This window comes from Neoarius graeffei, chromosome 4 (assembly GCF_027579695.1).
Source record: "Neoarius graeffei isolate fNeoGra1 chromosome 4, fNeoGra1.pri, whole genome shotgun sequence".
NCBI lineage: Eukaryota > Metazoa > Chordata > Actinopteri > Siluriformes > Ariidae > Neoarius > Neoarius graeffei.
This window is the reverse complement of record NC_083572.1, coordinates 52,805,310-52,877,140: the sequence shown is the minus strand read 5'-3', so window position 1 is coordinate 52,877,140 and position 71,831 is coordinate 52,805,310. Positions and strand designations below refer to the sequence as shown.

At 43.7% G+C, this 71,831-nt stretch overlaps 2 protein-coding genes across 3 annotated transcripts; both read left to right on the top strand.

Annotated features, from left to right (window-relative positions):
• Positions 1–19,402: 19,402 nt before the first annotated feature.
• On the top strand, positions 19,403–39,714 carry eya2 (EYA transcriptional coactivator and phosphatase 2). 2 transcript variants are annotated; one of them, XM_060919362.1, is made up of 16 exons: positions 19,403–19,685; positions 28,995–29,057; positions 29,175–29,209; positions 29,323–29,443; positions 30,418–30,534; positions 32,011–32,087; positions 32,328–32,508; positions 32,627–32,766; positions 33,061–33,144; positions 34,725–34,814; positions 36,454–36,512; positions 37,229–37,389; positions 37,517–37,631; positions 37,871–37,992; positions 38,088–38,188; positions 38,395–39,714. In XM_060919362.1, the coding sequence occupies exons 4-16, from the start codon at positions 29,341–29,343 to the stop codon at positions 38,473–38,475; spliced, it is 1,431 nt and encodes a 476-aa protein (XP_060775345.1). In that variant the 5' UTR covers positions 19,403–19,685; positions 28,995–29,057; positions 29,175–29,209; positions 29,323–29,340; the 3' UTR covers positions 38,476–39,714. The 2 variants fall into 2 exon arrangements, with proteins under 2 accessions (XP_060775345.1, XP_060775344.1); XM_060919361.1 differs by having other exon boundaries at positions 19,404–19,685; positions 29,318–29,443.
• A 19,426-nt stretch (positions 39,715–59,140) lies between these two features.
• LOC132884589 (craniofacial development protein 2-like) lies at positions 59,141–60,568 on the top strand. The gene has a single exon (XM_060918440.1). The coding sequence runs from the start codon at positions 59,141–59,143 to the stop codon at positions 60,566–60,568; it is 1,428 nt and encodes a 475-aa protein (XP_060774423.1).
• The last annotated feature ends 11,263 nt before the right edge of the window (positions 60,569–71,831 follow it).

Below are 71,831 nucleotides of genomic sequence, written 5' to 3'. Positions count from 1 at the left end.
CCTTTGAGAATGCTGATATGAAGAGAATGTGTATAATAATAATAATAATAATAATAATAATAATAATAATATTGGCTGGCATGGTACATCAGATATATTCCATTTAGCTAGCATGATACTGAACTCATCTTCGACTCGTTCAATATCATGCTAGCTGAATGGAATATATCTGATAGACCACTCAACACCAGCCAATATTATTTAAATATTTATCCAAATAAATCGACTGATGCTTATTTTGATTGCGTGCATGCATATGATGTTATTGTAGATATGCTGTCAATTTAGTATGGCATTAATATGAATATGTGAACACTGAAAACCCGGCTAAAGGAAATAATCATCAAAAAAAAAAAAGAATTACTTCTCACTACAATAAAATAAGCAACTTTGTCTCATCTAATCTCATCTCATTATCTCTAGCCGCTTTATCCTGTTCTACAGGGTCGCAGGCAAGCTGGAGCCTATCCCAGCTGACTACGGGCGAAAGGCGGGGTACACCCTGGACAAGTCGCCAGGTCATCGCAAGGCTGACACATAGACGCAGACAACCATTCACACTCACATTCACACCTACGGTCAATTTAGAGTCACCAGTTAACCTAACCTGCATGTCTTTGGACTGTGGGGGAAACTGGAGCACCCAGAGGAAACCCATGCAGACACGGGGAGAACATGCAAGCTCCACACAGAAAGGCCCTAGCCGGCCACGGGGCTCGAACCCAGACCTTCTTGCTGTGAGGCGACAGCGCTAACCACTACACCACCGTGCCGCCCTAAGCAACTTTGTGTTTGATCATTTTCTCTATGCTAACTAGATAAAACATGGATAACACATAACACAAAAAGTGCAGTTTGTTCTCCTTGTGAGAGCCATGCGCCGTGTCCAATCGGCAATGAGCTGATGTGATGTTCTGTAAGGACCTACCCATTTCCCAGGTAAAATTGATGTGTTTTTAGATTTGTTTCTGTGCACGAGGTTTTCTTGTTGTGTTTTCGGTGTTGCTCTTGTATTTCTTCATTTTTATATTTTCAGCTTATTAATACAGTACTGTGCAAAAGTCTTGGGCACATGTAAATAAGTGCTGTCGACCAAAAATGGTTTAAAAATAATGACATTAAATGTTTCAACATAAAAAAAATACTATAAACAGCAGTAAGCAGTAATAAATGAAACAAAGTCAATATTTGGTGTGAGACGACCCTTTGCTTTAAAAATAATAGTAGTCCCAGGTACAATGAGTGCAGGAAACACTCAGAAGGAAATAAGGAACATAAGGAAATGAGCTGTAGGTTTTACTGAGCATCTTACAGAAGCAGGCACAGTTCTTCTGGACACTTTGACTGTTACACTTGCTTTTTAATTTTGCAGCAAAACCCAGCAGCCTTCATTACATTTTCTTTTTTTAATCTGAAAAGTGGTCTCTTATGTAATATGCTGCTCAGATACAAACTTTTTTTTTCTGTAACATTTAATTTTGTACTGGAAAATGAACCTTTGGAATCTAAAATATTTTTGTACTGAATTGATAATGTAGAAGTCATAAAATAGAAATCTATAACAAAGTTTGTATTAAAAAAAAAACAGCGTGCCTAAGACTTTTGCACAGTACTGTACGTTTTGCACTTTTGGTCCCTGTGCATATCTGTACTGAATCCAGAGGAACAAATCATGTTTCACATAAATAGATGAAACTTAGCAATGGTTCAATCAGTCTATTTGTAATTATACGGTTACAGATTTATAATTAACATAATAGTTTGCTTGCATAGGTGCTACAACTATCATACTCTGAATTCTGATCGTATTTTGGCTGATTGAGAGAGTTCATCTTCTGGAACGGAGGCACTTTTTGAATATTCATTTGTATGACACAAAACTTTTTGACGTGACAGTTAATTTAAAATGTCTCTCTGATATCTGTACATACACATTTCAAGGAGGAAGTAAATGACTGCTTTTATTTTCCATTCTGTCATAGTACTGGAACCTTTTCACACTTTTTGCAAGATTGCAAGACAAGCAGACAAATTCATGTCTGGGTCATGTTGCTTAACTGCAAGCGTACGTGCGCTTAATGCATTCTTCCTCATACCATCCATGAACTAGATTTGACATTCAGATTTTATGGAACGCAAAACACTAGAGTCCATTCACCATAATTCTTTGAAAGCAGTACAGGGAAATTAGACCTAAAAATACACACATGAAGCATTGTAGTACTCTAGAAAATGCTTTAGGAATCATATATATATATATATATATATATATATATATATATATATATATATATATATATATATATATATATATATATAAAACATAGAAATAGACTCCAATGAGTCAATATTTTCTGCTATTTGCTTTTTACTGTAGTATTTGTGAATATGTGCACATTACTATGTCTGCTGAATTTATAAGTTATGCTACTGTACTAACACAGGAGCTGTATCGAAGCAAATTGCAAATACAGTACCAGCATGATAATTGTAACTCTACAAGAATCATATACGCAAATGTATTGAAGCTAAGAGCAAGAGCTGAAATATATAGAGGATATTACATGGTTGCACAAAGATATGAAGTTTATCTTCGAGTGGTGAACATATTCACAAGTGACTGAAGAGAATGAGTGAAAATATTTTCAAAATGAGAAGATAAACTTCATATCTTTGCATGACCGTGTAATGTTCTTTATATTATATGGACACATCCACAAAAAAATAAAAAATAAAAAATACACAAGTTAATCAAAAGAATTTTAATTTTGAACCAATTTTCCATTTTGACAATGCGCATCAAGTCAGCGGGAAAACACTGGGAGTGACGTCATCAGAGTGAAATATCAGGAAATAAGTCACTCAGATCCACAATATATTTCGTATGAAAAAATGCAATTTTTCAACACGAGAACATAAAGTTCATATCTTCAAGCCAATGTGTGATTTTCTTTTGATTATATAGACACATTCACAAACAAAAAGTACGCAAATTTATCAAACCAATTCATTGATTTCCTCACGAGTGACATATAGAGATTTATTCTATCCACATTCACTGGATATGAGCAATTGCGTGCTCTGATTGGCTACTCTACTACTAGGCTATCAGCTCATATACTGTGAGAAGAGAAAAACAAAATGGCAGAGCATGTTGCTGAATCAACCGAGGATGAAATAAAAACTCTACTCAAAAACAAAACCCCAAAAAATACAAAAAAGCAACAAAATATGGAATAAAAGTATTTGATGGTAAGAACATATAATTTTTTTATTTTTCAAGAATTATTATTATTGCATTTTTCACAAATTGCTACTGTCATTTTGCCGGTTTGTTTACATTCTAAGCGGAAATTATTTTGTCGGACGTTTTGTTTATCGAATTTGCAAAAAATAAAAATACTCTGTTTCTCAAAATCCAGTGAATGTGGATATAAAACAATTATTCCACTCAATCTCATCGTATATGGCAGGGGTGGCCAACCAGTTGGAGACCAAGAGCCACATTTTTTACTGTATTACCGCAAAGAGCCACATCATACACATGGGCACACGAACATCACCCATCCCTTCCTCTCTCTCTCACACACACACACACACACACACACACACACACACACACACACACACACACACACACACACACACACTCCCCTCTGCTCAGCCAGATTAATAGTAAATGTCACACACCAACATATTTACTCCTACAGTACTAAGACCACAGGCTGAGGCCAGTCATTTTTAACAATGAACATTGTGTGCACTTACTATGCATGCTGCTTAGTGGGACTCATGGCATTACCAAAAAAAAGCCACACCATACACATGACCGCACATGAACATCGCCCCCCCTCGCTCTCTCTCTCTCTCTCTCTCTCTCTCTCTCACACACACACACATGCTCACGCACCTCTGCTCAGCCAGATTAATAGTAAATGTCACACACCAACATGAGAGAAATTTACTCCTTCAGTCAGTACTAATACCACAGGCCAGTCATTTACAGCAATCAATATTGTGTGCACTTACTATGCATGTTGCTTAGTGGGACTTCTAACATTCCTTGCCTTGAACAATCCTCTTCAAATCTGGCTTGTATTCCGTCGTTGCCACTCGAAGCAGTTCTTTCACATGGGTTTCAGTCAGAACAGAACGATGCTTTGACTTCACGTGTTTCATGGTAGAGAACACAGACTCGCAGACGTATGTTGACCCAAACATTGACAGTATCTTAAGCGCAGCCCGTTTCACATTCGGGTATTTTTCCAATGGCACACTTTTCCAAAACTCAATGGTGCCTTCCCTCAAAACAGGTTTCAGTTGGTCTTCCTCACGAAGATCGATCATCTCCAACTCAGCTGCAGCCTCATCTGTGACAAGCGGGGCTTTCAAACAGTCCGTCTCCGCATTGAATGGGTCGACGAGGAACGTAACCTGTGGCCTTTTCAGTTGTATATCACGGAACCGGGTTACAAAGCTTTTGTGCAGGTTTTCAATTAGTGTTGCATATCTGGCTCCTTGCTTATTCAGGGAGGCGGGAAGCTTTGAAATGAGCTAATGACGACTGACATATAAGGCAGAATGGCTTGCCATTACGTTCAACAAAAAAGTATAAACTCTCCCACTCTGTTAAAAATGTCCTATGTTCGTCTTCATATTTTCGTTTTGCTGTGCATTTTGTCATTGCCATTTTGAGAGGCTACTTGACACAAGATACACCTTGCCCGAAAACTTAGCGATTATCTCACGCACATGCGCATTTGACATGACCTGAAAATACCATAATATACCCAAGCAAAGCGAAGATGCATTTGACGAAAATACCATACTGAACTCAAGCAAAGCGCACACGCACATAAAAAAAAAACACAAACACAAACTTTGATATGAACGTAAGAGCCACATGACACCGGGCAAAGAGCCGCATGCGGCTCGCGAGCCGCGGGTTGGCCACCCAAGGTATATGGCTTATAGCCAACTCTGCGCTACACGCCTCATCGGCTCTCAGCTCATGTACGACTCGATTTTTTGGAATAACTGTTATGTCATGGTTTTGGTTCTCCATGTCCCAAGTGTAGCTCATATGAAAAATACAAATGACATATTTCCCAGTAAAACGCTCATTTCCATAAACACACAAAAAATACTTACTACTTTACTAACTTTGGTTCATTATATTTATTTCTAGAAAAGGCATTCTGAAAAGTTTAATTGGCAAACAGTATATGCTTGTCTTTACACTATTCATTAAAGTATACTGAAATGTCTAGAAATTTTCCCATCAGCTGTTTCTCTGTGCTCAGGCAGCATACTGATGACTATCTCACAGTAAGCCTCCGTGTGCTTTGGGGGAAGCTCAGGGTTAAGACGAATTCACAGCATCTACATGACATAATCCTCCCGTTCACCTTATCTGACTTTGCTAATCAGCCTCTGGCATTTGGGTGCAGAAGACAGATGCTCTCAGAAAATGAATAGTTTATAACGCATTTATAAAAATGTTACACTATTGACAATTTGGAAGTCAATTAGCAACCCACATACTGCCAGGTCATACAGGAGCGTAAAATATTAAAAAGTTGTTTGGTACACTGGTAGCATGAATTTGAAATAGAGTGCAGCCAATAAACACTTGTTTGTGAATGCAGAGGTTAGTATTTCGAACCAACTTGAATTGTGGCCACAAAAGGTAATTAAAACAAGAGTAATTAAATTAAAAGGGTAAGAAAAACACAAAAAGGATACAAATTAATTGGCTTGGCAGGTTTAAAGTCTGTGGAGCTCAACAACAATACTGTAGCCTTCACTTAATTTTGTGTTGTAAACTGATTAGATGCCTGTAACCATGTCTCCATGCATCCACACAGACGTACACACAATTATACCTCATTCACACTCGCACTCTGTTTATTTATCGCTATTATGCTGTCATGGGAGCAAAATGGTAAAGTCAAAACTTTAATCCCCTCGTGACCGAGAACCATTAATGATAATCTTTTGCCACAGTTCCAGTGTGAACTGGAAACACTGGATTAACGTTACTTGTGGTGACATAAATTGCCGTGTTTCCATTAACCTGGAAACACAAATTTTGGAAAAAAAAAAAAAAACCTCAATTATCACAAAAAAAGTTGTTTTGCTCACATGAGGTGGTTTTCAGGCGATTCCACAAAGCAATATTTTGCAAAATTGAAACAGAAACACATTTTTTGCATTAAAGTCACATGACATAAAGAGCAAATGCAAAGTAGAACTTTCTGCTCTGTAAGAGCTTTCGCGAGACGAGAAAACCCAGCTTTAATCTCATAACACGATTCAATGGAAACACAGACTATTTTCTCGATTTTTTAAAAATATATATCAATTTAAATAATTGTTAAACTAGCGGTTTATGTGCGTCAGCTTAAACCCCCGAAAGGAGTCAGCTCAAAACCCATAACGAGTCGGCTCCTGAACCCTTAAAGGAGTCGGCTCCCACACCCCTAAAGAAGTCAGCTTAAACCCCCGAAAGGAGTCAGCTCAAAACCCATAACGAGTCGGCTCCTGAACCCTTAAAGGAGTCGGCTCCCACACCCCTAAAGAAGTCAGCTCAAAACCACAAAAGGAGTCAGCTCAAAACCCATAATGAGTTGGCTCCCACACCCCTAAAGAAGTCAGCTCAAAACAACAAAAGGAGTCAGCTCAAAACCCCTAATAAGTCGGCTCCCAAACCCCTAAAGGAGTCGGCTCAAAACCCCTAAGGAGTCAGCTCCCAAACCATTAAATGAGTTGGGTCCCAAACCCCTGAGGAGTCGGCTCCCAAACCCCTAAAGAGTCGGTTCCAAAACCCACAAAGGAGTTGGCTCAAAACCCCTAAGGAGTCGGCTCAAAACCCCGAAAGGAGTCAGCTACGAAACCCCTAAAGGATTCGACTCAAAACCCCTAAAGGAGTCGGCTCACAAGCCCTAAAGGAATTGGCTCACAAGCCCCTGAGGAGTCAGCTCCCAAAGCCTAAAATGAGTCGGCTCCCAAACCCCTAAAAGAGTTGGCTCAAAACCCCAAAGGTAGTCAGCTCCCAAACCCCGAAAGTAGTTGGCTCAAAACCCCTGAGGAGTCGGCTCCCAAACCCCCAAAGAGTCGGCTCCCAAAGCCCTAAATGAGTTGGCTCCCAAACCCCAAAAAGAGTCGGCTCAAAACCCCAAGAGGAGTTGGCTCCCAAACCCCTAAATGATTTGGCTCAAAACCCCTAAGCAGTCGGCTCCCAAACCCCTAAAGGAAATGGCTCCCAAACCCCAAAGGAGTCGACTCCCAAACCCCTAAAGGAGTCGGCTCAAAACCCCTGAGGAGTCGGCTCCCAAACCCCTAAGGAGTCGGCTCACAAATCCCGAAAGGAGTTGGCTCAAAATGACTGTGGATTCGGCTTCCAAACCCATAAATGAGTCAGCTCAAAATCCCTAAAGGAGTCTGCTCATAACCCTGAAAGGAGTCAGCTCAAAACCCCTAAAGAAGTCGGCTCCCAAACCTGTAAGGAGTCGGCTACCAAACCCCTAAAGGAGTCGGCTCAAAACCCCTAAATGAGTCAGCTCAAATCCCCTAAAGGAGTCGGCTCAAAACCCCTAAAGAGTCAGCTCCCAAACTGCTAAAGGAGTCTGCTCCCAAACCCCTAAAGGAGTCGGCTCACAAACTCCTAAAGGAGTCAGCTCACAAGCCCCTAAAGGAGTCGGCTCAAAACCCCTAAATGAGTTGGCTCCCAAACCCCTAAAGGAGTCAGCTCAAAACCCCTAAAGAGTCAGCTCCCAAACCGCTAAAGGAGTCTGCTCCCAAACCCCTAAAAGAGTCGGCTCACAAACTCCTAAAGGAGTCGGCTCACAAGCCCCTAAAGGAGTCGGCTCAAAACCCCTAAATGAGTCGGCTCCCAAACCCCTAAAGGAGTCAGCTCAAAACCCCTAAAGAGTCGGCTCCCAAACTGCTAAAGGAGTCTGCTCCCAAACCCCTAAAGGAGTCGGCTCACAAGCCCCTAAAGGAGTCGGCTCAGAACCCCTAAGGAGTCGGCTCACAAGCCCCTAAATGAGTCGGCTTAAATCCCCTAAGGAGTTTGGCTCACAAACCCCTAAATGAGTCGGCTCAAAACCCTTAAAGGAGTCGGCTCCCAAACCCCTAAATGAGTTGGCTCAAAACCCCTAAATGAGTTGGCTCAAAACCCCTAAAGGAGTCAGCTCCCAAACCCCTAAAGGAGTCGGCTCACAAGCCCCTAAGGAGTCGGCTCACAAGCCCCTAAATGAGTCGGCTTAAATCCCCTAAGGAGTTTGGCTCACAAACCCCTAAATGAGTCGGCTCAAAACCCCTAAAGGAGTCGGCTCCCAAACCCCTAAATGAGTTGGCTCAAAACCCCTAAATGAGTCGGCTCAAAACCCCTAAAGGACTCGGCTCCCAAACCCCTAAGGAGTCGGCTCCCAAACCCTGAAATGAGTTGGCTCAAAACCCCTAAAGGAGTCGGCTCAAAACCCCTAAAGGAGTTGGCTGCCAAACCCATAAATGAGTTGGCTCAAAACCCCTAAAGGAGTCAGCTCCCAAAAACCTAAAAGAGTCGGCTCACAAGCCCCTAAAGGAGTAGCCTCCCAAACCCCTAAAGGAGTCGGCTCCCAAACCCCTAATTAGTTGGGTCCCAAACCCCTAAAGGAGTTGGCTCAAAACCCCTAAGGAGTCAGCTCCCAAACCCTTAAATGAGTTGGGTCCCAAACCCCTGAGGAGTTGGCTCAAAACCCCTAAAGAGTCGGCTCCAAAACCCACAAAGGAGTTGGCTCAAAACCCCTAAGGAGTCGGCTCAAAACCCCGAAAGGAGTCAGCTACGAAACCCATAAAGGAGTCGGCTCCCAAATCCCGAAATGAGTCGGCTCCCAAACCTCTAAATGAGTCGGCTCAAAATCCCTAAAGGAGTCGGCTCCCAAACCCCTAAAGGAGTCGGCTCCCATACCCCTAAAGGAGTCGGCTCACAAGCCCCTAAAGGAGTCGGCTCCCAAATCCCTAAATGAGTCAGCTCCCAAACCCCTAAAAGAGTCGGCTTAAATCCTCTAAGGAGTTTGGCTCCCAAACCCCTAAATGAGTCGGCTCAAAACCCCTAAAGGAGTCAGCTCCCAAAAACCTAAAAGAGTCGGCTCACAAGCCCCTAAAGGAGTTGCCTCCGAAACCCCTAAAGGAGTCGGCTCCCAAACTCCAAATGAGTTGGCTCCCAAACCCCTAAAGGAGTCGGCTCAAAACCCCTAAGGAGTCAGGTCCCAAACCCTTAAATGAGTTGGCTCCCAAACCCCTAAAGCATCGGCTCTAAAACCCACAAAGGAGTTGGCTCAAAACCCCTAAGGAGTCGGCTCAAAACCACGAAATGAGTCAGCTACGAAACCCCGAAAGGAGTCGGCTCCCCAACCCCTGAGGAGTCGGCTCCCAAACCCCTGAGGAGTCAGCTCCCAAAGCCTAGAATGAGTCAGCTCCCGAACCCCTAAAAGAGTCGGCTACCAAACCCCTAATGGAGTCGGCGCAAAACCCCTAAGGAGTCGGCTCCCAAACCTCTAAATGAGTCGACTCAAAACCCCAAAAGGAGTTGGCTCCCAAACCCCTAAACGAGTCAGCTCAAAACCCCTAAAGGAGTCAGCTCAAAACCCCTAAAGGAGTCAGCTCCCAAATCACTAAATGAGTTGGCTCCCAAACCCCTAAATGAGTCGGCTCCCAAACCCCTAAATGAGTCGGTTCAAAACCCCAAAAGGAGTCAGCTCCCAAACCCCTAAATGAGTCGGCTCAAAACCCCTAAAGGAGTCGGCTCACAAACTCCTAAAGGAGTTGGCTGACAAGCCCCTAAAGGAGTCGGCTCCCAAACCCCTAAAGGAGTCGGCTCAAAACCCCTAAGGAGTTTGGCTCCCAAACCCCTAAAGGAGTTGGCTCAAAACCTTTAAAGGAGTCGGCTCCCAAACCCTTAAAGGAGTCGGCTCACAAGCCCTAAAGGAGTCGGCTCACAAGCCCCTAAAGGAGTCGGCTCACAAACCCCTAAAGGAGTCGGCTCCTAAAACCTAATGGAGTCGGCTCACAAGCCCTAAAGGAGCGGGCTCACAAGCCCCTAAAGGAGTCGGCTCCCAAACCCCTAAATGAGTCAGCTCCCAAACCCCTAAATGAGTCAGCTTAAATCCTCTAAGGAGTTTGGCTCCCAAACCCCTAAATGAGTCAGCTCAAAACCCCTAAATGAGTCGGCTCAAAACCCCTAAAGGAGTCGGCTCCCAAACACCTAAAGGAGTCGGCTCCCAAACCCCTAAATGAGTCGGCTCAAAACCCCTAAAGGAGTCAGCTCCCAAACCCCTAAAGGAGTTGGCTCCCAAACCCCTGGAGTCGGCTCACAAGCCCCTAAGGAGTCAGCTCCCAAACCCCTAAAGGAGGCGACTCAAAACCCCTAAGGAGTCCGCTCCCAAACTCCTAATGGAGTCAGCTAAAATCCCCTAAGGAGTCGGCTCCCAAACCCCTAAATGAGTCAACTTAAAACCCCTAAAGGAGTTGGCTCAAAACCCCTAAATGAGTCGGCTCAAAACCCCTAAAGGAGTCGGCTCAAAACCCCTAAATGAGTCGGCTCAAAACCCCTAAATGAGTCGGCTCAAAACCCCTAAAGGAGTCGGCTCCCAAACCCATAAATGAGTCAGCTCAAAACCCCTAAAGGAGTCAGCTCCCAAACCCCTAAAGGAGTCGGCACCCAAACCCCTAAAGGAGTCGGCTCCCAACCCCCTAAATGAGTCAGCTCAAAACCCCTAAAGGAGTCAGCTCCCAAACCCCTAAAGGAGTCGGCACCCAAACCCCTAAAGGAGTCGGCTCCCAACCCCCTAAATGAGTCGGCTGAAAACCACTAAAGGAGTCGGCTCCCAAACCCGTAAAGGAGTCGGCTCCCAAATCCCTAAATGAGTCGGCTCCCAACCCCCTAAATGAGTTGGCTCAAAACACCTAAAGGAGTCGGCTCCCAAACCCCTAAAGGAGTCAGCTCAAAACCCCTAAAGGAGTCGGCTCCCAAACCCATAAATGAGTCAGCTCAAAACCCCTAAAGGAGTCAACTCCCAAACCCCTAAAGGAGTCGGCTCCCAAACCCCTAAAGGAGTCGGCTCCCAAATCCCTAAATGAGTCGGCTCCCAACCCCCTAAATGAGTCGGCTCCCAAACCCCTAAAGGAGTCGGCTCCCAAATCCCTAAATGAGTCGGCTCAAAACCCCTAAAGGAGTCGGCTCCCGAACCCCTAAAGGAGTCGGCTCAAAACCCCTAAAGGAGTCGGCTCCCAAACCCATAAATGAGTCGGCTCAAAACCCCTAAAGGAGTCAGCTCCCAAACCCCTAAAGGAGTCGGCTCCCAAACCCCTAAAGGAGTCGGCTCCCAACCCCCTAAATGAGTCGGCTCAAAACCCCTAAAGGAGTCGGCTCCCAAACCCCTAAAAGAGTTGGCTCCCAACCCCCTAAATGAGTCGGCTCAAAACCCCTAAAGGAGTCGGCTCACAAGCCCCTAAGGAGTCGGCTCCCAAACCCCTAAAGGAGGCGACTCAAACCACTAAGGAGTCAGCTCCCAAACCCCTAATGGAGTCGGCTCAAATCCCCTAAGGAGTCGGCTCCCAAGCCCCTAAAGGAGTCGGCTCACAAGCCCTTAAAGGAGTCGGCTCACAAGCCCCTAAAGGAGTCGGCTCCTAAACCCCTAATGGAGTTGGCTCACAAGCCCTAAAGGAGTGGGCTCACAAGCCCCTAAAGGAGTCGGCTCCCAAACCCCTAAATGAGTCGGCTCCCAAACCCCTAAATGAGTCGGCTCCCAAACCCCTAAATGAGTCAGCTTAAATCCTCTAAGGAGTTTGGCTCCCAAACCCCTAAATGAGTCGGCTCAAAACCCCTAAATGAGTCGGCTCAAAACCCCTAAAGGAGTCGGCTCCCAAACCCCTAAAGGAGTCGGCTCCCAAACCCCTAAATGAGTCGGCTCAAAACTCCTAAAAGAGTCGGCTCCCAAACCCCTAATGGAGTCGGCTCAAATCCCCTAAGGAGTCGGCTCCCAAACCCCTAAATGAGTCGGCTTAAATCCCCTAAAGGAGTCGGCTCCCAAACCCCTAAATGAGTTGGCTCAAAACCTCTAAAGGAGTCGGCTCCCAAACCCCTAAATGAGTCGGCTCAAAACCCCTAAATGACTCGGCTCAAACCCCCTAAATGAGTCGGCTCAAAACCCCTAAAGGAGTCGGCTCAAACCCCCTAAATGAGTCGGCTCAAAACCCCTAAAGGAGTCGGCTCGCAAGCCCCTAAAGGAGTCAGTTCCCAAACCCCTAAAGGACTCGGCTCCCAAACCCCTAAGGAGTCGGCTCCCAAACCCCGAAATGAGTCGGCTTGAATCCCCTAAGGAGTTTGGCTCCCAAACCACTAAAGGACTCGGCTCCCAAACCCCGAAATGAGTCGGCTTAAATCCCCTAAGGAGTTTGGCTCCCAAACCCCTAAATGTGTCGGCTCAAAACCCCTAAAGGAGTCGGCTCAAAACCCCTAAAGGAGTCAGCTCCCAAACCCCTAAAGGAGTCGGCTCCCAAACCCCTAAAGGAGTCGGCTCAAAACCCCTAAAGGAGTCGGCTCCCAAACCCCTAAAGGAATCGGCTCCCAAATCCCTAAATGAGTCGGCTCCCAAACCCCTAAATGAGTCGGCTCAAAATCCCTAAATGAATCGGCTCAAAACCCCTAAAGGAGTCGGCTCCCAAACCCCTAAAGGAGTCGGCTCACAAGCCCCAAAGAAGTCGGCTCAAAACCCCTAAAGGAGTCGGCTCCCAAACCCCTAAAGGAGTCGGCTCACAAGCCCCTAAAGGAGTCGGCTCCCAAATCCCTAAATGAGTCGGCTCCCAAACCCCTAAAGGAGTCGGCTCAAAACCCCTAAAGGAGTCGGCTCCCAAACCCCTAACGGAGTCGGCTCCCAAATCCCTAAATGAGTCGGCTCCCAAACCCCTAAATGAGTCGGCTCAAAATCCCTAAAGGAGTCGGCTCCCAAACCCCTAAAGGAGTCGGCTCACAAGCCCCAAAGGAGTCGGCTCAAAACCCCTAATGGAGTCGGCTCCCAAACCCCTAAAGGAGTCGGCTCCCATACCCCTAAAGGAGTCGGCTCACAAGCCCCTAAAGGAGTCGGCTCCCAAACCCCTAAAGGAGTCGGCTCACAAGCCCCAAAGGAGTCAGCTCAAAACCCCTAATGGAGTCGGCTCCCAAACCCCTAAAGGAGTCGGCTCCCATACCCCTAAAGGAGTCGGCTCACAAGCCCCTAAAGGAGTCGGCTCCCAAATCCCTAAATGAGTCGGCTCCCAAACCCCTAAATGAGTCGGCTCAAAACCTCTAAAGGAGTCGGCTCAAAACCCCTAAAGGAGTCGGCTTCCAAATCCTTAAATGATTCGGCTCCCAAACCCCTAAATGAGTCAGCTCAAAACCCCTAAAAGAGTCGGCTTAAATCCTCTAAGGAGTTTGGCTCCCAAACCCCTATATGAGTCGGCTCAAAACCCCTAAAGAATCGGCTCGCAAATCACTAAATGAGTCGGCTCCCAAACCCCTAAATGAGTCGGCTCCCAAACCCCTAAAGGAGTCAGCTCCCAAAAACCTAAAAGAGTCGGCTCACAAGCCCCTAAAGGAGTTGCCTCCCAAACCCCTAAAGGAGTCGGCTCCCAAACTCCAAATGAGTTGGCTCCCAAACCCCTAAAGGAGTCGGCTCAAAACCCCTAAGGAGTCAGCTCCCAAACCCTTAAATGAGTTGGCTCCCAAACCCCTAAAGCATCGGCTCTAAAACCCACAAAGGAGTTGGCTCAAAACCCCTAAGGAGTCGGCTCAAAACCACGAAATGAGTCAGCTACGAAACCCCTAAAGGAGTCGGCTCCCCAACCCCTGAGGAGTCGGCTCCCAAACCCCTGAGGAGTCAGCTCCCAAAGCCTAGAATGAGTCAGCTCCCGAACCCCTAAAAGAGTCGGCTCAAAACCCCTAAAGGAGTCGGCTCCCAAACCCCTAAGGAGTCGGCTCCCAAACCTCTAAATGAGTCGACTCAAAACCCCAAAAGGAGTTGGCTCCCAAACCCCTAAACGAGTCAGCTCAAAACCCCTAAAGGAGTCAGCTCAAAACCCCTAAAGGAGTCAGCTCCCAAATCACTAAATGAGTTGGCTCCCAAACCCCTAAATGAGTCGGCTCCCAAACCCCTAAATGAGTCGGTTCAAAACCCCAAAAGGAGTCAGCTCCCAAACCCCTAAATGAGTCGGCTCAAAACCCCTAAAGGAGTCGGCTCACAAACTCCTAAAGGAGTTGGCTGACAAGCCCCAAAAGGAGTTGGCTGACAAGCCCCTAAAGGAGTCGGCTCCCAAACCCCTAAAGGAGTCGGCTCAAAACCCCTAAGGAGTTTGGCTCCCAAACCCCTAAAGGAGTCGGCTCAAAACCTTTAAAGGAGTCGGCTCCCAAACCCTTAAAAGAGTCGGCTCACAAGCCCTAAAGGAGTCGGCTCACAAGCCCCTAAAGGAGTCGGCTCACAAACCCCTAAAGGAGTCGGCTCCTAAAACCTAATGGAGTCGGCTCACAAGCCCAAAAGGAGTGGGCTCACAAGCCCCTAAAGGAGTCGGCTCCCAAACCCCTAAATGAGTCGGCTCCCAAACCCCTAAATGAGTCAGCTTAAATCCTCTAAGGAGTTTGGCTCCCAAACCCCTAAATGAGTCAGCTCAAAACCCCTAAATGAGTCGGCTCAAAACCCCTAAAGGAGTCGGCTCCCAAACACCTAAAGGAGTCGGCTCCCAAACCCCTAAATGAGTCGGCTCAAAACCCCTAAAGGAGTCAGCTCCCAAACCCCTAAAGGAGTTGGCTCCCAAACCCCTGGAGTCGGCTCACAAGCCCCTAAGGAGTCAGCTCCCAAACCCCTAAAGGAGGCGACTCAAAACCCCTAAGGAGTCCGCTCCCAAACCCCTAATGGAGTCAGCTCAAATCCCCTAAGGAGTCGGCTCCCAAACCCCTAAATGAGTCAGCTTAAAACCCCTAAAGGAGTTGGCTCAAAACCCCTAAATGAGTCGGCTCAAAACCCCTAAAGGAGTCGGCTCAAAACCCCTAAATGAGTCGGCTCAAAACCCCTAAAGGAGTCGGCTCCCAAACCCATAAATGAGTCAGCTCAAAACCCCTAAAGGAGTCAGCTCCCAAACCCCTAAAGGAGTCGGCACCCAAACCCCTAAAGGAGTCGGCTCCCAACCCCCTAAATGAGTCAGCTCAAAACCCCTAAAGGAGTCAGCTCCCAAACCCCTAAAGGAGTCGGCTCCCAACCCCCTAAATGAGTCGGCTCAAAACCACTAAAGGAGTCGGCTCCCAAACCCGTAAAGGAGTCGGCTCCCAAATCCCTAAATGAGTCGGCTCCCAACCCCCTAAATGAGTTGGCTCAAAACACCTAAAGGAGTCGGCTCCCAAACCCCTAAAGGAGTCAGCTCAAAACCCCTAAAGGAGTCGGCTCCCAAACCCATAAATGAGTCAGCTCAAAACCCCTAAAGGAGTCAACTCCCAAACCCCTAAAGGAGTCGGCTCCCAAACCCCTAAAGGAGTCGGCTCCCAAACCCCTAAATGAGTCGGCTCCCAACCCCCTAAATGAGTCGGCTCCCAAATCCCTAAATGAGTCGGCTCAAAACCCCTAAAGGAGTCGGCTCCCGAACCCCTAAAGGAGTCGGCTCAAAACCCCTAAAGGAGTCGGCTCCCAAACCCATAAATGAGTCGGCTCAAAACCCCTAAAGGAGTCAGCTCCCAAACCCCTAAAGGAGTCGGCTCCCAAACCCCTAAAGGAGTCGGCTCCCAACCCCCTAAATGAGTCGGCTCAAAACCCCTAAAGGAGTCGGCTCCCAAACCCCTAAAAGAGTCGGCTCCCAACCCCCTAAATGAGTCGGCTCAAAACCCCTAATGGAGTCGGCTCCCAAACCCCTAAAGGAGTCAGCTCACAAGCCCCTAAGGAGTCGGCTCCCAAACCCCTAAAGGAGGCGACTCAAACCACTAAGGAGTCAGCTCCCAAACCCCTAATGGAGTCGGCTCAAATCCCCTAAGGAGTCGGCTCCCAAGCCCCTAAAGGAGTCGGCTCACAAGCCCTTAAAGGAGTCGGCTCACAAGCCCTAAAGGAGTGGGCTCACAAGCCCCTAAAGGAGTCGGCTCCCAAACCCCTAAATGAGTCGGCTCCCAAACCCCTAAATGAGTCAGCTTAAATCCTCTAAGGAGTTTGGCTCCCAAACCCCTAAATGAGTCGGCTCAAAACCCCTAAATGAGTCGGCTCAAAACCCCTAAAGGAGTCGGCTCCCAAACCCCTAAAGGAGTCAGCTCCCAAACCCCTAAATGAGTCGGCTCAAAACTCCTAAAAGAGTCGGCTCCCAAACCCCTGGAGTCGGCTCACAAGCCCCTAAGGAGTCGGCTCCCAAAACCCTAAAGGAGGCGTCTCAAAACCCCTAAGGAGTCCGCTCCCAAACCCCTAATGGAGTCGGCTCAAATCCCCTAAGGAGTCGGCTCCCAAACCCCTAAATGAGTCGGCTTAAATCCCCTAAAGGAGTCGGCTCCCAAACCCCTAAATGAGTCGGCTCAAAACCCCTAAAGGAGTCGGCTCCCAAACCCCTAAATGAGTTGGCTCAAACCCCCTAAATGAGTCGGCTCAAAACCCCTAAATGACTCGGCTCAAACCCCCTAAATGAGTCGGCTCAAAACCCCTAAAGGAGTCGGCTCAAACCCCCTAAATGAGTCGGCTTAAAACCCCTAAAGGAGTCGGCTCGCAAGCCCCTAAAGGAGTCAGTTCCCAAACCCCTAAAGGACTCGGCTCCCAAACCCCTAAGGAGTCGGCTCCCAAACCCCGAAATGAGTCGGCTTAAATCCCCTAAGGAGTTTGGCTCCCAAACCCCTAAAGGACTCGGCTCCCAAACCCCGAAATGAGTCGGCTTAAATCCCCTAAGGAGTTTGGCTCCCAAACCCCTAAATGAGTCGGCTCAAAACCCCTAAAGGAGTCGGCTCAAAACCCCTAAAGGAGTCAGCTCCCAAACCCCTAAAGGAGTCGGCTCCCAAACCCCTAAAGGAGTCGGCTCAAAACCCCTAAAGGAGTCGGCTCCCAAACCCCTAACGGAGTCGGCTCCCAAATCCCTAAATGAGTCGGCTCCCAAACCCCTAAATGAGTCGGCTCAAAATCCCTAAATGAATCGGCTCAAAACCCCTAAAGGAGTCGGCTCCCAAACCCCTAAAGGAGTCGGCTCACAAGCCCCAAAGAAGTCGGCTCAAAACCCCTAAAGGAGTCGGCTCCCAAACCCCTAAAGGAGTCGGCTCCCATACCCCTAAAGGAGTCGGCTCACAAGCCCCTAAAGGAGTCGGCTCCCAAATCCCTAAATGAGTCGGCTCCCAAACCCCTAAAGGAGTCGGCTCAAAACCCCTAAAGGAGTCGGCTCCTAAACCCCTAACGGAGTCGGCTCCCAAATCCCTAAATGAGTCGGCTCCCAAACCCCTAAATGAGTCGGCTCAAAATCCCTAAAGGAGTCGGCTCCCAAACCCCTAAAGGAGTCGGCTCACAAGCCCCAAAGGAGTCGGCTCAAAACCCCTAATGGAGTCGGCTCCCAAACCCCTAAAGGAGTCGGCTCCCATACCCCTAAAGGAGTCGGCGCACAAGCCCCTAAAGGTGTCGGCTCCCAAATCCCTAAATGAGTCGGCTCCCAAACCCCTAAATGAGTCGGCTCAAAACCCCTAAAGGAGTCGGCTCAAAACCCCTAAAGGAGTCGGCTTCCAAATCCTTAAATGATTCGGCTCCCAAACCCCTAAATGAGTCGGCTCAAAACCCCTAAAGGAGTCGGCTCCCAAATCCCAAAATGAGTCGGCTCCCAAACCCCTAAAAGAGTCGGCTTAAATCCTCTAAGGAGTTTGGCTCCCAAACCCCTATATGAGTCGGCTCAAAACCCCTAAAGAATCGGCTCCCAAATCACTAAATGAGTCGGCTCCCAAACCCCTAAATGAGTCGGCTCCCAAACCCCTAAAGGAGTCGGCTCACAAGCCCCTAAGGAGTCGGCTCACAAGCCCCTAAAAGAGTCGGCTTCCAAACCCCTCAAGGACTCGGCTCCCAAACCCCGAAATGAGTCGGCTTAAATCCCCTAAGGAGTTTGGCTCCCAAACCCCTAAATGAGTCGGCTCAAAACCCCTAAAGGAGTCGGCTCAAAACCCCTAAAGGAGTCAGCTCCCAAACCCCTAAAGGAGTCGGCTCCCAAACCCCTAAAGGAGTCGGCTCAAAACCCCTAAAGGAGTCGGCTCCCAAACCCCTAACGGAGTCGGCTCCCAAATCCCTAAATGAGTCGGCTCCCAAACCCCTAAATGAGTCGGCTCAAAATCCCTAAATGAATCGGCTCAAAACCCCTAAAGGAGTCGGCTCCCAAACCCCTAAAGGAGTCGGCTCACAAGCCCCAAAGAAGTCGGCTCAAAACCCCTAAAGGAGTCGGCTCCCAAACCCCTAAAGGAGTCGGCTCCCAAACCCCTAAAGGAGTCGGCTCCCATACCCCTAAAGGAGTCGGCTCACAAGCCCCTAAAGGAGTCGGCTCCCAAATCCCTAAATGAGTCGGCTCCCAAACCCCTAAAGGAGTCGGCTCAAAACCCCTAAAGGAGTCGGCTCCCAAACCCCTAACGGAGTCGGCTCCCAAATCCCTAAATGAGTCGGCTCCCAAACCCCTAAATGAGTCGGCTCAAAATCCCTAAAGGAGTCGGCTCCCAAACCCCTAAAGGAGTCGGCTCACAAGCCAAAGGAGTCGGCTCAAAACCCCTAATGGAGTCGGCTCCCAAACCCCTAAAGGAGTCGGCTCCCATACCCCTAAAGGAGTCGGCTCACAAGCCCCTAAATGAGTCGGCTCCCAAACCCCTAAATGAGTCGGCTCAAAACCCCTAAAGGAGTCGGCTCAAAACCCCTAAAGGAGTCGGCTTCCAAATCCTTAAATGATTCGGCTCCCAAACCCCTAAATGAGTCGGCTCAAAACCCCTAAAGGAGTCGGCTCCCAAATCCCAAAATGAGTCGGCTCCCAAACCCCTAAAAGAGTCGGCTTAAATCCTCTAAGGAGTTTGGCTCCCAAACCCCTAAATGAGTCGGCTCAAAACCCCTAAAGAATCGGCTCCCAAATCACTAAATGAGTCGGCTCCCAAACCCCTAAATGAGTCGGCTCCCAAACCCCTAAAGGAGTCGGCTCACAAGCCCCTAAGGAGTCGGCTCACAAGCCCCTAAAAGAGTCGGCTTCCAAACCCCTCAAGGACTCGGCTCCCAAACCCCTACGGAGTCGGCTCAAACAGCCGCGAGCGACACATCACATCACTCACCCATTCAACACACGCAGAGTCGCGTCCAGGGGACGCGGCTGAGTGGGAGGAGCTACGGACAGGTCTCTGGTTTATTTATTGTATTTCTTCTCAGTGTCAGTGGCGCACACTGCTGTTGTTTCAGTGCGGAGGAGGGACAAAGCTCTCTCTCTCTCTCCCTCCCTCCCCGACAGCACTCTTCAAGCCTCATCTGTTGTTGACAGAGCAGTCAGTGTGTGATCGCGCCGGTCAGTGCGGTCGGTGATGTTCGGCCCTGAGCGTTAGAGTCTCCGCGGACCCCGTGTCGCGCGCGCGGGCCCCTTTCTTTAATCACTCCCGGGTCCCGCTGGAATGGAGCCGCGACTCTGAAGCGAGTTTCTTCACCTGAGTTGCTGCAGATAGGGTGAGTTTTACCTGCTGCTGCATTTCCACACCGGGTCAGAAAAGGGCTTTAAACGCAATCCCGCTGTCGGTTTGAATGCGCTTTGGGTTCATCAGCTCGGCTGTTTCTCCCTCAGTGCGCAGAGTTCAGTTCCGCAGACAAACCTTCCGCATTAAAGCTCACACAGCTCAGCATTCACACAGCTTACATGAAGTGTTTGATAAATTCCTACATCATCTTTAGATTTCCTTTGGAGTAATTATGAATAAAATAAACTCTAATGCAGCTGTAACCCTAAAACTGATGTATTAATTATGTATTAATTTATTATTATTATTATTATTATTATTATTATTATTGAAAAATTGAGATGCTTGTTTATGCACCTAGTTTGCTTTGAAATATTAATTTAATGTAGAGAAATTAATAGAATAAAAGCATTTGGATCTGAAATTACACACTTCTGTAACCAGAAAACTCACACAGCTGTTTTGTTTGTTTGTTTGTTTGTTTGTTTGTTTGTTTGATATGCTACAGTAGTCAATGTTGAAGCAAAAGTGCACATTATACAACATAGCGGAAAATGAATTAGACTATAAATTTGAACCTTTTCATAATTAAATAATAATTAGACTGGTATTTCTTCTTTCCAGGAAAATAGCTTAATTTAATTTTTCCAAGTTTCGAGCATTCGTAGTTCTGATCCATCAGCATGTTTCGCCTGATGGAAAAACTAAAGAAAAATTGCATGCCATATGTATATCTTTCAGTTTTCTTTATTTACCAGTAAGTAGTTTGTGTGTGTTTATCTTTTAGCCTTCGTTTTTATTTCTCTCACAATGTTCAGCGTTTCTGCTGTTAGAAGTAGATTTGCTTCAGCATAATTTCAGCCTGAAGATTACACCAACATCAGTGAAGAAATATTTGAAGCCGGCAAGTTAATAACACAATTTTACGGTGCTTTGCTAAGCATTTTTTTTTTCAAAGAGGACCATTCATACTTTTCAAGGTCTTCTCACAACCACCATTTAAATACATTTCACCTTCCTGTGGCTGGCACCCAAATCACTTTTGCACAATTACACATTACATCCCCCTCTCAACACACACACACACACACACACACATACATACACACACCCGAGTCGTTCCGTTCCGCATCCAGAACACCAAGTTAAAATGGTTTGAACTGGTTGGAAAGCTTCAGAAACAATAAAACAAACGCCAACTCTCTCTCTCTGTCTCTCTCTCTGTCTCTCTCTCTCTGTCTTTTTTCATTCTGTGCGGATATAAAGCAGAGACGAAGGTCTCTTCTGGGTTTCCTTTCTTTCCTGATTAGACGGCTGCTTTCACCACACCAGCTTTATATGCTTGTCACGCACAGAAATTCCATGTTGGATGAACTTCATGTTTAATCAGTGTTCTGAAATTGTACATTTTAGGAACGATGAAGATGGAAGGATGATATCAGAAGAATTTTATACTGCCAGTGAACAAGGAACAAATAACTGCACTAAATAAATGCCAGGTGTAATTCTATTCCAGGATAATAATAATAATAATAATAATAATAATAATAATAATAATAATTTTGAGGGGAAAAAACAAAATAAATGATAATGTGCTGGCATAGGAAATGACATATTTAATTAACATTTATTTATTTATTTTAGTTGAACAGCATTATGTACATCAACGAAAATACTGCCTTCTATCCATGTTTTACTTTTGATCAACATTTCCCACAAACAACTGCTTTCTTAGCAGACAAGTGTGCCGCAGCATTTCTTTGTCCTGTAACAATACACTCCGTTTCGTTCTTCTTTCAACTCTTTTCAAGCTCCTTCGTTCGTCCATGGTTCTTATTACTGGCCCTAATAAATTGTGAATAAGCTGCACAAGTTCTGGATGTGGGATCAGCGAGTGTGGAGAAAGCTTCATCCTGCGTGGCCTCAGCACCCCCTCTTATGAAAACACAAATTAATTCTTAAAGTCCTCTGTAGCCAAAGGTTGCTGGAATGATAAATATTTTCATAGGAAGCGCGGCTCTTCCTGACTTTATCAGCATTCGTTTCATTATTGGACAGCTGGCGTTAACCCCTCGGTTTTGAGGTGAGACTGAAGGCCTTGAACTGCAGCTTTGCTTTGAATAGTCAACTGATCCTCTGCTTCTAGGCCCCAGATGGGAGATATCCTCAGTAGTAATGAGCAAAATATTTAGCTGCTGCCCAACGAGTTGTTCTGGAAGTCTAGCGAGGATTGACGGAGTGAATCCGATACGTGGTGAGAGCTGTTGTTTTGAGTTAGCGCTGTGCCACATCATCAGACACGTGACTATTACTTTCTGTGCGCTCTTCTAAATCCCCCCTTTTTATTTAATTTAGTCATCAAAGTATTAAATCTCTGGAGTTGATCCTTTCGATACATTGCCTGAATACATTTTTATTTACTTTGAATCTCAAACTATTTACAACATAAATAGATTATAACTTTTTTCAGATTGCTGAGTTCAAAAAAGGTTGAAACCTTGGCAATATAAAGTTTTATCTATATTCTATATTATATATAATAGTGTTTAATATGTTGGTTACTTGCCACTGATTTATGCAAATACAGAAAATTTTGCTTTACATTAAAAAAAAAAATCCAAGCATTTGCTTTGCTCGTACTGAGAATCTTAATATACTGTATTAAAATGACAGAATTCTCATTTCAAGGTCTTTTATATTATAAATTATTAAACCAAAATGGATACAGCTGCAGTGCATGGTTGTGGACTTTGTGCGTCTTTAGTTTCACCTCAAGAATAGCGTCTTGGTGTCAGTTGTTCCTGCGAAGGTATAGAAAGAAGCGCAACCACAGAGACGTGAACTTTGTTTAAACCTCTCTGTTTGATCAAAAACATTGCTTGATGTCGGTGTTTGGCCTTAAAGCTATCACTGGCTGAGTGAAATTATACTTCCTATTTTAAATCAGCACTACGAGCTTGTACAGTTGCTGTTCTTGGGATATTAATTCTTTTCGAATAGGTTTTGCCCACTGGGTTTTTTTTTTTTTAAATTTAAACTGCCATTTCATTGTTTTCACCTGACAATAGCAACAGGAAAAAAAGGGACAATTGTCTTATTGTCATTTGCCTGCAAAGAACAAACAGGAGATTTGTATTAAACAATTGTTAATGATGTGGAGTTAGACAATCTGCCGTTATCATTGTGCGCGTTTGTGTGTAAACAGGCTTACAGGCCACAGAAATGTTCCTTAGCTATTATATACCTTCAGGAGCTGCTTGAGGGGGGAGCGTTTAAACACACACACACACACACACACACACACACACACACACACACACACACACACACACACACACACACTCCATTCTCTAATCCTGATCTGACCTATCCTAGTCTTCCAGCATACTGCAGCTGTAAAAGTCTTTAAGATATGTATCGCAGTGTAACAGATTGTAGATCTATTCTGTTTTTCTGGTTTTCTTTCTTTCTTTCTTTCTTTCTTTCGACACCCACACGAGCATCATATACACATCGTAATCCGATCATTCTTTTGTTCTACCGTTCTTCCCAAACACCAACCGAAAGCGAGAGGAAAAAAAATTACATCAAAATGACAGTTCAGTCCGTATGTAGCTGATAACGATGAGAGCCGATAACGAATGTTTTTCATCTCTTGGTCTCTGTCTTTATTTTGTCCTGTTTTTAAAATGCTTGCAAATGCAATGACTGGGGAAAAAAAACAAAAACCTTGGCTTGTATTCAATCTAAACAAATTAGTTTGCCTGTGTAAGCTTCTTTTTTTTTTCCTCTTTCCCTGGCTCCTCAGCAAGTGTACACACGGGTATGTCCCTCAGGCCAAAATAAGCAAGCCATTTTTCAACAGTCCTTGTCTGATAGTCATATATCACTCAGTCACTGTTCCAGGCAGATTAGAAAACAAGGCCTGCCAGCCTAGAGCGAGCACAAGTGTATCAGAAAAGTCTGTTAATGGAGCAACCTACTGTTTTTTTTTGTTTTGTTTTGTTTGTTTTTTCTTGCTTTCAGCGTTTGTTCTACCTAAAGTGGCTGTATGTTTGCGAGTTTGTGTATTTGGACAAAGCTCTTGTATGGCTGCTGCTTTTTATCGAAACAGCAAGTGTGGATTGATGTCCGAGTTTGAAACTAAGAGCTGCTCTCTGCTTACAGCTTGACCCGATAGTGGTAGCCTTCCAGAAAAGGGTGATGTGCACAGCTATTTGTTTATCGGGAGGGGAGCCCAAAACGAACAGCTTGAAACGAGGATCTCAGTCGGACGCTTATCTACATCTAATTGACTGTATCTCTGTTGCTGTCCCACTCGGAATGCACCAGATGTGTTACCTGGGAATGAGACCACCGGCTGACTGAGCACGTCTCTTCCACACACACCCCCACTCACATAAGATGGCTTCTGGGAGGTCTGCCAGCTGTCCCCGTCTTCTGCCCCATGTCTCGGGGCACTGCTTAAGGGGAGAGTGCTCTGCTGGACCGAAGCGTTCTACTGACCTGGGGTGTGGGGCGGGGGGCACGGGTGGACGGCTACAGGCTGATGAGGCAGTGAGAGGACTGAATGCAAGGGGTCGATTACAGACAGAGGATGGGGAGGACGGGGTGGGAGTATCGCATCAAGATGATGGGAGTAGAGAGGACTCCTGTCCACCAAAGCTGGCATGAAAGCAGCCTTTCTACTTTCAGAAGCTGTCATGTGGAAAAGGGAGCCCACCATGACAGGCAGCTAGTGTTACGTAGTCACACACACACACACACACACACACACACACACACACACACACACGTATCCCAGTGGCCAAGGAGATGGCAGCTTTTGAGTTGTGCATTTTTAATAACTGCAGCCAATAAATTTAAAAGACTGCAGAGAGAGAAAGGTGATAGCTTGTTGTGAGTTTTTTGTTTTGGTTTGGTTTGGGGTTTTTTTTTTGGGGGGGGTTCCCTTCCATTTTTTGATGTTTCAGCTAATTCATGTTGCTTTTCTTTGGTTCGGTGACAGAGCATTAAAAGGTCAGCGTAAATAATTCATGAAAGTAAAACACTCTTGGGTGAGACAGCTGAAATATCCACAACCTCTGTTTCTCAGAATAAAGCTAGAATTAAAAACGGCATTGTTGATTTGGGTCAAAACGAGTCATCGAGTAGTAATAATGGATTTCTGTCTTCATTGTCGGAGAGAGAGAGAGAGAGAGAGAGAGAGAGTGTTGTCAGGGTTCCCATGCTCTGCTGTGCTCTAGTGTTAATGAAATCCCCCGGCAATGAGGTAAGCGTGGTGTATAAGTCATCTCAGGAGGCCATTACTGAGCCGTTATCACCCCCCACATCTGCTCCCATTAGCTGCCTAAAGAGCGGACGTGTGCGGCCTGGAGTCTTTATTTATGAGAGTCGGGGTTCAAAGGCTGCAGACGAGCAAAAGCCCAGAGGTGTTGTTCAGCCAAGCAGCCATAGACAAGCTCTGTGTGTGTGTGTGTGTGTGTGTGTGTGTGTGTACTGTATACACTAGGCTTTAATGTATGATAGTATGATCTAGTGACTGAAAAATATCAGTCATAATGATAGTAGTAATAAATCATACTTGGCTTAATATTTGTAATAATAAAGAAGCATCCAAACAGGCATTCAGAAAGACAATTAACAGCAAGAGCCATACCTAAGTGTATCAACTAATTATAGAAAAACTAATATACAAATAGCTTCACAGCGTTGCCAAAATGATCCTACTTTTCTTCTTACAAATGAAATAAAGAAGAGCATTTAGTGAGATTAAGTGTAATTATGTGGCGTAACAACGAAAGGAAACACTGTGCAGTACAAAAAAGGAAAATGTGCAGGAAGACAGACAGAAGTACATACACAGTGAAGTCATGGGTGTCAGTTTGAATTAAAGTATGATATTAAGTGTATTAATTTTGGTTGATTACTTGTGCACATGCTCAGATATCCAGTGAATCTGAATGCTGTAGGATTGTGGGAAAGAATAAAGAATAAGCTGACACCAGGAGCAGTACAGAGAGATATTTAGAGCTGTTGATTAGGAGACTGTGTTGTTTACAGTCTTAAATCTGGAAAAAAAAGGAAGATTTTAAAAATGTTTATGAATGCCATTTATTATCTTTTTTTTAAATGACAAACGTTGACCTTTTCAGCACATAAGGGTTTAATGAAAACATACATTATCATGTATGAACCTAATTCTTTGCATTAATACCTGATTTTGTGTGTGTGTGTGTGTGTGTGTGTGTGTGTGTGTGTGTGTGTGTGTGTGTGTGTGTGTGTGTGTGTGTGAAGGCCACAGCACTTTGGCATTGTGTGACACGGGTCACCGTGTCCCTCTCCATAACCCGTTAAGAAATGGGACAGACTTTTAATAGTCACAGTGCCATATGTGCCATTTAAAAAAAAAAAGAAGCTCGGATTGAAGTTTAAATACAGAGAGATGCTTCTAGATAAGCACATAAGGAGAGCTCTGTAGTGCGCCATATGGTAACGTCATGGCTTCTGATTCACCTTATAGTTACCCAGCATGCCCTTTTAACCTTGGCGCACCACTCTTGGAGAGAAACTGCCATAATTGACTTCTTAATTTACACAAAGTATCGACCAGGTATCTACAGACGTATTTTACTAATTAAAAAAAAAAGTTATGCTTGAACGTAATTCAGATACCATTCACAGATAACAATTTTGAAATTCATATATATATATATGTATGTACGGTATGTATATAAAATTTATTATTATTATTATTATTATTTTATTTTTTTTTTTTAGTTTGTGATAAACCAGAAAGATGAATTTGACAGGTCACAGCGATCTACCGAGTAAGACTGTGTATGGAAGGTGATACCCGTGAAAAAAGGCTGCTCCAGCAGAACAGGGCTAAAGCCAGGTGAAGCGCTTTGCGCTGGCCTTGCCCCATGCAGGGTTTGTTTTAGCTCAGCTTACCCCCGTGCAGAGCGGCTGGCCTGATCTTTCTCATGCCCTGTCTCTCCGGGACAGGCGTGTACCAGGAAACACGCTGCGCAGTGCGAGAGCTTTGCGAGGAAGTCAGGATTCCACTGGATGTCCCTGACACCATTTTTCCATATATGCTGACGCTTCTTCTCTTTTATTTACTGTTTTGGACTGCCTCTAGAGGCCCTTTCCACCTCTCTGACTTTCTCTGTGGTGAGTCAGCAGGTGTTGTGTTGTTCTAAAAGGGTCAGTGTTTGAACCCCCTGCATCCTTGCGCATGGAGAAGATGAGTCTGTTGATAACCAGGAATTTGAAGTGCTGTGTGTGTGTGTGTGTGTGTGTGTGTGTTTGGGACTGTTGTTGTTGTTAGTAACCCACAATGCCAAATACAGAACTTTTGTTCAAAATAATGCTTACATACTGTATTGAAGTATATTATTGAAATTAGATTTACAGATTAGCAGTATATTTTTGTGCTTTAGGTGAACACTAGGACACATTCTGTATTATTTTGTCAGCGCCTGTCATGAATTCTTTAGAGATCACATTACACAAACCCAGTTCCCTCTGTTACTGTGTTGAACATTAATGCGTGTATTATGTTTAGCTGCGCTTCGCTCATGCTCACTGAGGCAGTCGCTTGACTTGTTATTCATTACTGTTACAAGTTGTAATGCCGTGATTTAGTAAGAAAAAAGAAACAGATCAAATTAAGATGACTCGCACATGCGTGACATTAAACCGTGGTCGCGAGGCCTTCGTGTGCAGTCTTGCTAAAGTCGAGCTTATTATATTCCGAATTTGCATGATTTCTATCAAAACAAGCCGAATTCGTGAAATGGATCCGGTTCAACACAGCCCACTTAATGATGCAGATGATGTTACCTATACCTACGCTCAGACTGGTATATCCGACATGTCCAATCCCAGTAGCAAAAACAAAACACGTTTTGTATGAAAGAGACAGAAGGTTGTAGCTCAGATAAAGGGTGAAACAAAAGAAGAATGATTATCTACACCCCTGTTTGCTTTTGAAAATGCTGTTGGAAACATTGCTTATGTCTCTGAGTCTGAGGCTACGTCCACTTTAATCGTACGTTTTAATAAACAGAATTTTAAAACAAAAGCTATCTCCATCCAGATGAGCGTTCTAGCTCTGTATCAGGAATAATCTTTGTCCAGCTAACGTGGTTGGTGGATGTCCATGTCATCATTTTCAAGCATCTCGATTTTTGCCCATCTACAATAAAACGCTACCCCGGCATTTTCAAGCTAAAACGGCTCTTAAAGCATTTTCAAAATTTTGAGGCCCGAAAACTTGAGAGTAATGTGGACACCAGGTGTAAACATAGCAAAACTGATGCATTTTAAACCCAAAACATATTAATGTGGATGTAGCCTGAGTCTCAGTCTCGGTGAGTCTTCTGTCAGATCAAAGGCCACAGTGGCCTGACCAGTTCAGATCATTTCGACCTGAGGGAGCCTTGTGCTTGTTCCACTCAAGCTTTACACCATTCTGAACATTCTGTTCAGATTTGACTGACGTCTTTGACTTGTCAATAATTGCTTGGTTGCGTTTAAGAATAAAAGCCATGAGACAGGTGAAAGGCACAACTAGAATTTGATATTTCCATTTCAAGTGTTACCAGTGATTTTGTTTAAGTAAAGAGATGTTAGCACTTCGAAGGCAGTCGGACACGGCCATCGTATCCCCTAATCTCAGCTTCTCCCTGTAATATCCGTCCATCCATTATCTGTAGCTGCTTATCCTGTGCAGGGTCGCAGGCAAGCTGGAGCCTATCCCAGCTGACTATGGGCGAGAGGCGGGGTACACCCTGGACAAGTCGCCAGGTCATCTCATGCCCCCCATAATACTGTCTGTATATTCCACTGTTACAGACCAACCAAACCTCCCACTTGTAGTTGCACACAACAGAGGGGTACAAGAACAGCAATGCATTGACTTGTCCTTGTTCTTACTTATCAAGCTGCTGACATCTCGCGACGCCTGCGGTTTCGAGCTCGATTATGCGATGTTAGGAAAGCGAGTCAATGCATTGTTCTCTTCTCAGTAACACAATCTTACCAGGCAGGTTCATGCAAACAGTCATCTCAGTGTTGTCTGTGTGACATATTATTAATCACGTAAAACTCTGGTGCCTTGGACAACACCTTCTGTTAGCATATTGCCAACTGTAATTCTCTGTAACGTGCAGATAAGGGCACTGAACTTCCAGGTAGTATGCACAGGTATAGAGGACTGAGTTTGCCACAGCTTATTGTCAGTTTGCTTTGGGTGTTGCTTATTAGCGAGCTTGACAGCCTGCATTGTTTTAAGATGGCAAGGAGCTGAAAGAAGAAGGGAGAAAGAGGAAAACCGACTACCCGCACTTACTGGCAGGTTAGATTTACTGCCGTACATATATCTCCCACATTTTCCTATAAATCCGCTCTTTATTGTCTGCAAATGTTCTTGAAGTTTATTATTTATATTTTGTTTGATACATTTTGTTGGCAGGGGCTTGACATATCAGTTTTCACTTATTACGGCATGTAAGTACCGTATTTCATATTTCAGCTACACTTTTATGAGCTTGAGTCAAAAATAAATGGAATTAATCTGAATTTGCAAAGCATGTTAAAACTGTTACCTTTTTCTAGTGCAGCTGTCCCAAGGGTAAGTGATGGCTGCTTACGGACAGACACAGTACAGCCCTGCCATCCAACCTACAGGCCCATACACACCCTACACACATCACGCCCAGAGCTACAGTGTGCCACCGTACAGTGAGTGCTCTATTTGTCTATGGAACTAATGCGTTCACAAATAATGTGCATCATATGCAAAGTTTGAACTGATGGTGATGATACACGGGGCAACTTTTTGGGCAATGTTGCCGAGCAATGTTGCTGGGCAATTGCGTTTTGACACTTTTCTATTGAGATTGGGCAACATTGTTTCTTTCTGAATGGTTTTGATAATCTCTGGCAACTTTTTGAGATAAGCCAATCAGAACGCGAGTATCAAGTCATGTGACCTCCGGTGAGGTTCGGATCAGAAATTTCAAACAAATATGGCGGCCGCTCAGTGTCAGTGGAGTGAAGAGATGGAGAGACTCCTCATCTGTTTTTACGCCGGTAAGTTGTTATTTTAATATTCTATATGGAGGAATTTACCTCACCAAAGCCCTAAAAAACAACAGACAGCTTGATTAAATGGTCACAGCAAAAATTAAGACATCGATTTTTTTTTTTTTTTTTTTAAGCTAACTGTAAACTGCCGTTGCTAACTGTTGTTGCCCATTGTTAGTTGCCCTGAAAAGTTGCCCTGTGTCTCACCTAGTTGCCCGTTGCCAGCAACATTGCTCGGCAACATTGCCCAAAAAGTTGCCCCGTGTATCATCACCATGAGCCCTACTTCTGCTGTAACATTAGCAATGTACCAAAAGAAGCGCTTAAAACGACTGGAAAAACTTTAATATAAATGAATATTATGGCCTAGACTTGCTGCTGCTGCTACTACTAGAAATTCAAATGTACTGTATGACTGGGAAAGAAAACCCCTCGTGGGAATATTCTCAACATTTTTGAGCATTATGTAATAAAAGTTAAGAGAGAGTGCTGCTTCTGTTTTTATCAATGCTGTTTAGTAAATTATGTGAAAGACTGGAAATTTTACTGCCTTTGGCTTTGAGGTACATGACTCTGCTTTGTATTTTCAAAAGATAAGTGTTTTCCTCTCTTTCTCGGTCTTTGCCCAGATATTAAAACAGAAGATGGCTTGAGTCATTCGCCAGGACAGAGCAGTCTGCTTGGCTACACGTCCAACTTCAGCGGAACACCTCCTAGCCAAGCTCTTTACAGTTACTCCACACACGGTCAGTCGGCCAGTCAACTCTCATTTTCTCTACTATGTGTGTGTGAGTGCATCTGACCTCTGCATGTTCCTCCAGGATAATTAACAAGACCTCCAGCAACTCCGCCCACACACACACACACACACACACACACATGCATGTATTCACCCACACTGTATTTCTTGGCTGATAAAAGCTGTTTGATAGGTGGTTTGTGAATTCCGAGCCCACCCCCACACACACACTTTTCCAGGTGCTGGCTATGGCCCATCCTGGCCCCTGTCTCTGTCTGTCTGTCTGCTTCTCTCTCTCTCTCTCTCTCTCTCTCTCTCTCTCTCTGCCCCTCACCACACCTGTTCTCCATTAGCTGCGGTCTGGGGCCTTGGCGTCAGCCGTCTCTCTCCTCTCTTGGGGGTCAAGCCCTTCTGCTGCTCCCCATCACAACACACACCCCATTGGTGGAGTTTGCATGGATGTGAGTGGCACAGGCCACCAGCACCACCCCAACACCCCCATATCCTTTGTCCTTTCAGACCATGGGCACCCGTTGCCTGCTTCAACCCAGCAAATTTTATGGCTGCCATTACACCATGAAATTGACCTCTCTCTGCTAAGGTGAGAGTTGAAGTGGTATTAGGATGTTTTCATTCTTTGAGAGCTACTTAAAGTGAAGAAGAGGACAGTGAAGGCAAAAGAGAGGGCATGCTTATTTAGTAGTCCAGGTCTCAGTTTGAAATGTAATTAAAGAATAAGCACAGTTTAATTGATATTGTTCTGTTGGATGAGGTTTGTGGTTCTTCAAGGGTCCCTTTCACTACAGTACACTAGCGTCTCATGTAATAGATATGTTTCTAATAGATCTGGTCATGGTAGTTTTGGGTGACTTATAGGTACATTTTTAACAGGAGACCTGATATAGCTGAAAATAAATAACCCATCTGCGCATGTCAAAGGTCCCTGCGTTTGACTGAAAGAAAATCAGAAACATGGCTCACAATCCCCCACCTTTCCTCTTTTGAAGCCTTTTGTGTGCTTCCTATGAGATTTCTCCAAGCTTTGGCACAGTCATTCATCTAAAGAAAGTCTGAAAAAGGGGAATAAGAGGATTGAGTGAGGGGAAAGGGGGTGGGGGGCTATAGCAGCTTTCACTCTCTACTGATAGCAGCGGTTAATACTCTCTGTCAACTCTACTTTTTATCACCTGTTTTTTTTTTTTTGTGTGTGTGTGTGTGTGTGTGTGTGTGTGTGTGTGTGTGTGAGAATAACTCAGTCAAGGTATGTCTAGGTGCATGCTTTATAAACACCTTTGTTTTTGTGATCACTCTGCAGCCATTCTGATGTCACTTTCTGTTGCATTTCTGGTGCATCACTTTATTTGTGTTGGAGCCAGGGGGAAGTACAATGAATTCTTATGAATTTCATACCACAGACAGTTTTGAATGGTGTCTTAAAGGCTGGCTATGTGTTTTTGTTTTTTCTTGTTTTTTTTTTTTCCAGGTGGCAGTATTTCGTCTGGAATTTTCCAAGGAACAAATGCCATCACAGGCTCAACGCCATTTAGTCCCACACAGCAGGTGAGTGGCTTGAGTAAGGAAGCACACAACTTACAGCATCGTGCTGCATGGAACAGGATTTTTGATCAACCACATTTTTGGTTCAAAGATGGTAGACTGTAATTTGTATATTTATAAACAGAATTTCCATTAAATGCTAATTATACAAATAAAATAAATCAAAAGTCTGATGTTTTGATACTGTAACAATGGCATTTTACTGTAATATTTGTATTTTTGTGTTTCTTTTGTTTTAATTAGGATTTCACAGCATATTCCAGTTATGGTCAAAGCCAGTACTCGCCATACTATAATACACACTATAACAACCCCTACCTCACAAGCAGTAATATCAGCCCGTCAGCCATCGGCACAGCAATCCCCTATCAGCATCCAGAACATCCTGCTGTAACAACCAATCACAGCCCAGAGTCCCACCCAGGTAAAGATAAGCATCAGAGGAATTCATAGTTTGTTAATTACACTACATTTTCATTATAGTGCATTATATCGGAGTGAGATCTTCTTGGTAATAAAATGTGTTGGTGTTTGTGTAACAGGGGAGTATCACGCCCCTCCTAGCCCCCCAACCCCAGGAAAGGAGCAGGAAGGAGGTCCAGCCAGACGCGGCTCAGATGGAAAGCTGCGGGGAAGGAAGAGGGCCAATGACCCTGTACCCCCACTGGACTCAGAAATCGAGGTACACATGCTGCTCTGTGGCCTCTCTCACACTATCATGATGTATCTGACTAATAAACAAGGCACAAATGGTTTCCATCATATAAAACACAGTAGCATATTCACTATGTAGTGCTCAGAAGAGAGAATTTGCTTTGGGACCAATTATCGAGGAGTGAAATGAAGCGTTGATGAACATTTTTAGTGTCTATAAAACAAGATGAAAGCTGCTGTTTTGTCATTATCACATAGTCAGCCCACATATGGTATTTGCATTTTTTTAATAACGTCTGTGTGTCTGTGTGTGTGCCCGCAGAGAGTGTTTATTTGGGATCTGGATGAAACCATCATCATTTTCCACTCTCTTCTCACCGGCTCTTTTTCCACACGCTTCGGCAAGGTACAAACCTGTTCTATTACTTTAGCTCTGACTAATGGAATGTCCCTCCTTCAGCTGTCTGACAGTAATTAGTTGTTTTGTTGTACTGCACAAGAGAATGTATTGTACCCAAGTTCACACAGGAAGCAATAATAATAATGTGTGTAATACTTTCCAAATTATTGCCTTAATCTGATCCAAGTTGATTGAGTTCATCATCCTATATGAAAGTCAGCTGATATTTCCCATTTATTTTATATGTATGTATGTATGTATGTATGTATGTATGTATGTGTGTGTGTGTGTGTGTGTGTGTGAATATGTAACATTAAGGGAGTTAGAGAAATCTGCCATCTTCCGTTACTATGACTAAAGGAGCTAATATTTCCAAAATAGGAATCACATTCCACAATTAAACAGTCTTTCCAACATACAGTATATACTGTATCCAGAAAGCTGTAGTAGAGATATAAATTGTTTAAAAAAAAATAATTCTTGGGTCTGAACTGTAGAGGAATAGGTTTGGTATGAGAAAATGCTTACTGCCAGACCGAGCGCTATGATTGTTTAAGCACAAGTTATGCTCCCGAAAGGAACTAGATGGCCTGTTTAACATGTACGTTATTCATAGCCTGAAAAGTATAGAACTTCGTCTGAAAATTCAAAGTTATAAAAGCTGTCCTAGTAAACAAGTGTTTGGCCTGAGTTTGGCCTGTGGTGAGGCCAGAGCTACAGGGCAGAAAGCCAATCTTCGCGTTGAAAGAACTTCATTTTAATGCGTTTTTGAGGCTGAGGTGAACTGTAGAGCACGGCAGGATTTTAAACTTTCTCATTAGAGCCGTTTTGGCATCTCATTCATCATCAAGCACTATATATGGTCTTTTAATGTGCAAATGTTTGTAGATGCCAAGCTTTTTTTTTTCTTGCTAACCGACTCCCGCAAAAACTGAAAAAAGACTCTAAGGTTTTTTTTTTTTTTTGTCGTCATTACAATTTCCTCTGTAATTATGAAGGAAAGTATCTTTTAATTTATAAAAACAGTCGATAGCACCTTAGGATAAAGTAATTTGGTTTAAAAGTAGGTAATTATTGTAATTAAAGGAAGCACTGCCTTCTCTGTCCCCCCCCCCCAACCTGAGTCCCTGTTATCCACACACCCTTGCTTGAACTTTCTGTAGGTAGGTAGGGAGGAAGGGATGGATCTTGTCTTTCTTCCTTTGACTTAATCTGACACTCACCTCTGGCTGACACCTGCAGCTTGATTAACTGCCAAATGTAAAGCATCAGTTAACTACCTGGCCTGGCCTGGCACCAACCTCCATAATTACTCAGCTAGTGTCAGCATGCACCCTGATCTAAACTGTGAAGTTAACATTAGCAGCTGTGTGTGTGTGTGAGGCCATACTGACTAAAACATAGCATTTCTGAGTGATTGACATGAAAACAGCCAGATGGAGGCAAAGAAAGAAAGAAACTTGTTTTGCCATGCTGGTAGTTCTGTATAAATAGAGAACACAATTCAAACTGTCATTTCAGACTGCTAATGAACTACTTATGACAGTTTGAGGGGTATAATTATAAGGAGTTGCCTAATGTTTTAGGACTCCACCAAAGCTGTGTCTCTGGGGCTGTGGATGGAGGAGATGATCTTCAACTTGGCAGACTCACGACTCTTCTTCAATGACCTGGAGGTGAGGAAAAACCCCAAGCCTTTGTATGGCAGTTAGTATCGCATATATTATTACACCAAATGCAATTGAGTGCGTAAGTTTGCATCCCCCAATGTTGTTCGGGAAATGGGAACCTCACAAAGAGCAAATGGACTCTGCAAGAATGTAAAAATCATAATCCAAAGGCGAAATACTTTGAAAAGAAGTGAAGGAAAGACGTGAAATGTTTTCAGTCTGGCAGAATCAGATCAGTGGAAATGGCGCAAATTCAGAGGTTGCTCAGGGGATACACAGAGGTTGAAGGAATTTGTCACTGTTGATATCTATAATAAAAAAGGGAACATCTAAATCACACCCAAGAACTTGTTGGTTTAAACAAATTGTTTTAGTATTTTTTTTTTCCCCTGTATTTCTGTTTTGTCCTAAGGGTGTGCAAACTTTTGCAATCAGTTATACTATTATGTTTTATATGACAGAGTAGAAAGTGCAGTTAGAAAGCATCCTGTAATTATGAAACTCTGAAATTTGCTGGGTGTGAAAGTTGTGATGAATTATTTATCATAGTGAAGTTCCTGTTTTTAAAGTTAATATTCTACATAAAGACAAGGCATTGTAAGGACCCTTGAGAGAACGTCTTTAGTTTTTCTCTCTCTTTTTTTTTTTTTTTTAAATCTGTTTTGAAGCATTCCTCTACTTTGGCAGAAGACAAAGAGGGGATTAAATTCTGCTTTGGAGGAGGAGCACAAACTTTGAGGTGTTAATTATGGGTATGTGGCCAACTCTGAAAGGAAAATTTGTCCTGGGGAGGAGCAACAGATTAAAGTAGAGCAGGGGTGGGAGAGAGAGAGAGAGCACACAATTATTTCGTCGTCAGGTTTTAATGACACCCTTGTGCCCTTTTTGGGGGTTGGTCCCTTGAAGTGCACTCACCTCTAGTCACAGCCATTTTTCACTGTTCAGACACACCTAGTTGATTTATCTCCTCACCATTCAGCTCTGTCAGCCTGGGAAGAGAGAAAGCTTCTGATTGATATGTCAGCACTTTTGTTCTTCGTTTTGAAATATGTCTTTCTGTTAAAATGATTAACCCCTACTTCTACTTTTCAGCATTCTGGATGATAATGAACATTGCATTTATTCCATTAAGTCATTTTTGGGGTAAAACCTGTTCGGTAGATCAGGGCTTTGTGGTAGGAGTGTGTATGCAGTGTCTGAGGAGGTCTGTAGAGATATGAGTGCATTATGAGGTAGCGTCGACCCTCAGACCAACTGAAATATGAGAACAGCAACAGAGCAAGAAAGAGTGTTTGTGTGTGCGTGTGTGTCAGAGACGAGTCTTTCTGCTATCGGCAATGCAGTGCTACTCGTGAGTGTGGATAATCTGCATTGTTGATTAAGACTGTCAAGTTTAGGAGGTTTGTTCAGGAAGCCTCCCAATTTAATTCCCTCTTTTTCAGGTGTTTGAGGCGCCTGAATGTCTTGTGTCTTAGCAGCTTATTTCCGTCTTTCTGTTGTATTTTCTTCTTTTATATGTATTCCTGACTTACTCCATCATTCCCCAAGGCTCTGTAGAGGGCAAACCTGCCCATACACAGTATCTCCCTGCCCGCCTGAAATACATCTACCACTCTAACATATCCACTTTCCTTTAATTTCACAGGAATGTGACCAAGTTCATATCGATGATGTGGCCTCAGATGACAATGGACAGGACTTGAGGTATGGTGGTTCCCCTCATAATGCTGGTATAGTCTCATAGGGAGACTGCCGTGGAGTGTATTAAGATCTCCAATAAAATGAATGATATACCTCATAAAACAGCCAGCGCTTTTTCGTGCTGCATACCATTGCCATATTAGGAATTATACGTATTGTTTTTTAACATACTTTGGAAGCGATCCCTGTTTCCCATTGCTGATGTTTAAGATGTACATTTTTTATCATGTCAGCAGAAGTGGTTTATTCAACCTTTTAAACCCCTTCATTTCATTATTATTATTATTATTATTATTATTATTATCATTATCTCTAAGCACATTATTTAGTTACAGTTAAAAGAATGGAAAAGGTGCATAGTAAAGTAAAAAAATGTTTACATTGTGGGTTAATTCAGACATTGACTTTTTAATGTATTCGTTTGTTTAATTTTTTTAAAATTTCATTTGTTTTACAATAACCCAGGTCTCATCGCAACTTCCTGAACTTTGTCAAAGCCTGCACGAATCATTTATCCTTATTTTTCCTTGCCTGTGAAATGTGAACGGGTTTCCAACCATTTTGTTTAACCTCGACAGTAAATCAAATAGTAGGATAACCAGGAGAGCTGTTGGTCTAAAACCACAAAGTGGACTTTTAGTAGGAATCTTGAGTTGCACAGGTTCTAGCAAAACTTTCACATGTGTATTTATTTTTTTTCTGTGTGTGTACGTGTGCAGCACATATAACTTTGGAACAGACGGTTTCCAGAGTCCTGCAGGAGGTGGTGCTCTGTGTTTAGGCTCAGGGGTCCACGGTGGCGTCGACTGGATGAGGAAGCTGGCCTTCCGCTACCGGCGAGTAAAAGAGATCTACAACACTTTCAAGAACAATGTAGGAGGTGAGTAAAATTTTTAAAAAAAATGTAAGAATGTTATTAATTCTGTGTCAGCTGTCAGCAGCATTCCAACTTATTTGGGCATCACAGTTTTAGAATTTGATTTGGTTGTTGTGCGTTTGATTGGCAGGTTTGCTGGGGAGTCCAAAGCGAGAAGAATGGCTTCAGCTGAGGCGAGAAATGGAGGTTCTGACTGATCTATGGCTTACGCAGGCTCTAAAGGCTCTAGCGCTTATTAACTCCAGGTGAGAAGCACTCACAGAAAAAATAAATGTACCAAGGCAGCATTTCTTTTTATAAGCATTGCTAGAATAGTCCAAAGATTAAGTTAAGCTAGCATGTAAATCTAATTTTGGGTAACATCTTCCTTTAATACTCAGGGAAAAAAACAAAAACTTGACACTGGAGTGCTTTCTGCTCTCTTCAGAAACTACGTGTAATTGCTAAACTAATGAACATTTTGTCTCTGCTTCCTGTTTCTCAGACCAAACTGTGTGAATGTGATGGTTACCACCACTCAGCTGATCCCAGCTCTTTCCAAAGTGCTGCTGTATGGTCTGGGAGGAGCTTTTCCCATCGAGAACATTTACAGTGCCACCAAAACTGGTATGTGCCCTTCTGCTATCTGAACAGGAAACATGTTTGGATGAGCATGAACTCAGACGGAAATGTGAGCTTGTGTTGGGTATAATTTTGTTCAGGTAAAGAGAGCTGTTTTGAAAGGGTGACTCAGAGGTTTGGGAGGCGAGCGGTGTACGTGGTAATCGGAGATGGAGTGGAAGAGGAAACCGTGGCAAAGAAAGTAAGATTCAGCAAGCCTGATATCATTACCATTTCATCAGCGATTGTCACTGAAGGTTTCCTAATTCGAAGATATGTGAACATTCTGGGTATAAGTCTGCAGTTATTTACAGCTTATCAGTTTTCATTAATTTACTGAGTTGTTTGCATTAGTTGATGGATACACTGTGCTGTTGTGTCAGCACTAACATCTGTCATTTTTTGCAGAAAAACATGCCATTCTGGAGGGTAACATGCAGAGCAGACCTGGAGGCACTGAGTCATGCACTAGAGCTGGACTACCTCTAGAGGGCAGAATCTCAAATGCCATATCTCATTTGAATTGGTCAACCATAATCACATGGCCAAGCCAAGAACTGCAGGACCAATCTGCCGGGAGTTGCAAATGTATTTGTTCCAAATCAGTTTAGAAAACCTTTTTTTTTTTTTTTTTCCTTTTTCCTCTTTTCTTCCATCTGTGACAGCAGTTTTATACAATGGCACATTGCACTGGACATAATAATCCATTTTAAGTAAGACCAGAGTGCTTTAAAGGACCAAAATGTTTGTGCTTATTGACATAAGACAACAGGACTTCAGGACAGATTTGTATGAATCATTTGTGATGTGAAAGATCAGATTTTGGATAAAAAGCGTGCATATATTTGTGTTTTCTACAAATTCACAAGCAGCTGCTGATGTCTGCGGTAGATGAGACTTATCTATATGTCACTCAGATTTATTCCACATTAACCTTTTATGAGGGGGAAAAAAAGAAACGCTCTTTATTTTTCCTCTAAGTCCTAATTAAAATATCAGCTTTTTTTTTTTTTTACAACTGTGAAATTCAGTAAAATTCTTTAAGCAAAAATAAAGCACAATTAGGGGAATTATCTGTATAACTGAAAATCAGTTAGGAAAATGTAGATATAACAATTTTAGTTTAAGTTTTCCTAATAATTTCTGTCAATAATGCAATAATGTGTCGATGATATTACTGATTCAGATACTGATCCATTCATTTAGGTAAACAAAAAAAAAATTAATTAAATGTTTAAAGAAAATGTGATATTCCACTCAATGTATTTCTGTCTCTAAAGTACTATATACTATTTAATAACACATTTTTTAAAAAGACAGTGCAAGATAACATTATAACTAATCCCAAAAGTAGCCAAAGTATAAAGCTGAGTCTATTGATAAAGGTGACAATCATCTACGTAACTTATGAATATTTTTGTGAGGTGATTTCTTAAGCACTAGAAAATATCTCCTTCATTCCTCTTCACTATGTGCCTGGACCACGGTGATCTGTAATATTTGTTACTGGATGTACATTTGATTTTGTTTCTTTCTATTAACGTTTCTGAAGTTTATTTGTGTATTTCTTTCCTGTATGGAATCTGTACGGTTGTCTTTTAAATTGCATGTGCCTTTTACACTGCCTGTCCTCCTAGCTATTATTTGTATATATGGTTTTATTGTTGGTTTGTTTTTGGGCCAATACGATAGAACAATAAAAAAAATAAATTAATTGCATTAAATCAGTGCACTGGTGTGTCATCTAAAGTAACTGCAGATGCAGTACATGTAAGACAGTGAATAAAATATTATTTTTGCATATTAAAAATTATGAATATTCAATTGAAATTTTATAGGCAGGAATTTTATGGTGCAGTGGTTAGCACTGTTGCCTCACGGCAAGAAGGTTCTGTGTTCGAACCTCATAGCTGACTGAGGCCTTTCTGTGTGCAATTTGCATGTGGGTTTCCTCCAAGCGTGCCGGTTTCTGCCTAGAGTTCATAGGCATGCGGATTAGGTCAAATGGCTACTCGAAACTACAGTGGTGCTTGAAAGTTTGTGAACCCTTTAGAATTTTCTATATTTCTGCATAAATATGACCTAAAACATCATCAGATTTTCACACAAGTCCTAAAAGTAGATAAAGAGAACCCAGTTAAACAAATGAGACAAAAATATTATACTTGGTCATTTATTTATTGAGGAAAATGAACCAATATTACATATCTGTGAGTGGCAAAAGTATGTGAACCTCTAGGATTAGCAGTTAATTTGAAGGTGAAATTAGAGTCAGGTGTTTTCAGTCAATGGGACGACAATCAGGTGTGAATGGGCACCCTGTTTTATTTAAAGAACAGGGATCTATCAAAGTCTGATCTTCACAACACACGCTTGTGGAAGTGTATCATGGTACGAACAAAGGAGATTTCTGAGGACCTCAGGAAAAGCGTTGTTGATGCTCATCAGGCTGGAAAAGGTTACAAAACCATCTCTAAAAGAGTTTGGACTCCACCAATCCACAGTCAGACAGATTGTGTACAAATGGAGGAAATTCAAGACCATTGTTACCCTCCCCAGGAGTGGTCGACCAACAAAGATCACTCCAAGAGCAAGGCGTGTAATAGTTGGTGAGGTCACAAGGAACCCCAGGGTAACTTCTAAACAACTGAAGGCCTCTCTCGCATTGGCTAATGTTAATGTTCATGAGTCCACCATCAGCAGAACACTGAACAACAATGGTGTGCATGGCAGGGTTGCAAGGAGAAAGCCACTGCTCTCCAAAAAAAACATTGCTGCTTGTCTGAAGTCTGCTAAAGATCACATGGACAAGCCAGAAGGCTATTGGAAAAATGTTTTCTGGATGGATGAGACCAAAATAGAACTTTTGGGTTTAAATGAGAAGTGTTATGTTTGGAGAAAGAAAAACACTGCATTCCAGCATAAGAACCTTATCCCATCTGTGAAACATGGTGGTGGTAGTATCATGGTTTGGGCCTGTTTTGCTGCATCTGGGCCAGGACGACTTGCCATCATTGATTGAACAGTGAATTCTGAATTATACCAGCAAATTCTAAAGGAAAATGTCAGGACATCTGTCCATGAACTGAATCTCAAGAGAAGGTGGGTCATGCAGCAAGACAATGACCCTAAGCACACAAGTCGTTCTACCAAAGAATGGTTAAAGAAGAATAAAGTTAATGTTTTGGAATGGCCAAGTCAAAGTCCTGACCTTAATCCGATCGAAATGTTGTGGAAGGACCTGAAGCGAGCAGTTCATGTGAGGAAACCCACCAACATCCCAGAGTTGAAGCTGTTCTGTACGGAGGAATGGGCTAAAACTCCTCCAAGCCGGTGTGCAGGACTGATCAACAGTTACTGGAAATGTTTAGTTGCAGTTATTGCTGCACAAGGGGGTCACACCAGATACTGAAAGCAAAGGTTCACATACTTTTGCCACTCACAGATATGTAATATTGGATCATTTTCCTCAATAAATAAATGACCAAGTATAATATTTTTGTCTGATTTGTTTAACAGGGTTCTCTTTATCTACTTTTAGGACTTGTGCGAAAATCTGATGATGTTTTAGGTCATATTCTTGCAGAAATATAGAAAATTCTAAAGGGTTCACAAACTTTCAAGCACCACTGTATGGGCAGGTGTGAAGGTGAGTGTGAACAGTTTAGCTCTGTGATAGGTTGGTGACCTGCCCAGGGTGAACCCAGCCTCTCACCTGAAGTCAGCTGGGATTGGCTCCAGCTTCCTCCACAATCCTGATAAGTGGTATAGATCATGGATTGAATTTTATTCATATAGCACTTTTAACAATTGACATTAATGCAAAGCAGCTTTACAAACATTCAAGAGGTGCGAGTGGCAAGGAAAATCATTAAATCATGACTCTTCTACAACTGTATACCATAAAGATAAACAGTACTAAGTGTGCTGAAAGGATGTGCAGTATTGAATAAGAGTGGTGGGATGAACACAAGACAGTCTTCATTACAAGGACAGGTTTTAGATACAAATCTACAGTGTCCAGGTGAGATTATCCACTGAAGCAAGATGAGATTTGGCAGTAAAATGTAGGATATCTGTGTGGGACTGTTAAATTCAGTCCACTGCAATCACCGAAAAGGAAATATACCTGCTCCATTTCAATGTAAATCTAAAACATTTTCTTGTGGGTTGGGGGCAGGGCAGTTGTGGTTGCTGTAAATTTCATAAAGTGCCATCTTCTGGTGAAAATCAGAATAGGAAAGGAAGCTCAAGAAATGATAAATTGCTTAAGTGGGCTCACACATCTGAGGAGCTTGCTTTCTGGTATACTGTTCAGTCAGAACAGTAAGGGCATAACTAAGCATTTGGTAAAACAAAGTGTATATCTTAGTAAACAGCAAAAAGTATTAAGGAGAGATCTGTGGTTTTGTTCTTTTTAGGGCATACAGTTCTGTGCAAAAGTCTTAGGCACATGTAAAGAAATGCTGTATATAAAAAATGGCTTAAAATAATGAAATGAAATGTTTCAATGTTAAAAAGAAATATTATAAACAGCAGTAAGCCATAATAAATGAAACCAAGTCAATATTTGGTGTGAGACGACCCTTTGCTTAAAAAAAAAAGTCTCAGGTACAATGAGTGCAGTTTTATAAGGAAATGAGCTGTAGGTTTTACTGAGCATCTTACACAACCAGCCACAGTTCTTCTGGACACTTTGACTGTCACACTCGCTTCTTAATTTTGCACCAAAACCCAGCAGCCTTCAATATATTTTCTTTTTTAATCTGAAAAGTGGTCTCTTATGTAATAAGCTGCTCAAATACGAATTTTATTTTCTGTAACATTTAATTTTGTGCTGGAAAACGAACGTCAGGAATCTAAAATGTTTTTGTATTGACCCAATAATGCAGAAGTCAAAAAATAGAAATCTATAACAAAATTTGTATATAAAAAAAGGGTGCTGAAAACTTTTGCACAGTACTGTATGTAAGATCTCAAAACACCATGTGAGTTTAAAGATCATGAAAACACAAAAGAGAATAATTATCGAGCTGGTTCAGACCATTTATTTCATCTTGGTGTAAAGATGCGAATGCTTCAGGCCTGTGAAATCATGTCATGGCCAAATTTTTAATGAAATTGTAATAGGGAAGAATGGCTCAGTAACATTTGTCACTTTTTTGGTATTCTAAAGTTCCAGCTTTTAATAGCTGATATACTTGTCTTTGAGCTTCATCCTTGAGTCACTAAGTTTTCCGGTATATATAGGTTTGTTAAATAATGTTACCATTAAACACTATTAAAAGAACCCACACTGTCAACCATTTTGAAATTCCTGTATGCCAACTAACCAGTGCATCGTAGCACAAAGATCATCGTTAAATGGTAGAGTGAGCAGCACAATGAACACACTCTCTCCTAGTTAAGATGCTTTTGGGAAACCCACCACAGTTAAGCACTGTCAAATGTCACTCATGCTAACTGTCAATTAGTCACTGATCACTATCCAGTGGACCCAGAAACCTGGAAGTGGTCCATTATTTTAATGATCAATGGCACCCTCTAGTGATTGGCTCAATTTTTACCTTGTAAACACCCATAAAAGTCAAGGGTTAGTGGATTAACTGTGGAGTCACTGAGGATGCCTCTAAATCAGATCACATGATCTACTGTGCTACTGACAAGCAGTGAGCAAAACATACCCAAAGAGTGGACTACCATTGTTTACTGAAAAGAAACATAAAGTGTTCGACATTTCCAGGTGGCACGGTGGTGCAGTGATTAGCACTGTCACATCACAGCAAGAAGATTCTGAGTTTGAACCTTGTGGCTGACTGGAGCCTTCCTATGTGGAGTTTGCATGTTCTCCCTGTGCCTGCTTGGGTTTCCTCCACATGGTCCAGTTTCCTCCCAAAGAAAGTCCAAAAATCTAAATGGCTACTCTAAATTGTCCATAGGTGTGAATATGAGAGTAAATAGATTAGATTAGATTAGATTAGATTAGATTAGATTAGATTAGATTAGATTAGATCAGATTAGAACTTTATTGATCCCTTTGGGAGGGTTCCCTCAGGGAAATTAAGATTCCAGCAGCATCATTACAGGATAAATAGAGAATAGAAAATAGAGAAAAAACTTCTAGATAAACGAAATTAAAGTATTTACATATACAAATATAAAAAGAATAAGATATGGGGAAGGGGGGGAGGGGACCAGCAGGAGAGGTATTACACATTATATTGCACATTGTCTGGTATTGCTTATTGTTAGGCTAGGCTAGGCTACTGCTCCTTCCCATCCTCTGTCCTCCTGTTACCCCTCCTCCCCCCCAGAGAGGAGGAGATGGATGGTTGTTCATCTGTGTGTTATCCTTGCAATAGATTGGTGTCCTGCCCAGGGTGTACCCTGCCTCTCACCTGAAGCGTCCCCGGCGACCCTAACAGCTAAGTGATATAGATAATGGATGGATGGATTATACATTTATTTGTTTACCCTTTTAATTATAACATATATTTAATGGACACACTCAGTGCAGATTTACATGCTCTTTGGACCTGCCTAATCCATCTTGATGCCCTACTTCTGGCTGGAGTCTTATCACATTGCTCCTGTGAAGGATGGCTCTGGACACTTACAGTTTTGCTATGATGGTTTAGGACTAGTCAAGTCAAGTCAGGTTTATTTTTATAGCGCTTTTAACAATAGACATTGTCGCAAAGCAGCTTTACAGAAAATTAAAGACTTCAAACATGAGCTGATTTTATCTGTAATGACCCCAGTGAGCAAGCCTGTGGTGATGGTGGCAAGGAAAAACTCCCTCAGATGACATGAGGAAGAAACCTCGAGAGGAACCAGACTCAAAAGGGAACCCATCCTCATTTGGGTGATAACAGACAATGTGATTATAATTAACTTGCTACTATAACAGTGTCCTATATTGTCACAAAGTATAACTGTGTAACCAGGAAATTCATTATAGTTTTAATATGAAGTCTATTTTGTTGAAGTTATAAACTGTTCATTGATGGAGACTTGAGTGCAAAATTGATCATGACAACTGCAGTCCTAAAGTTAGTGTGATGGAGGCCTCTGTCTCCATCCACGAGTGGCATCTGTAGCGCTGCCTATTGTTTCATTAAGCACGCAACACACGCTTGTTGTTTTCCTGTTTACACGCTACTTTCATTAAACAATAATATTACGGCTACGACAGCAGGGGTGCACACCTAAAGTTAGTAGCAGAGAGTAACATACACGCACACATGCATGCACGCACGCACACATATTGCCTTCATCTTTAGTGGTTCATACTTTTAAACAATTTGCTATGCCATACCCGATAAAATGGTCATTGTTGAATGTTGTTTGTACTTATCTTTGAGCGCTCTTTGTCTTCTTGTATTTTGTGTTTGGCATGTCTGTTGGTGGCGTTTCTGTGTTTGGTGGGTTGTTTGAATGGTCCGCGTAATTCCAATGCAGGGAAATGAGAGCCAAACCGAGCGGTTCAAACTTGGGGCTACTTTAGTAGTGTCTGGCCTGTGCAATGCATCGTGGGATTGGACTATACTATGGGAAGGGGGGGGGGTGTCAGTGAATGTGTTATTTATACATGCTAGATGGGCAAAAGTGCAATAATGTTTATGGTAATGTGCAGTGTTTATATGAATGTGTGATTATTGCTGCACATGTAATCCATTATGCCTTTTGTGACAATAATTGATTAATGTGCAGGGTTGATATGACCCAGGGGAGGGGCTTAGGGCCTAAAAGGGGATCCTCATTCAGTGTATGAGTGAATGAGAGGGGACAGCAAGGGTAATGTAAATTGTGGCTTTAAAAGTTCCATATGTTGTGGAAGTGCTATTTCTCCTACGTCTTTAATTATTATTATTATTATTATTATTATTATTATTATTATTTGTAATTTATTAAGTTTTTTTTGTATTATATAATCTACCTTTTCACAGCTCTTGGCAACTTTTGCATGTTTGTATGTTGGGTGCACTGTAAATAAAACACCTTGCACTAAAGTGCTATTTGTGGCGGAGCCAGTTTTTTTTTTTGTGAACCTGGACCTGGCGATTTGGCCTGTTTTACCACAAGTGGTGTCAGAAGTGGGATTGGCCAGCCACAATGGACAGTGCATACAGAGAGCAAGACGCCCAGAGGGGGAAGTTGGGCCAGATGAAGTCTGAGGAGGACTACGTTGAGGAGGAAGAAGAGGAAGAGCAGCCTGTGGTATGCCGAAAGATCACTGCCAGCACTCCTGAGAACCATCATCCTATGGCACAGAGCCCTGCAGCAGCAGGAGCAGCAGCCTCACATGAAGTAGATCTGGCGGGGCTGTTAAAAGACTTTCTCACCACCCAGCAACGGAGAGAGGAACGGTTTTTGGCGGAGATCCGAGGCTTGGCCACACACCTCGTCCAAGAGCAACCTGAGCAACAACCACAACCTCAGATGACCCCGGGGGCTGTAACTTCAGTGTCAGAGAGTCCACAGATGGGCCTTCCTGCACCACTTCCTCGGTGTCCTACTGCCAGAGATTCTTTGCCGGACTCAATTGCTGAGTCCATGCCTGCACCTGTCCCACCGGAAAGAGTGAGGCGGAAGGAGCCGAAGATGCCTCTGTATCAGCATGGTAAGGACATAGAGAACTACCTGCTGAGGTTCGAGCGTATGGCCAAAACTTGGGCCTGGCCAGAGGAGGAGTGGGCATGTTGCTTGGTGCCATTGCTGACAGGGAAGGCGTTGGAGGCATATACAGCCATGGACAAGGAAAAGTCTAACACCTATGAAGACCTGAGGGAGGCGTTGCTGGTGAAGTTCGACATTACCCCAGAGACATATCGACAGCGCTTTAGGGAGCTCACTGCACCGCCGGGAGAGACCCCTACAGAGACCTACAATCGCTTGAAGCGTCTTTACCGCCGGTGGATTCGGCCAGAGCAGCACTCAAAGGAGGAGGTCGGTGAGCTGATTATCCTGGAGCAGCTGCTACAAGTATTGCCTTACGACGTCAGAACCTGGGTCAAGGAGCACGAGCCAGAGAATGGACTGGCAGCAGCAAAACTTGCCTTGCAGTATCTGAATGCTCATCGGAGGGGCCAACTACGATCTCAAGCACACCATCCACCCACTGGTCCTCAAGCATACAGAGTGGCTACTGCAGTCAGACACCCCAAAGACTTTCAGGACAATAAAGGTACTTCTGTTGGGGGTGGGCCTGTAAAAGGGGACAGTGTCTGTAATGTGGGTCAAGGGCTGGTTTGTTTTTACTGTCAGCAACCAGGTGATAAGGCTGTTGTTTGTCCGGTGCGTAAACCTAAGTTCAATTGATTCTGCTATGTACCAAGGAAGGGGGACAGTTTTTGTGGGGAGGAAGATGTTACTGACATGAAATGTGAAATTGTTGTGAATGGTCAAGTAGTCCAAGCATTAATTGACACTGGGAGTTCCATGACTCTCATAAGGAAATGTCTTGTCCCCTTTTGATGCTGTCAACTATGAGAGAAAAACTATTGTACAGTGTGTGCATGGTGACAAGAAAGAGTACCCCACAATGGAGGTAACAGTAATGGTGAGTGGACAAAGATACTTGATAAGTGCTGGGGTGGTAGAGGGTCTGCCTGCTGATATAATAATAATAATAATAATACATCTGTTTTGTATAGCGCTTTTCATGATACTCAAAGATGCTTTACAGGAGGTTCAAACACACACACACACACACACACACACACACACACACACACACACAGACAACAGATAAATAGGAAGGTGATCTGCAGGAAGGTGACGTGTCAAGTATCATATGCAGTCTTGAACAGGTGGGTTTTGAGATGGCGCTTGAAGGAAAGTAGTGTATCAGAGTTACGGATGGCCAGGGGGAGGGAGTTCCAGAGGGTAGGGGCAGCGATGGCGAAGGCTCTGTCTCCGAGGGTCCGGTACTTGGACGTGGTGATGGGAGTAAGGAAGTTGGCATCTGCAGAGCGTAGTCGGCGGGTAGGGGAGTGGCGATGGAGGAGATCAGTCAGGTACGAGGGTGCAAGGTTGTTGAGGGCCTTGTAGGTGATGAGGAGGATCTTGAAGTGTATGCATTGTTTTATGGGAAGCCAGTGAAGTTGACGGAGGACAGGGGTGATATGCTCTCTGGAGGGGGAACGGGTGAGCAGCCGGGCAGCAGAGTTTTGAACACATTGTAGTTTTTGAAGAACAGTGGAGGGGAGGCCATACAGGATGCTATTGCAGTAGTCGAGTCTGGAGGTGATAAAGGCATGAATTAATGTCTCTGCAGCAGGGGTGGAAAGAGTAGGTCGCAGGCGTGCAATGTTTCATAGGTGAAAGAAGGATGTTTTGGTTACATGGTTAATGTGTGATTTAAAAGAGAGTGCAGGGTCCATGTAGATTCCAAGGTTTCTGACGAGGGGGGAGGGAGTGACAGAGTGACCATCGATACAGAGTGAGAAGTTCTGACAGGTGGGAAGGATGGATTTTGGGCCAAAGATGATGATCTCAGTTTTATTGCTGTTTAGTTTGAGAAAGTTGTGGTTCATCCAGGTTTTAATGTCAGTAAGGCAGCGAGTGAGGGTGAAGAGGATGGCAGGGGAGATGGTTTTGGTGGTGATGTAAAGCTGGGTATCGTCGGCATAACAGTGGAATTGGAGTCCATGGCACCGGATGATGTGTCCAAGTGGAAGCATGTACAGAATGAAGAGAATGGGGCCCAGGACTGAACCTTGAGGGACTCCATGTACGACAGGGGTGGTGTGGGATTTATGATGATTGATCGTGATATAGTGGTCTTTCAGACAGGTAGGATTTGAACCAGGAGAGGGTGGTGTTGGTGATGCCAATGGATTCTAGACGGTTGAGAAGGATGGAGTGATTGAATGTGTCGAAGGCAGCACTGAGGTCAAGGAGGAGGAGGATGGTGAGGGAGCCAGAGTCAGAGGAAAGAAGGAGATCATTGGTGACTTTGAGGAGGGCTGTTTCGGTGCTATGGTGGGTGCGAAAACCAGATTGGAATGTTTCATACAGGTTGTTTGAGAGGAGGTGGGTCTTGAGTTGAGTTGCAACGGCTCTTTCCAGAAGTTTTGACAGAAATGTAAGGTTGGAGATGGGTCTGTAGTTGTTGGGATCATCGGAGTCGAGGCCAGGTTTTTTAAGAAGAGGAGTGATGGCTGCCAGTTTAAGAGGTGGAGGGACTATGCCAGAGGTGAGGGAGGAGTTGATGATGTCTGTGATGAGTGGGGCGAGGGGGGTGAAGCAGTCTTTGACAATATATGGTCTTAGGAAGGGATCTGCCAGTGTTGTCTGATCTTTTAAGGGTAACAAAAAATGAAGAATTGTCTGATGTCCAGATTTCCTGTCCAGTGATGACAAGGGCCCAAACACAAGCTGGTCTTCAGCCTCTGCCAGACTCGTGTAGTAGTCTGTGCCAGGGTGGGACTAAAGGCCCCAGGAAGACACGCCGACAACGGCGTTTGGAAAAATATGCTGGTTCTCCTATAGTCAAAACTGATGTGTCGGGGCTTGATGCTGGGGATTGGGTGGTTCCAGATAATTTGGGGGCCTTACAACATGCTGATGTGTCACTAAAAGCATTAATGGAGGAAGCAGAAGGAAAGTCTGAGGGGCCAGATGGGGAAAGGGTGTTGATAGAGAATGGCTTTTTATATGTTGAGGATGAGAAAATGAAACGTTTAGTGCTACCTACCACATGCCGACCTCTAGCTCTCCACCTTGCACACACCATGCCATGGGCTGGACACCTGGCTCTGCAAAAGACCTACCTCAGGTTAGCGTCAAGATTTTATTGGCCCTCTATGTATACAGATGTACGTGCCTATTGTGCTTCATGTCCTGTCTGTCAGAAAACAGGTGCCATTCATAGGCATGACAGAGTGCCTCTGAATCCATTGCCTGTGATCTCCATGCCCTTCAAGCATATTACCATGGACATGGTGGGCCCCTTGGAGAAGAGCAGCACTGGTTACCAGTACATTCTAGTCATCTGTGATTATGCAACTAGGTACCCTGAGGCCTTCCCACTTCATTCGATCACCACCCCAAAGGTCATCAGTGCGCTGTTTTCCAGGGTGGGGTTTCCAGAAGAGGTGTTGACGGACCAAGGCACAAACTTCACATTAGGGCTGATGCGGCAACTACAGCGACAACTAGGCATCCAGGCAATTTGGACTAGTCCCTACCATCCACAGATGGACGGGCTTGTGGAGAGATTTAATCAGACCCTCAAGAATATGCTGAGGAAGTTCGTCTCTGATGCAGGAAAAGACTGGGACAAATGGCTGCCTTTTCTCCTATTCACTTACAGGGAGGTGCCCCAGGCACCTACCGGGTTTTCCCCATTTGAGTTGGTCTACGGGTGGCAAGTCCAGGGCCCCTTAGACCTCTTAAAGAAGACCTGGGAGGGGCCAAAGTCAACCTCCCCTGAGGGGGGCATCATACAGTATGTCCTGCAGATGAGGGACCACCTGCAGAGGTACAGAGAGGAGGCCGCGGAGAATTTGGAGAAGGCCCAGAAGGCCCAGAAGCTGTGGTATGACCAGTATGCCAGGCATCATGAGTACAAGCCTGGTCAGAAGGTTCTCCTGCTGCTCCCCTCAAGCACCAGCAAGCTCCTAGCAAAGTGGCAGTGCCCATATATCATTACAAGGAAAATGGGCCTGGTCACATATGAAGTTCACCACCCAGAAAAAGGCAAGTCTACCCAGGTGTATCATGTGAACCTATTAAAAGAGTGGAAAGAGGATCGAGTTTCAGAGGCTAAAGTGATGATGGTGCGGAAAGTGGACATAGCTGAGGAGAATGGAGATGATTTGGAGACCTGGCAGCATGAGGGGCGGGTAAGCCTGGAACATCTGAATGTGGAGCAAAGGACTCAGGTCCTAGAGACCTTTGGCAACTTCCCATCCTTGTTTCAGCCCAGGCCTGGCCGTACAGGGGTACTGGAACACCAAATTCATCTCAAGGATGACATCCCAATTCGGCAGCACCCATATTGGGTGCCAGAGTGTCTGGTGTCAGGATTGAAGGCCGAGATCCAAACCATGCATGAACTGGGGGTCATCGAACCCTCCACCAGTGAGTGGAGCAGCCTGATTGTGGTGGTCCCGAAAAAAATGGCTCCCTCAGAGTATGCATGGACTTTCGGAAGCTGAATGCAGTGTCCAGGTTTGATGCCTATCCTATGCCCTGCATCGACGATCTGCTGGAGAGAATAGGTCAGGCATGTTACATCACAACCCTGGACCTATGTAAAGGCTACTGGCAAGTGCCACTGGAGAAGCGGTCCAGAGAGTATACAGCCTTCCGGACGCCAGCCAGACTCTTCCAGTTCACCGTTATGCTGTTTGGGCTCCATGGGGCCCCTGCAACGTTCCAGCGGCTGATGGACCGCATCCTGCAAGGCTGCGATGACTGCTGTGCAGCATACCTGGACGATGTTGTCATTTACAGCCGGACCTGGTTTGAACATCTTCAGCATCTCCAGAGGGTACTGTGCCAAATCCAAGAGGCAGGGCTGATGTTAAATGTCCAGAAATGTGAGTGGGCCAAGAAGGAAGTAAAGTATCTTGGATACCTGGTTGGCAACGGGGAGGTCTGGCCACAGGTGAATAAGGTGGAGGCTATATCCAGCAGCGCTCGTCCACGCACAAGGAAACAAATTCGTTCATTCCTGGGCCTTGTTGGGTGGTATCGACGGTTTATTCCCAACTTTTCCACCATCGCGGCCCCTCTGACTGACCTCACCAGTAAAGCAGCCAGAAACCCAGTTGTGTGGACAGAGGAATGTGAGTATGCATTTACCACTCTTAAGAAATGCCTGTGTTCATCCCCAGTTGTCCAAAGCCCAGACTTCACACAACGGTTCCTAGTGCAGGTGGATGTTTCCTCTGTAGGCATTGGAGCCGTGCTGTCCCAAGGGAAACAGGGAGAAGAACAACCAGTCCTGTATCTGAGTCGGAAACTGTTGCCCAGAGAGCAGAGGTACTCCACAATAGAAAAGGAGTGCCTAGCAATCAAATGGGCGCTGGACAGCTTGGGGTACTACCTGCTTGGGAGGGAGTTTGATCTTGATACGGACCATCGTGCCCTGACGTGGATCCAGACCATGAAGGACCATAATGCCCGGGTGACGAGATGGTACCTTGCATTACAGCCTTACAGGTTTACCATCCGCCATAAATCAGCTAAACATAATCTGTTGGCTGACTATCTATCCAGATTGCCAACACTCAGCAATCTAGGAGAGGGGGAAGGTAATGTGACAGAGGCCTCTGTCTCCGTCCACGAGCGGCATCTGTAGCGCTGCCTATTGTTTCATTAAGCACGCAACACACGCTTGTTGTTTTCCTGTTTACACACTACTTTCATTAAACAATAATATTATGGCTATGACAGCGGGGGTGCACACCTAAAGTTAGTAGCAGAGAGTAACATACACGCACACATGCATGCACACACATTGCCTTCATCTTTAGTGGTTCATACTTTTAAACAATTTGCTATGCCATACATGATAAAATGGTCATTGTTGAATGTTGTTTGTACTTATCTTTGAGCGCTCTTTGTCTTCTTGTATTTTGTGTTTGGCGTGTTTGTTGGTGGCGTTTCTGTGTTTGGTGGGTTGTTTGAATGGTCCGCATAATTCCAATGCAGGGAAATTAGAGCCAAACCGAGCGGTTCAAACTTGGGGCTACTTTAGTAGTGTCTGGCCTGCACAATGCATCGTGGGATTGGACTATACTATGGGAAGGGGGGGGGGGGGGTTCAGTGAATGTGTTATTTATACATGCTAGATGGGCAAAAGTTCAATAACGTTTATGGTAAAGTGTTTATATGAATGTGTGATTATTGCTGCACATGTAATCCATTATGCCTTTTGTGACAATAATTGATTAATGTGCAGGGTTGGTATGACCCAGGGGAGGGGCTTAGGGCCTAAAAGGGGATCCTCATTCAGTGTATGAGTGAGTGAGAGGGGACAGCAAGGCTAATGTAAATTGTGGCTCTAAAAGTTCCATATGTTGTGGAAGTGCTATTTCTCCTACGTCTTTAATTATTATTATTATTATTATTATTATTATTATTATTATTATTTGTAATTTATTAAGTTTTTTTGTATTATATAATCTACCTTTTCACTGCTCTTGGCAACTTTTGCATGTTTGTATGTTGGGGGCACTGTAATGGCCCTTTTCCACTACCCTTTTTCAGCTCACTTCAGCTCGCTTCAGCTCACTTCAGCCCGACACGGCTCGCGTTTCGACTACCAAAAACCAGCACGACTCAGCTCGCTTCAGCCCTGCTTAGCCCCTAAAACTCGCACAGTTTTGGAGTGGGGCTGAAGCGAGCCAAACCGTGCCGAGTGAGGCTGGGGGCGTGAGCAGACACTCCCCTGTGCACTGATTGGTGAGGAGGAGTGTCCTCACATGCCCACACACGCCCCGCGAGCACGCTGGGATCTGTAAACACCGCAAACCCGGAAGAAGAATAATTACGAATTACGAGAATTTCTGAAGCCTTATGCGCCTCGCCTCATCTATACGCTCTTGCCAGTATCTGTTGGCCACAGCACCAAGACCAGCAACACTAACGACTCCATGTCCTCCATGTTTATTGTTTACTATTCGGGTCGTGAGACTACCGCTTAAAAGATCACTGAATCAGTGACATACAGAGCATCGTGGACGAGTTTGCGGAGCGCAAGGCTCGTCGTATGCCCTTCAAATAATGCGCACAGTAGGCTATTGATGTTTTATTATGAGCCATGTACAGTATGTCGCCTAATGTTTTTTTGTTTCTGAGTTACATGTTCGTTTGAAGGACTTAATGTACAAAATAACATAGTTGCACCCCGTAGTGTTGAAATTGGTAAACACAGTGCATTCAGTGAGGTTTGCACCGCCCTCCTTTTATTTCTGACTCTTCCTGTCACCGTTGCAACCTCTGAGCGCTCATTCGTATGCCCTTCAAATAATGTGCGCAGTATAGGCTATTGATGTTTTATTATGAGCCATGTACAGTATCCTAATGTTTTTTGTTTCTGAGTTACATGTTCGTTTGAAGGACTTGATGTACTAAATAACATAGTTGCACCCAGTAGTGTTGAAATTGGTAAACACCGCAGTTGCAGACATTTTGTAGCCTAAAATGATGTTATGATAAGCTTTAATAAAGGGCCCGGTCATTTGCCCCGCCCCCGGCCCGGCTCTGACTTGTTCCGCCACTGTCACTGATGTTACTGTTTGCGCTGCTTAACGACATCACGTGACGTCCACCCACTTTCGCTAACTCCACCCAATGTGTCCACCCACTTCCAGCCAGCACGGTTCAGCGCGGTTGTAGTCGAAATGCAACTCCAACAGCCCTGCTCAGCTCGACTCAGCTCGACTCAGCACGGCACAACTCAGCCGCGTTTGTAGTGGAAAAGCGGCATAAGTAAAACACCTTGCACTAAAGTGCTATTTGTGGCAGAGACAGTTTTTTTTTGTGAACCTGGACCTGGCGATTTGGCCTGTTTTACCACAGTTAGCAAGTTAACTGTAGTCCTCAGCCATAGTTGGAAGCACAGGTGTTACTTGCAGGGCATTTCTACCTGTCGCACCTTTGCCGGTGCCAGTGGGCCAGCCACAGGGTTGTCAGCTGGGAGCCACCCTTCACAGATGTTTTGGCCCTTCAAACCCAGAACATCTCTAGGTCATGGGGCAGTAATAGGGATGGCTCCCTACCGCTCCCTGTGGCTAGCCCTAAGATCCTTGGTTCCCCCACTTTAGGTCTCTTCTTCTGAACCAGAGCCAGAAGCTTCCTTTCTCTGCCTCCTCAGCCAGTTCCCTGAGGGCCTTCTTCTGCTTGGGCCCGGTGACTCCAAGGGTCTTCAGTAGCTGCTGAGTGGATTTTCCAATGAAGCCTCTGCATCCAACTTTGACAGGGTAGGTACATACCTTCCACCCTGCTTCTGTACAAGTTGCTGCAAGCTTGCTGTACTTCTCCTCTTTTCTTTCAAAGGCTGCCTCCATCATTTCTTCCCATGGTACTGTGAGTTCTGCCAAGATTACCTTCTTAGCAGAGGTGGACCACAGAACGATATCTGGCTGTAGGGAAGTAATGACTATTTCGGGAGGGAACTTGAGCTGCTGGTCGAGGTCAACCTTCATCTGCCACTCACATCCAGATTTCAAGATGGACCCCGCCCTCTGGCTGATGTTTCCTGCTTCCACTCCTTGTTTAATGAAACCTATCCATGGTTTGGAGGATGATGGGCTGGCTCTGTTGGATTTGAGCCTGCATTCTTTGAACACCTCTGCCAGTTCCAGGAGCACTTGGTCATGGCGCCATCTGTATCAGCCCTGGGTCAGAGCTGTTTTGCAGCCAGTGAGGATGTGCTACAAGCTTGGATTTTGTGCGTCACAAAGGCTGCAGCAGGTTTCTGAAAGCTCACTCACAACCTGCCATACGTGTTACTATGGGCAGTCTGTGGTAAAAAAAAAATTGGCAAAACCATGCTTGCAACTTGCGTGACCCTTGCGTGTGTTCAGTGCCATAGAAGGTCGTAGACTGGCCGTGGAGACTTTTGGTCCTGCACATGCAAATTCTACGGGTCTTGCAAAAAATCAAGAATGCATACACTATGTATGGGACCCGTACTCCTTTTGTATGCCTGAACCAAGTCAGCAGCACGGCTAGTAGGGACTTTGCGATGACAGTAAGACGCACGAGTGACACATGGTCATTGTACAAGTGATGTGCCTCAGAAGTACTACACAAGTACTCCACACTTGCTATTTGTGTGGCCCCCAAGACAGAAGTACAACTCATTTTCTACCCCTATGTGTGGCGTGCATGCAGCGCACGCGACCCACACGTGACACAAAGGACAAGACTCTGGGTATATATATTGGGGAGGAACCAAGGAACTGATCATGTAACATGTAGCATTGTAGAAGGGAAGAAGATGGCTGTCGCCATACCGCTGCAACGACTGAGGGAGTTGGACCCTTATAGGCAGATGATAGATGCTGAGGAGCAGCATGAAGCTATATTGTTCTTCAGCCGAAAGACAAATGCAGAATGCTGCAGGCACACTTGTTTTATACCCATTCCTGGCTTGCATCACATGCAAGTCATGAGTGATTATCACGTGCTAATCACATGCGTCACACATGCTTCACAAGTGCGGCCCGTACTTGTAATGCAGGAAACTGGTAAAATGCAAGTCATATGCACTCCACACTCACTGAACATGCACTGATCAGGTGCATCATACATACACTTTCCACAGGCTAACGGTGCAATTTTCCCATGCCTCAAGGAAGTCAGGCATGCAACATGTACTTGACAAGTACTTTGCCCGTACTCCTCCCCCAAACTTTTCCCTGGGTTCACCATGATCCTGCGGCACAGCTGCGAGCTACCAAACCCTGCGACCCGTGTATGTCCAAAACACTTATGGCGGGTTGTGAGTGTGGCATGAGCTGTACCAGAGGTGCAAATTCCGGGGGCTTGGGAGGGTGTCATAGATGGACCTGATAAGGAAGCTCAGTCTTGCTTGAGGGATCTTCCACATATCGGCCCACTTTATGACTCTGTTGGTAACTGCCTCCCAGTTTGTCCACCTTCCTTGCTGATGCTGGCTCACAGCTCTGACCCTTAGCTCTTCATCCTCCATTCTGGTGACTTCTGAGACCACCAGCTCTTTCCTCTCCTTTTTCATGGCTTTGGACCACATCTTGGGGGTGGTCCCCACCCTAGCCCTGCCTTGCCCTGCTGTAACTGCCCAACTATTTCCCAGTATTGTAGTTGGCTGATAGCCTGGTCCACTGCTTGTTCAGCCCTCCATTTGCACACTGTTTGCACAGATGCCTTGGCTTGTTGCACAACTGGATTGGGTGAGTCTCTCAGCTCAAACACGAGCCTCACCTTTTCCAGCTTGTAGCCCATATTGAGTGACTTCAGTAGTAAGTGGAGTGTGTTCTTTCCAAACAGGGCAGCACTGGAGAGACAGCAAGGTAGACCTAGCCACTTGCGGATGTAGTTGTTTGCTCTCAGGTCCATCCTCTGTACTGTTGTTGCAGAGATTTCACTCAGCTTCAGCAGCCACATCAGGTGATGGTAAAGGGTGAATTGATAGTGAATTGATAAACGTATTACTGTAAGTGTCCAGAGCCATCTTCCAAGTGCAACTTTTGACTGTTCATTTGGGGCTATCCTCCACAGGAGCAAGGTGATGAGACTCCAGTCAGTTGTAGGGCATCAGGATGGATCAGGCAGATCCCAGGAGCAGAAGAGGTCAGCATCTCGGTCTCAGGATCGACATGTAACTCAGAGGGATAGACAGAGTGAAGGGGGAGGGGGGCACAAGTTGTTAGGTAAACAATTGCCATGATAACTTTAGGACTGCAGTTATCATGAACAATTTTGCACTTAAGTTTCCATCAGTGAACAGTTTATAACTTCAACAAAACAGACTTCATGTTAAAGCTATAATGAATTTCCTGGTTACACAGTTGTACTTTGTGACTATATAGGATACAGTTATAGAAGGAAGTTATTTATAATCACGCTATCTGTTATCACCCAGATGAGGATGAGTTCCCTTTTGAGTCTGGTTCCGCTCAAGGTTTCTTCCTCGTGTCCTCTGAGGGAGCTTTTCCTTGCCACTGTCGCCACAGGCTTGCTCATCAGGGATAAATACATTTATTAGGGATAAAATTAGTTTATATGTTTAAAGTCTTTATTTTTTCTGTAAAGCTGCTTTGTGACAATGTCTGTTGTTAAAAGCACTGTACAAATAAACTGACTTGATTTGACTTGACTTTATGTATGTAACATAAAATATCTAAATATTAGACTCGTTATAGTCAGGTTTATTACAAACTGTAGAGCTCTAACTCATCACTGTGTCTTATACAGCAAAGTAAAGTGGCCATCTTTATATGTGCGTAGGCTCGGTCATTGGTATGTGCTAATTTACAAGGCTATTCTTGAGATGACTCCATCTTACTTATCATTACTTTTAATCTTGAATAATAGGGCCTACAGTCTTCGCTCTCAGGACTTGTTTCATTTTACTGTTCCTAAGGTGAGAACAGAAATGGGAAAGAAAGCTTTTAGATTTTCTGCTCCAAGTACATGGAATAGTCTGCAGGCAGAGCTCAAACTTCAAAGTCTGGTATCTCTGAATGCATTCAAATCCATGATAAATTCCATTACATCCAGGTTTCAGGAGTGCAAATGTTTTATTGGAGAGCAAATATCTGACTAAACCTTGTAAATTTACTAGTTTTGATTTTGAACTTCAGGTTTTGTCTGTTTTGATGTGACGATGTAATTATGTTTTTGTTTGTGTTTGTTAGATTTAAAGCCATGATTTAAGTTAGTTTTATAGCTACACGTGATTTAGGATTGTTAGACTTTATGATTTAATATTTTAGAGCTTTTAAGATCCTTTATTATTTTAGACTAACCTGACCTTCCTCTTTGCTAGACATAAACATGGTGTCTTGTTTAAAATTGTTGTGAAAATATCTCGCACGCTTTGACGTGCATAAATGCTGAAATTGCTGAATCGCTGATATGAATATTATTTTGCTTATGATTGAAGGTTTCATTCACACACACATATTGTAAGGTTTTATTCCTTTGTAAGGATAAATAATTGTAAGTATTTATTCTTGACCAAGAAGGCAGTAATTTATTTTGTGACAAAATTGTAAAGATTTATTCTTAATATTGTTCTGTTCTGTTCTTCCCTAAGTGTTGCGCCTTAAAGTGGTGGGGAAGTTTGTGTGGCTTGATGATCCTAATAGCTATACCAGTTGGGACCTAGGTCCCTGGCAGGTTCTACCTTGCTGGGCAGGTACTAGGGGAAAGTCCAGACAAATTGCAATACCTGGTCCTCCAGGTTGGGGGTTTGGTAATAGGCCTGTAAAAATTGTAACTACCAGTGGACCCTGATATGAGCTCTTTTGAATAGTGTCCTATGGCTGAGTATCCAGAGCAATCTGCTTATCACCGAGTGGAGTTGCGCCCGCGGTGATTATTAGCATTGTCAAGTCAAATGTATCACACAACAGTAATGGAAAAGGATAATTACAATCAAAATGTAAATAGAGTGGACAGTTCTGATGGCCCAACAATAGTTGAGATGGATGAAGATATCTCCTTAAACCCAAATGGGAGGGGGATGCTGGATGGCAACAGAAGGTCCAATGCTCTTCTACGTTGCAGAAAGACTCTACAAGTGGCAAGTTTCAATGCAAACACCTTACGTGAAGAAGCAAGAGTACTAGAACTTGCACACTGCGTAGAGAAATGTCAAATCGATATAACGGGAGTACAAGAACATCGCAAAGTGCTCGAGGATGCAGAAATAATAGAGATGGAGAGAGTTGAAAGCAGATACCTTATAGTTTCCTCAGCATGGAGAAATGACATGCAGGCATCGGTAGGGGGAGTAGGTCTGATTATTAGCACTAAGGCACGTAAAGCTCTACGCAGAACAGAAAGACACTCCAAACGAATCCTCCTTGCTGAATTTGACAGTAATCCAATAACAACTGTGGTTGTAGTGTACTCACCCACCAACTCAGCCCTACTTGAAGAAACCGAAGAATTCTACGATGATTTGCACTCACTCCTGCGAAGTGTCCCAACTCACAACTTCCTCATAGTCCTTGGAGACTTTAACGCTAGGATTGGCAAGGAGGATGTTCCATTCCCATACCACTCCACCACAAATAGGAACGGGGAACTCCTGGTAGAGCTGATGTCCGAGCATGACCTGTTAGCAATGAACACACAGTTTTGCAAAAAGCGTAGAAAGCTCTGGATGTTTAAGGATCGAGGAACGGGGGCACTGAGACAGTTGGACTATGTACTAGTACGCAAAAAGTGGAGAAATTCCATTCATAACTCGGAAGCCTATAGCTCCTTCAAGAAGGTTGGATCAGACCACAAAGCTGTCATTGCTAAAATAAAGCTAAGTTTAAGAGTGTCAAAATCTAAACAGCAAGTTAAGTATGATTGGGGTGCCTTTGTGTTGGACGCGACTTTACAAGGGAAGTACACATTTAAGGTCTGTAACAGATATCAAGAGTTAAGCAAGATTGAAGACATCACTGAATGCTATGAAAGTTTCTGCAAAGTAAACCAAGAAGCTATGGAAGAACTTGTTCCAAGGAAAGCGAAGAGAAAAAGATCTGCAAGGTCAAAACACCCAGAGATTTTAGTGGCAAGGCAGGAACTAGTTGAAGCAAGTGAAAACCTCAACGAGGAAGTAATAGAGAGCGTAGAAAGGCTCAACCTTGCCAAAAGAGTACTCTTCGAAACATACGATCTTATTAAAGAACAAGAACTGGAGGAAATGAGCAGACGGATAGAACAGTGTCATGAAGAGGCTAGATATGGAGAGGTATGGAAAGTTGTAAATGAGATGACAGGACGAAGGAAGTGCAGAGAAGGCCAGCTACATGGTGCAAATGCTGAAGAAAGAGTAACATCATGGTACAACCACTTCAGAGATCTTCTTGGCAAAGTCCCTGAAATTAATGACGATCAAGATGAAAGTATATAGGCAATCTTTAGCGACCTAGGCATAGATGATGGTCCTTTTACACAATCTGAGCTGCTGAGAGTGACGCGAGCACTAAAGAATAACAAGAGCGCCGGGCCGGACGGCATTCCTCCCGAAGTGCTTAAATATGGTGATCTGGATGAATTCATACTCGATTTTAGCAACAGAGCATTAATGGAGGGGTCTAGACCTGAGCAGTGGTCACTCTCGCACATACGACCAGTCCCTAAACCAGGAAATCTCTCTACAACCGATAACTACCGTGGTATAAGTATGACGTGCATCATTTCAAAGATCATGAACAGGATGATCCTCAATCGCATAAGAGACAAGCTTGACTCATTCTTAAGACCAAATCAGAACGGATTTAGGCAGGGCCGATCTACACTTTATCAGATCCTAGTACTTCGTCGAATAATCGAAGAAACTAAGAAGAACAACCTGTCCGTAGTAATGATCTTCATAGACTTTAGAAAGGCATTTGATAGCATACACAGAGGGAAAATGATTAAAATCCTGCAAGCCTATGGCATTCCACCGCGACTGCTCAATGCAATCGAGCAAATGTACACCAACACACGAGCAAAAGTAATCTCGCCGGATGGAATAACTGAAGAATTCGAAATAAAAGCTGGCGTACTACAAGGGGATACACTTGCTCCCTACCTTTTTGTTATCGTCCTGGACTATGCGCTAAGAAAAGCCATCGACTGCCACGATAGGGATCTAGGGTTTATAATCACTCCAAGACGTTCCCGTAGAATCCCCGCAGTCACCCTGTCAGACCTAGATTTTGCCGATGATATCTGCCTACTTTCAAACACCATAGAAGAGGCCAAGCAATTACTTCACAACGTGGAAACAGAGTGTGGCAAGGTAGGGCTCCACCTAAATGTAAAAAAAACTGAAGTAATCACCATGAACATCCCTCAACCAAGCCTCCCTTTGAAGACCAGCAAAGGGCACGATCTGAAAGAAGTCAGCGATTTTAAATACTTGGGAGCGTGGGTAAAGTCCTCTGAGCAGGACATGAAAGTAAGAAAAGCACTTGCATGGAAGGCAATGAATAGGATGAACGCAGTGTGGCACTCTGGCTTATCTCGAAGTGTAAAGCTTACGTTCTTCACAGCAACAGTGGAAACAATTCTCCTACATGGCTCAGAATGCTGGATGTTGACAAAGCAAATGGAAAAGTCCCTGAATGGGACCTACACAAGAATGTTATGCACAGTGCTCAATGTGAAGTGGTACGACCGGGTACCAAACACCATTCTTTATGGGGACCTACCACTTCTAACTGACAAAATAGCATCGAGGAGAATGGGGATTGCTGGCCATTGTCATCGCCATCCGGAACTGGCTGCAAACAAGGTTGTGCTGTGGGAACCAGCTCATGGTAAGCGGAACCCAGGGAGGCCCATCAAGACATACGTGGATAACCTTAAGACCGACGCGGGTGTGATCTCTCTGGGCAAGCTGAGGTCCATGATGTCCGACAGGGGATGCTGGAGTGTGGTACAGGCGGCTCGCCTGAGGGCGGCCTAAGCTGTTCTGTTCTATTTTATTATTTCAGTTAGGAGGCATTGAATTCTGTGTAACTTGTAAGTTACTGTGTGACCTTCTGTCTAAGCTAGACACATTGCTCGAGACGTGTTTTGGAACATTCTATCAGAACATAAGGTTGTGCGTAAATGTTGATATCTGTTGGAGCATCTGAAATGTATACAGGATATATTTTCACTTACACACATACATATTAATGGAATTAAGGAATTCCATTGGAATTGAGATGTGATTTGCTGACTTAGCACAAGATATCCACACATTCACATACGCACACACATAACACACACACATCCTACACCCACCCCTCTCCGAGGTCACACCTGAACACACACACACACACACACACACACACACACACACACATTCATTTGGATATTATAAAAGATTGTGTGAAATATTTCATCTTTGGTGAAATGGGGCTGTGAATAAACAGTGGTGAAGCCAATCTCTGGTTTTCTGGTCTGTTTTTTCGCTGTGTTTTTTCGCCCCAGAATTCTGCAGGTGGCACAAGGGCATTGGTCTCGAGAAGTTGACCATTCCAGCTGGGGGAACCCTTTCAGTGTTGATGTGACGATGTGATGTTTTGTTGTGCTTGTTGTGACGATGTGATGGAACTTCATGTACTGCCATTCTTGGCCAGGCCTCCCTTGTAAAAGACATCGTGATCTCAATGGGACAAACCTGGTTAAAATAAAATAAAATAAAATAAAAATAAATTATTTAAGTGTGTAAAATAATATTTTAGCTATTTATTGGAGCTTTTTATTCCACTCACAGATCACATTAAGTCTATTAATTTTCTTGAGGTTTGACGTCACAGTTTATATGAAGTGTGATACAAGGTAAACGTCCCGACTTTATAATGTGTGGCACATAAATGAAAAAGGTGGCCTTTGAGTTCATTAAGTGCTCTGTATGCCAAGTCTATGCGTTAACACATCTGGTAATGACAGACGCTCATTGGTGAAGGTGTATCTATGGTAATTCTGTGTTGTTTGTGGTGATTGTTTTTACTGTTAAAGAAATTGAGCTATCAACATTAAGACAGAAAATCAATTTTTCACAGGCTCACTGGAACAATTGAGATTAGATTTTTGAATAACAAATTATACCAAATATTTGAAAGTTGACTGTAGCAAGGCACTTTTTTGCACCCAATACCCAAATTATGCTAAGCAACACCGATGGCTTCAGACTTTTGGACCCCACTGTATTTAGTGTTGAGACTGGCAATTAATTAATTTGTTAATTCCCAAAAGACCTCCATAAAAATGTGGCTTATTTAAAGGTTCTGACCGCAAATTTGAATTCTGGGCAAAAAGTTCTTTTTCTATTGCTGCACACACTGTGTACCCTATGTGTAAATGTTTTGCTGAGATAAAACGTGTCCCACATTTTATAATTCTGGAGGTTGCCGAAGCAAGTGAGCAACAATATCACGTGGTCACCATGGGGCTTTTGACCTACTTTTAACCAAAACAAGTCAGTGTGGGCAAACATGGCGGACTCAGCTCGTCCACCAGCAAAAAGTCAGCAGAAGAGAAAAGGAAAGCCTGCCTAGTGGGTGCAACTGCAAGATAGAGCAAGGAAAGATGATGTCATTTTTCTGGACAGATAACTAAATCATTCCAGCTAGTGCTTAGCTATTTTAGCCTTAGAATGCATGGGCTCGACTCCACGGTAGCGAGTATGGCGTTATATACCTAATGTTTTGATCTTCCAGAGATAGAAACAATAACACAAAAGCAGTAACAAAAAAAGATATAGTCATCTTTTGTTTCATGGATTTATTCGCAAATGTCAACCATAAATTACAGCCTTGCAACTAAAAACTCTCTGAGATCAATGCAGAGTCATGATGTTTTCCACACGTCACCATCTTGGTGTGACGCAGTGCCATAGTTATGCTAATTAGTTCAAGCTCCTCGCATTCGGCTGTTTCCATAGGCCCATACTGTTTACCCCAAGAAGCTGAAAATGGTCCCAAAACAGAGAAAAGTAACTCTCAGCACATCAGGATGATCACATATCATCCGTATGATATTGTTCTTGTGAGACATTGGAAAATGCCATGCACAATAAAATAATTTGAAAATTTCAGGTGACTTTACTGTCAGTACCTTTAAGTTTGCATAAATCAGGCTTTTCATTTAAAAGAGAAAGGATATAATGGAAAAATAAGGTATTGGGTTTAACTGAACTAACTTTGAGCTTTAGCAAGGCATCCAGAAACGGCGTCTATTATACAATGTCTTGCAAAAGTATTCATCCTCCTTGGTGTTTGTCCCGTTTTGTCACATTACAAGCTGGAATTAAAATGGATTTTTGGGGGGTTAGCACCATTTGATTTACCCAACATGCCTACCACTTTAAAGATGAAAATTGTTTTATTGTCACACAAACAATAATTAAAATGAAAAAACAGAAATCTGGAGTGTGCATAGGTATTCACGCCGCCAAAAGTCAATACTTTGTAGAGCCACCTTTTGCTGCAATTACAGCTGCAAGTCTCTTGGGGTATGTCTCTATTAGCTTAGCACATCTAGCCACTGGGATTTTTGCCCATTCCTCAAGGCAAAACTGCTCCAACTCCTTCAAGTTAGATGGGTTGCGTTGGTGGACAGCAATCTTCAAGTTATGCCACAGATTCTCAGTTGGATTGAGATCTAGGCTTTGATTAGGTCATTCCAAGAAATTTAAATATTTCCCTTTAAACCACTCCACTGTAGCTTTAGCAGTGTGTTTAGGGTCATTGTCCTGCTGGAACATGAACTTTCATCCCAGTCTCAAACTTCTGTCTGACTCAAACAGGTTTTCCTCCAGAATTGCCCTGTATTTAGTGCCATACATCTTTCCTTCAGTCCTGACCAGCTTTCCTGTCCCTTCAAATGAAAAATATCCCCACAGCATGATGCTGCCACCACCATGCTTCACTGTAGGAATGATGTTCTCAGGGTGATGGGTTTGTGCTGCAAATGCCATTTCCAATGATAGCCAAAAAGATCAATTTTAGTCTCATTTGACCAGAGAATCTTTTTCCATGTGTTTGGGGAGTCTGCCACATGCTGTTGGGCAAACTCCTAACATGATTTCTTAAACAATGACTTTTTTTTGTCACTCTTCCTTAAAGCCCCGCTCTGTGGAGTGTACGGCTTAAAGTGGTCCGATGGACAGATACTCCCATCTCCACTGTGGATCTTTGCAGCTCCTTCGGTGTTATCTTAGGTGTCTTTGTTGCATCTCTGATTAATGCCCTCCTTGCCCAGTCTGTGAGTTTTGGTGGACAGCTTTCTCTTGTCAGGTTTGTAGTGGTGCCATATTCTTTCCATTTTGCTATAATGGATTTAATGGTGCTCTGTGGGATATTCAAAGTTTGGGATATTTTTTATAACCCAACCATGAGCTATACTTCTCCACAACAGAGTCAGGGTCCTTCCAGAACAGGTTGATTTATACAGACATCATGTGACAGATCATGTGACACTTTGATTGCACACAGGTGAATCTTAATCAACTAATTATGTGACTTATGAAGTGAATTGGTTGGACCAGCTCTTATTTAGGGCTTTCATACGAAAGGGGGTAAATACCTATGTACACTCCAGATTTCTGTTTCTTCATCTTAATTATTGTTTGTGTCACAATAAAACAACAATTTGAACCTTTAAAGCGGTAGGCATGTTGTGTAAATCAAAATGGTGCTAACCCTCCAAAAATCCATTTTAATTCCAACTTGTAATGCAACAAAACAGGACAAACACCAAGGGGGATGAATACTTTTGCAAGACACTATAAACAGCATCTATTACAACTCAGGATGAATCTAAAACCATTGATTCATTCAGTCCTTCTTTCTTTAGTGACTACTTTATCCTGGTCAAAGGCACAGTGGATCTAGAGTCTATACTGGGAATACGCACTTATTCACACCTATTGGGACTTTAAAATAGTCCACTTTCTGGCATGATTGTGGGAGGTGGAAGTAAGATAACCTGGAGGAAACCCACAGAGACATAGAGAGAACATGTGAAACTTTACACAGAGTCACCCAAGCTCAAGATCAAACCAAAGACCTTGAAGTTGTGATGTAGCAACACTATTTGCTGTACTACTGTGCTGTCCAAACCAGAACCAGGGTTATTAAAATCACAAGTTCACACCTGGATATGTCTTGGACTGACATGTATTTAAGTATATTTTATATTTTTCTATGTCTATTTTTACAGGGAACAAATTCACGTTGATTGAAGCAAATGATGATATTACTGTACTAATTCAGCTCAACTCATAATATACGCATTTATTTATTTCTGGAAATTACAAATAAATGATAAGGAACATAAACACACAGTTTAATTGCTGACTCTACAGCTCTTTGCTATCCAGTTTTCAGCATAACAAGTTTATCACTACAAACTCCAGTAAGTACGTGACTTTAGCCAGGTCAAGGCCCTGAGAAGTCCCCTGAAACATGAGGAACACAGACACAGCCCACAAGAGAAGTCAAAGGGAGCATGGCCTTGGGCACCCAGCGCTGACGCTGCACATCAGCCATGAACACACCACCAACATGTAATACTGAGGAGTTCACTCACTCCAGTGACCTCGCTGCACTCCATGAACCTGAAGCATGCAGAATGGTCCCTAAGGCACTCTTCAATACACACACATTGACACACATGCATCCTTGAAAAAATTTCTCAATCTCCAGAAATTTTTCTGTTTAACTTTATTGATGTCCTGCTTCCCTGTGATATAAATACTGTATAAGGTTGCACACTTGTAAAATTCTTTTGTTATCTACAACCCCGATTCCAAAAAAGTTGGGACAAAGTACAAATTGTAAATAAAAACGGAATGCAATAATTGACAAATCTCAAAAACTGATATTGTATTCACAATAGAACATAGACAACATATCAAATGTCGAAAGTGAGACATTTTGAAATTTCATGACAGTAACACATCTCAAAAAAGTTGGGACGGGGCAATAAGAGGCTGGAAAAGTTAAAGGTACAAAAAAGGAACAGCTGGAGGACCGAATTGCAACTCATTAGGTCAATTGGCAATAATAATTTTTATACCCAGTCATTAACATGACTGGGTATAAAAAGAGCATCTTGGAGCAGCAGCGGCTCTCAGAAGTAAAGATGGGAAGAGGATCACCAATCCCCCTAGTTCTGAGCCGACAAATAGTGGAGCAGTATCAGAAAGGAGTTCGACAGTGTAAAATTGCAAAGAGTTTGAACATATCATCATCTACAGTGCATAATATCATCAAAAGATTCAGAGAATCTGGAAGAATCTCTGTGCGTAAGGGTCAAGGCCGGAAAACCATACTGGGTGCCCGTGATCTTCAGGCCCTTAGATGGCACTGCATCACATACAGGCATGCTTCTGTATTGGAAATCACAAAATGGGCTCAGGAATATTTCCAGAGAACATTATCTGTGAACACAATTCACCATGCCATCCGCCGTTGCCAGCTAAAACTCTATAGTTCAAAGAAGAAGCCATATCTAAACATGATCCAGAAGCGCAGACGTCTTCTCTGGGCCAAGGCTCATTTAAAATGGACTGTGGCAAAGTGGAAAACGGTTCTGTGGTCAGACGAATCAAAATTTGAAGTTCTTTATGGAAATCAGGGACGCCGTGTCATTCGGACTAAAGAGGAGAAGGATGACCCAAGTTGTTATCAGCGCTCAGTTCAGAAGCCTGCATCTCTGATGGTATGGGGTTGCATTAGTGGTTGTGGCATGGGCAGCTTACACATCTGGAAAGACACCATTAATGCTGATGACATCTCTTTCAGGGAAGGCCTTGCATTTTCCAACATGACAATGCCAAACCACATACTGCATGAATTACAGCATCATGGCTGTGTAGAAGAAGGGTCCAGGTACTGAACTGGCCAGCCTGCAGTCCAGATCTTTCACCCATAGAAAACATTTGGCGCATCATAAAACGGAAAGATACGATAAAAAAAGACCTAAGACAGTTGAGCAACTAGAATCCTACATTAGACAAGAATGGGTTCACATTCCTATCCCTAAACTTGAGCAACTTGTCTCCTCAGTCCCCAGACGTTTACAGACTGTTGTAAAGAGAAAAGGGGATGTCTCACAGTGGTAAACATGGCCTTGTCCCAACTTTTTTGAGATGTGTTGTTGTTATGAAATTTAAAATCACCTAATTTTTCTCTTTAAATGATACATTTTCTCAGTTTAAACATTTGATATGTCATCTATGTTCTATTCTGAATAAAATATGGAATTTTGAAACTTCCACATCATTGCATTCCATTTTTATTTACAATTTGTACTTTGTCCCAACTTTTTTGGAATCAGGGTTGTATCACCATGGAGACAAGCAGTGAGTGACAGATGGTTGTTAACCTGCACCTAACATGAGTGGATATGGAAACAAGTACATATCGGCTGTTAAAAATAATAATACCATTATTTAGAAACAAGGCCATAATAAATAAGTTTTAAGAGAGTAAGAACACATAATTTCCACATGCACAGTGAGAAGGATGGTAAGAGAACTCAGAGATGACAGTTTTAGAATTTTATTGATCCCGTTGCTCTTGGCGGGCAGCATGGTGGTGTAGTGGTTAGCCCTGTCACCTCACAGCAAGAAAGTTCTGGGTTTGTGCCCAGTGGCCGATGGGGGCCTTTCTGTGTGGAGTTTGCATGTTCTCCCTGTGTCTGCGTGGGTTTCCTCCAGGTGCTCCGGTTTCCCCCACAGTCCAAAGACATGCAGATTAGGTTAATAGGTGGCTCTAAATTGACCGTAGGTGTGAATGTGAGTGTGAATGGTTGTTTATCTCTGTGCATCAGCCCTGCGATGACCTGGCAGCTTGTCCAGGGTGTACCCTACCTCTCGCCAATAGTCAGCTGAGATAGGCTCCAGCTTGCCTGCAACCCTGCACAGGATAAGTGGTTATGGATAATGGATGGGTGGATGGATTGATGGCTCTTGGCAAGATTAATGGCAGCATGAATTTCATTAAATACCGGAATGTTTCAGCCCCAAACCTGGCAGCTTCTACCAAGAGGATAAGATGAACACTATATGGTAAAAAGTTTGTGAAGAAGAGCTTTCCGTTATACCCATATTTCCTCAAAGCTGGAAGTGCAGAGTTGTATAGGATGTCTTTGTATGCCATAGCATTAAAAATTTCCCTTCACTGGAATTAAGGAGCCCAAATCTGTTCCATTGTGTCTTTATGAACACATAAAGCCATGGCCTAAAGGTTAGAGAAGCAGCTTTGGGACCAAAAGGTTGCCAGTTTGATTCCCTGGACCAGCAGGAATGGCTGAAGTGCCCTTGAGCAAGACAACTAATCCCCAGCTGCTCCCAGACTGCTCTGGGTATGTTGTACGTCACTCTGGATAAGAGTGTCTGCTAAATGTATTTAATGTAATGTAATGTGTGCCATGATTGGAGTGGAAGAACTCGAATGGCCTAGATATCTTTGGAATGAATTGGCCTTCTTGCCCAACAACAGTCCCCAATTTTAATATGTTCTTTTGGATCACAAATCTCCACAGTCATCCTCCAAAATCTAGTGGAAAGCTTTCCCACAGAAATGGAGGTTACTATACAGCAAAAGAGGAACCAACTCTATATTAATACCCATTTCGGAATGGGATGTTCAGCAAACATAGCTGGGTGTGATGATCAGGTGTCCACATGCTTTTGGTCATATAGTGTTTCAGCCTTTCAGAGTTTATAATAATAATAATAACCCCCAAGATTATACAGTATTGTATCGAGTTTACTATAAACTTTTTTTTGTTTATATAGATTTTAATGTTATGATTTCTACATTATCATCATTTCTAAATGTTACTTTTCCAGCAGAAAATTAAATGTTACAGAATAATGTTTGTATGTCAGTAAAGAAAGCAGCATGTTACGTAAGAGGCCACTTTTCAGACTAAAAGCAGAATGAAGGCTGCTGGGGTTTGCTGCAAAAATAAGAAACAAGTGCTACAGTCAAAGTCTCCAGAAGAACTGTGGATGGTTCTGGAAGATACTCAGTAAAACTTACAGCTCATTTCTTTATAACAGAAATTGTTATATCGACTATTATTGTTTGAATGAAATTAAACATTTCTACATAAAAATACAATAAAGAGCAGTAAACAGTAATAAATTTGTTATTTGATGTGATGAATATCACAGAATGGTCCCTTTGCAAAAAAAAGTCCCTGGTACAATTTTTGTGGTTTTAAGAAAGAAACAATACACTTTATTTATCCATCCATCCATCCATCCATCGTCTGTAGCTGCTTATCCTGTTCTACAGGGTCGCAGGCAAGTTGGAGCCTATCCCAGCTGTCTATGGACGAGAGGTGGGGTACACCTTGGACAAGTCGCCAGGTCATCGCACTACACTTTATTTAGTACAGGGAAATTCCTCCTCTGCATTTAACCCATCTGAAGCAGTGAACACACGCATAAGCAATAAGCACACACACATACCCAGAGCAGTGGGCAGCCATGCTACAGCACCTGGGGAGCAGTTGGGGATTAGGTGCCTTACTTGAGGGCACTTCAGCCCAATCTTCAGCCCAAGGCCGCCCTATGTTAACCTAACCACATGTCTTTGGGGGAAACCGGAGGACCCGGAGGAAAGCCACACAGACACAGGGAGAACATGCAAACTCCACACACAAAGGCCCCAGTCAGTTGCTGGGCTCGAACCCAGAACCTTCTTGCTGTGAGGCAACAGTGCTAACCACTACACCACCGTACCGCTCATTTTATAAGGAAATGAGCTGATTATGTTTTTATCTGAGACATAGTCTCATATGTAATATGCTGCTTACTTTACATAAATACAAACATTTTTCCTATAATATTTAAGTTTGTACTTTAAAAAAATAAGGCACCTAAGACTTTTGCACAGGCAACACAGAAATGGTTGTGGGATAGAAAATTTATATGTTGCCATCTCAGTCTCCAGATTTGAACCCTACTGAAAACCTGTGAACTGAACTGAAGAAGCTGGTCCATATGCAAAAATATATAAATATAAAAGAGCTTGTAATGTTCTGCCTGGAAAAGTGATCCAGGATAGCTCTACATGTTTTGTAACATTTTGCCAACCATTACAGGGATTAGGGGCGGCACGGTGGTGTAGTGGTTAGCACTGTCGCCTCACAGCAAGAAGGTCCTGGGTTCGAGCCCCGGGGCTGGCGAGGGCCTTTCTGTGTGGAGTTTGCATGTTCTCCCCGTGTCCGCGTGGGTTTCCTCCGGGTGCTCCGGTTTCCCCCACAGTCCAAAGACATGCAGGTTAGGTTAACTGGTGACTCTAAATTGACCGTAGGTGTGAATGTGAGTGTGAATGGTTGTCTGTGTCTATGTGTCAGCCCTGTGATGACCTGGCGACTTGTCCAGGGTGTACCCCGCCTTTCGCCCGTAGTCAGCTGGGATAGGCTCCAGCTTGCCTGCGACCCTGTAGAAGGATAAAGCGGCTAGAGATAATGAGATGAGATGAGATTACAGGGATTAGCTCCAGGGAAGGCTTCACCAACATATCACATTGCCTGTAAGTGCCAATAGTTTATGGAGTTGAGAGTATGCCATGGTGGAGGTGGAAAACATTGTTTTTGAAGATTATCAAATTGGACACGAGTTCCCTACTCCAGGAGTCTAGGTTCAATCGTGTGTATGTTTTCTTCGT

Excerpts from the sequence above, each read along its gene's own strand:
- eya2 (XM_060919362.1), top strand. The coding sequence starts at position 29,341 with ATGGCTGCTTACGGACAGACACAGTACAGCCCTGCCATCCAACCTACA. Across the intron at positions 30,535-32,010 it reads TTACAGTTACTCCACACACG|GTGGCAGTATTTCGTCTGGA; the intron begins GTCAGTCGGCCA and ends TTTTTTTTCCAG. Across the intron at positions 33,145-34,724 it reads TTTCCACACGCTTCGGCAAG|GACTCCACCAAAGCTGTGTC; the intron begins GTACAAACCTGT and ends CTAATGTTTTAG.
- LOC132884589 (XM_060918440.1), top strand. The coding sequence starts at position 59,141 with ATGGATGAAGATATCTCCTTAAACCCAAATGGGAGGGGGATGCTGGAT.